The sequence below is a fragment of the Argopecten irradians genome, chromosome 16 (genome assembly GCF_041381155.1).
Source record: "Argopecten irradians isolate NY chromosome 16, Ai_NY, whole genome shotgun sequence".
In the NCBI taxonomy this organism is placed as follows: Eukaryota; Metazoa; Mollusca; class Bivalvia; order Pectinida; family Pectinidae; genus Argopecten; species Argopecten irradians.
Window position 1 is genome coordinate 19,965,056 of NC_091149.1, and position 72,089 is coordinate 20,037,144.

At 31.0% G+C, this 72,089-nt stretch overlaps 1 protein-coding gene across 1 annotated transcript; it reads left to right on the plus strand.

Annotated features, from left to right (window-relative positions):
* Nucleotides 1-22,347: 22,347 nt before the first annotated feature.
* LOC138311194 (cyclic GMP-binding protein C-like) lies at nt 22,348-32,196 on the plus strand. Its single transcript, XM_069252674.1, has 8 exons — nt 22,348-22,677; nt 23,879-24,106; nt 26,662-26,786; nt 27,254-27,585; nt 27,843-28,794; nt 29,109-29,145; nt 29,370-29,687; nt 30,476-32,196. The coding sequence occupies exons 1-8, from the start codon at nt 22,635-22,637 to the stop codon at nt 30,802-30,804; spliced, it is 2,364 nt and encodes a 787-aa protein (XP_069108775.1). The 5' UTR covers nt 22,348-22,634; the 3' UTR covers nt 30,805-32,196.
* Nucleotides 32,197-72,089: the final 39,893 nt, after the last annotated feature.

The window sequence follows — 72,089 nt, forward strand, 5'->3', positions numbered from 1 at the left end:
GAGAGAATTCCCGTTGTATTGTGGCAAACGTCCCTTGCGTTGAGGAGGAAGAGTAGGCCCCATGTTAACGACAACCTCTATGGGCCGACTCGCGCCATTGTACTTGGAGATAGAAGGGTTAAATACATCGTCAAACTCTGCGTGAAGTGTGCGAAACTTATTGTGGAGTGCGCTATCCAAACAGGCGTCTGGATCGAGATAGTTACACCGAGGGAAAACGGTTTAGAACTCGAGTGTGTATTGTGTATGGTAGATGTCGGCATTGACGTAGGCGACGTCGTAGTCACAGAATGGGTGAAATCGTGTCTAACCTGACAAATCTGTTCGCCATTCTTCAACATTATAGGGTTGTCAGTGGAGTTAACTAAACGGACAGAGTGACCAACGGAAAGAATGTCCTGAGGTGGTGGCCATGCTTGCTCACATTCGCGGTCAGCGTTAGACGGACTGTCGAGACGCGGTTCTAGAGTCCATAAAGTATCGGGCTTTGCGTCAGAGGGTGTAGGCAACTGTACATACTCGCCGGGTAGAAGGACAGTCCTTTGGGTATTTCGGAGAAGAAAGGCCTGTGTCCGACGAACACTGGACTGCGTAAATCGCCGTGAGGTACTGCCGTAGTTGACGACATCGGAACCGTTTATGACTATTTGGCGTTTAGGGGGTCGGACACCGATATAATTTTTATATAAAGGGGTTACCAGCTAAGACTTCGACATCGAGATGTTGAACCACGAGTGCTTCTAGTTCGAATGTTAAATCGCCGCGGATGACGGAACAGTGAACTTCTCCAACAATATCCATAAGAGTGGCGACATCGGCTTGGTGAGCGATCTGAGACGCCGGAGTTATTGGAAATCCGTACAAACGCGCCGCCGACGCGCGGACAATATTGGAGGTAGCCCCAGTGTTTAAAGTCAGTCGAACAGGATGTTCACGGAAAAAAACCAGTTAAGAACTCGGGATTGTATAATGCTGACGCGAAGGGCGTATGGGTCATCAACACTGACGGCCTGAGCAACTCTTTCGTTATCGGACTCACAATCAGATTCTAGCGCAGTCCCGGGTGAACTAGTGTCGACCTCAGTAATTAGACGCGCCAAACTCAAAATCACGATCGGGAAGAAATCGGCAGTCAACTAAATTGTGAGTATTGAAAGGTCGGTTAGCCGACTTACACAAGATGCATGAGAGGGTCTGTCTAGGACGGTCCGTACGGAAATAACCTCTACCGCGCAAGGCTTTAGTGTCTTCAACACATCGGAGTTCGTCGAGAAACGAGCTGAGCGCTTGCGAAATTTCGGGTTTTAACGAGGCTATAGACTGTTTGCAGAGTTTAGCGCCGTATTGCTGCTTAACGAGTAGAGGAAGACCTGGGTGGATTAGCTGTAGCCAGATGACGACAATGGTATTCTCGAGCGTGGGTGTCAGGTCTTCATCAGCCTGAACTGCCTCAGCGTGATGGCTGACACCGCCATTAACTGTTAAAAAATGCGTAAAACATCAGTTAGCATATAAATGCAAATTGATAATACACATGTAAATATGTAATGCTTCTACTCACATATACATATAATAAAATAAGTCTCCAGACTTACAATGGGGCCGAATTTCCTGCGAATGTATAGTTGTGTGTAGTGTGCTTGCTTACACTTATTACCGGTAATTACAATATATACATATAACTCTATAATGCATACAGATGTAACATTTACATGCACTGTACAGTCGGATAAGTCTCCATTTAGTTTATTGCCAGATGAGCATGGAAGTTTATTGTGACTTCGGCATTTGTATACCTCGGTATACTGAGATATTCTGATAAGTTCACATTACGAAACAAATTGCAACTTTTCTACGGGAAAATCCTATCGAAAGCATACTTTCACTTTGTATTAAGGTAAACAAAAACAAGCATGGCACTTACGATCGGTATCTATTTTGATGTGTTCCGAATGAAGATCAAGTGACTTTTCGGTACCTCTCTGTTTCAATATTCATAAGAAGGCGGGGTTAAGCATTTCCCGTACCATTTCTTCGCAGCGTTATAATTATATCATTAGAATTATTATAGGTAGACTACATGGGGCGAATAATTTAAAAAGTAATATTTATCAATTCCCTCAAATTTCCAATAAAAAATACTCCGATAAATATATATATCTCAGTTACGGGACATATACATGTATACTTTAAGGGTTTTCTCATTAATCACATGTCATTTAGAAATATATGTTCGAGATTTTGGGAGGTAGAATGTCTCTTACATTTTTCGTCAAATACATTCCATACAAAATTTGGTATTGAATTTATAACACTGAGGAAATTTGCATAACAGATTTGTGAAGTTCTGTTTTTCGTCGTGCTTACAAGAAAAAAAAATACTGCTATGGTTTTTGAATTGACCTTTAATTATCTGAATACTTCATAATCCTAAGGTAGGCGTATTGATCGTTTCGACTAAAGTTATTCTATGCACTGCATTCGTCAAATGTACGCCAGACAATAAGAACGACTTACTTCTGCACTGTAATTAAAGCACTAAGGAAATGTCTAACAGATTCGTGAAAAGTTTGCTTTTCGTCGTCCATCAAAGAAAATTACTGTTTTTGTTATTCAATTGATCTCTAGCTCTGTAGACTTACTCATCAGACAACAGGCGTATTGATGGAAACCTTTTAAGTGTTTCGGTAATGCGTCTGAAGGTTTGATATTATCTTTATATCATTGTCTTGTTTTATATTAATCTAACCCTGAAAATGCACAACCCTTTATGTGTACTGCATTTAGTAAAAATGTCCAATATGATGCTGTGCAACTGAAATAACCCTACTTCTGAATATTGTATATTAAATCTATATATTACTTCTCTAAATAGGAATTAGTTTAGACAGTAGGCATATTGATGGAAACTTTTTAGGTGTTTCGGTAATGTGTCTGAAGTTTTGATATAATGTCTAACAGATTCGTGATAAGTTTGCTTTTTGTCCTCTATAAAAGAACATTACTGTTTTTGTTATTCAATTGATCTCTAGCTCTGTAGACTTACTAATCAGACAGTAGGCGTATTGATGGAAACTTTTTAGGTGTTTCGGTAATGTGTCTGAAGTTTTGATACAATCTTGATACCATTGCCTTGTACTTTCATTAATCTAACATTGAAGATGTGTAATGTATTTAGTAAAAATAATAATCAATCACTTATGTGCAAAAGAAATAAGCCTTCTTTTGATTTTTGTATATTAAATATAGATATATTACTTTCCTAAAAATGAATCTTAGTTTAATTAAATGTATTTTTGACCTAAAAATCAATTTATTCTTGATACTTTTAGTCAGAGACTAATACAAAGATAAATTAAATGATCTACTTATTATGTTTGTGTTTGAAAATGTATTAACATACCTCTCCATCTGAGTTGATAAACATTGCTGATTGAAAATGCTTTGTTTTTTTCATATCTTGCTGGGAATGGCTGATTTCGAAAACAGATCGTAAGTAACATTTTCTTTTAAGCAATATACTTTATCAACCAAATAAAAATACACCTTACGCCATCTTAATTAATTGATCATTACTAAATCGATCATAAATAATAGACATAATTAACATTGTTCTGTGCAAATAAAATATGACTATATCTGGATTTTGATTAAATAGTATTCTTCTTTATAGGGATCTTCGAAGATTTTTTTTTATTCATCAACATCAATTATATAATGTATTTTTGGCATGTTAAATAAAAAAATACTACAGACAAAATTACTGCCATTATTAATGTGCCAATGAATAAGAATTATTTGTGAAGTATTGATGATAATTTCGCTTGTTATCATTCCCTCTAGATATATGTGCATCTTATACATTGGATTCGTCAAACATTTTCATTATTAAAGAAAAACGTATGTGTGCATAATTACACCACTAAGGAAATGGGACTAAAATAATCGTGATCATTTTACTTTTTGTCGTCCATATAAGACAACTACTAGTTTGGTCATTGAATTTTTATTACGAAAAGTCTGTAGACTAAATAATCAGCCGGTAGGCGTACTGATGATCACCTTTTAGGAATTGCGGATATATTGCGAGGTTATTAATTCAATGATGAACCCTTGTCTTGTTTTTTTATCTAAGAATGAAGACACAAAACCCTTTATGTGTAATGTAACAAAAAGCAATATATACAACATAATAAATAATGAACATCACTAGCATAATGATGAAGGTGTTGTAAGTATATAAGATTACTTCTGAATTTCATATAATTAGTTTAGTAGTAATATTTTCTGATTGATTTCTAGCTCAGTAGACTTATTCATCAGACAGTAGACGTATTGATGGAAACGTTTTAGGTGTTTCGGTTATGTGTCTAAAGGTTAAATATAATCTTTATATGATTGCTTTGTTTTTCTAATACTGAAAATGTTTCTAAATAGGAATCTTGGTAGGTTCAAATAATTATTAACATAAAAAATATATGCATTCTTGATATTTAAATCGGATACTAGTACAAAGAAAAATAGAATCTACTTATTATGTTTGTGTTTGAAAATGTATTAACATACCTATCCATCTGAGTTGATAAGCATTGCTGATTGAAAATGCTTTGTTTTTTCATATCTTGCTGGGAATGGCTGATTTCGAAACAGTGGGTAAGTAACATTTTCTTTTAAACAAATATACTTTATCAACCAAATAAAAATACACCTTACGCCATCTTAATTAATTGATCATTACTAAATCGATCATAAATAATAGACATAATTGACATTGTTCTGTGCAAATAAAATATGACTATATCTGGATTTTGATTAAATATTCTTCTTTTTAATAGGGATCTTAGTAGGATTTTTATTTATCAACATCAAACATTGATGTATTTAGGACATTTTAACAAAAAAATAGTACAGACTAAAATTACTATCATTATCAATGTACCAATAAATAATTATGATTTGTGAAATGATGAGCTAAAATTTCTCTGATAAGATGATTAACCGGCAAATGATAATGTCGCTTGTTATCTCTCCCCCTAGATAAATATAAAGCTGATATGGTGAATTAATGAAGTATTATCATTATTAAACAAAAACGTATTTGTGCATAATTGAAACACTGAGAAAATGGGACTGATCAATTCGTTATCATTTTGCTTATCGTCGTCCATATAAGACAACTACTAATTTGGTCATTGACTTTTTATCACGAAATGTCTGCAAACTAAATAATCAGCCGGTAGGCCTATTGAAGATCAATTATTAGGAATTGCAGATATATTGTGAGGTTATCAATTCCATGACGAAATTTTGTCTTTTTTTTCAGCTTAAATTTTCTTAATTTCGATATATGCATATTTATAGAACAAATATGAAATCACGGAAATAGGAACAAGTGTCACAGACACTTATGTAAACATATCACCATGTGTTTTATAGCAAATGATAACTTTGGAGCATGATAACACCATTCTTACATGATAACTCGCTCACTCGCATTAACATTTGGTAATGAATGAAGATATAATTATAATTCGGTTTAAACTCGAATGAAATTTGTGGGGTGTCATATATTACATATAATTTATTCAATGGAAGCAAATCTGCCCGTTGTAATTATGTAGTGTTGTACGGCTTAGAATATTTATTTAGTATCAGCTGTAGAAGAAATAGATTCATCTCCAAAAAGAAGAAGATCCAAAGTAATATTGAAATCTAACGAGTGAAGGTAGCGTCGTCTCATTTCATCAAATCGACCCCATTCAAGTAAAAAAATGTTTGTTGCCTTCGGCTACACCACATATACATAATGAAGATGGTACAATTTTTGCAAAGAAATGACTTTTTAGAGCACTCCACTCCATTCTTAGACGTACATAAAATATTTGACCCTTATGGGTATGAGAACTGAAATAAGCAAGCGTATTCGGTGAATACTTATGACTAAAATACGTTTTTGAAGCAGAAGTAGACTGGTTTAAGCGAACACTTTGTGGTAGACTATTCCATTGGTTTATATCAGAAGGAAGAAAAGATTTTTGATAGAATGAGGTTTTATATGATAAAGGTGTAATAAATGTGTGGTCCAAGTGTCTAGTTTCATACGAATGTCCTTCAGAAACAGTTTCTGGGATCATGCTATAGAGGTATTCAGGTCTATAATGATAGAACATCTGGTGGAAATGTATAATTTTATTAACTTGCCTTCGATCTAATAAGCTGACCCCTGCAGATTCGTTGAACAGTTTATCAATACTAACCAATTTTGTTGAACCTGTAATTATTCTAGCTGCTTCAATATACAAATTCTCAAGTTTTTTTCACTAGTTCATGAGGTATGTTTCCCCAAACCATGTCCCCATACTCCAATATTGGCCTTATACCTGGGCCTTTATTTCGTTACAATGACAACGATGTATTTAAAACTGTTACTATCTCATTCGGCATACCCCATAACCCATATGTACTTATTTTCACTTCTTTTTAATAATATCTAAATTTCAACCAATTTGAGACCCCCCTTGCTACCTGCATTTCTATTTTCAATGCACTCACAAACTGTTTTCCCGGATTTTCATTTCGGAATTAATTTCATGTATTTTTAATGGGTGATAAATTGGCAAAACCCATATCAGAGTTAAATGAGATGACAAAGAGCAAGGCTTCGTTTTCGTTTTTCCAAAAAGCGTTAATTTTTCGTAGAAAAATATTATTTTACACAAATTTTTCCGTTCAAAAAATCTAAATAAAATGACTTAAATATAAAGTATACGATCTACTCAAATGATTTATGAATAAAAAATGTAGAATATTTCACAAAGGCTTACCTATTTTGGCATGTTTCTGAAGGTTGTTTTAATGAAATGAATACGAATAATTCAGGCCCTATGGGGCTTTTTAAAATCTCAAAAGGAAAAAGTAGTGTCATTTTAAAAGGACAACTAGTTGTTCTTTCAATATTCAAAGTTTCAAGAAAATTGGGCTGTGGCCAGTTTCTATGAGATTTTTACATTAGCTTGAACACCACTGTTAAGGGTTTTCTCATTAATCACACGTCATTTAGAAATATATGTTCGAGATTTGGGAGGTAGAATGTCTCTTACATTTTTTTGTCAAATACATTTCATATATTAAACAAACAAAAAAATGGTATTGAATTTATAACACTGGGAAATTTGCATAACAGATTTGTTAAGTTCTCTTTTTCATCATGCTTTAAAAAAAAAATACTGCTATGGTTTTTGAATTGACCTTTAATTATCTGAATACTTCATAATCCGAAGGTAGGCGTATTGATCGTTTCGACTAAAATTATTATATGCACTGCATTTGTCAAATGTACGCCAGACAATAAGAAAGACTTCTTTCTGCAATGTAATTAAAGCACTAAGGAAATGTCTAACAGATTCGTGATAAGTTTGCTTTTCGTCGTCCATCAAAGAACATTACTGTTTTTGTTATTCAATTGATCTCTAATTCTGAAATATTTCTTTTTCTGGATTTTCATTAATAAATTAAGAAATATCATTCTTCTTAATAGCTTATTTTATTTCACAACATCAATTATTGATGTATTTTGAACATTCTAACCAGAAAATAGTACAAATAAAATTACTATAATTGTTATTGTGCCAATAAATAATTTTAATTTGTGAAATGATGAGGTAAAATTTCTCTTATAAGATGATTAATCGGCAAATGATAATATCGCTTGTCATCTCTCCCCCTAGATAAATGTGAAGCTTATACATTGAATTAATTAAATATTTCCATTATTAAACAAAAACGTATCCGTCCATAATTAAAACACCGAGGAAATGTGACTAAAAAATTCATGATCATTTTGCTTTTCGTCGTCCATATAAGACAACTACTAGTTTGGTTATTGAATTTTTATCTCGAAATGTCTGTAGATTTAATAATCAGCCGGTTGACGTGTTGATGATCACCTTTTAGGAATTGTAGATGTTATGTGATGTTATTGATTCATTGATGAAAGTAATACTTATTCATTCTCGTGAAAAATGACCTTTTGTTTAACCCCCCCACATGATACTCCACGTGATATATGTACTCGACATCAATGACATCATCATTTACATATAGTGACGTCATTTTATAGGTAACCTGTCGTCATAAAGATGTGAAGATTGATTTCATTAATTTTACTATTTAGAGACAAAATATAAGCAAATATCAAACTGATATATGTTTTAATAGGACATACAAATGTTTCTAGCGTATTATCTCATTTTCCGTGTCCCTTCTGTTTTTATCACCTTTAAGTAAAAAAGTCTAACAACATAAATAATGAAAATAACTAGCATTATTCAGTGCAAATGAAATAAGCCTACTTCTGAATTTTGTATATTTAATCTAGATATATTACTTTTCTAAATAGGAATCTTGGTAGGTTTAAATAATTATTAACATAAAAATCTATGCATTTTTGATATTTTAGTCAGATACTAGTACAAAGACAAATTGAATCTACCTATTATGTTTGTGTTTGAAAATGTATTAACTCTCCATCTGAGTTTCTAAACATTGCTGATTTAAAATGCTTTGTTTTTTTCATATCTTGCTGGGAATGGCTGATTTCGAAACAGAGGGTAAGTAACATTTTCTTTCCAACAAATATACTTTATCAACAAAAAAACAAATATTCCATACGCCATCTTAATTAATTAATAATTTTTTAATTGATCATAAATAATAAACATAACTGAGATTGTGCTGTGCAATAAATTTGACTATTTCTTTATTTTGATTGATAAATTAAGAAATATTATTCTTCTTAATAGGGATCTTAGTAAGTTTTTTTTATTTATCAACATCGAACATTGATGTATTTTTGACATTTTAACCAGAAAATAGTACAGACAAAATTACTATCATTATTAATGTGCTAATATAATAATTATGATTTGTGAAATGATGAGGTAAAATGTCTCTGATAAGATGATTAACCGGCAAATGATAATGTCGCTTGTTATCTCTCCCCCTAGATAAATGTAAGCTTATACATTGAATTCATCAAATATTGTCATTATTAATCAAAAACGTATTTGTGCATAATTAAAACATTGAGGAAAAGGGACTAATAAATTCGTCATCATTTTGCTTTTCGTCGTCCATGTAAGACAACTACTAGTTTGGTCATTGAATTTTTATCACGAAATGTCTGTAGACTAAATATTCAGCCGGAAGACGTGTTGATGATCACCTTTTAGGTATTGCAGATATATTGTGAGGTTGTTAATTCAATGATGAAATCTTGTCTTTTTTTTATCTAACAATGAAGAACAAAACCCTTTATGTGTAATGTAGCAAGTAGCAATATACAACATAATAAATAATGAACATCACTAGCATAATGATGAAGGTTTGTAAGTATATAAGATTACTTCTGAATTTCATATAATTAGTTGATAAGTAATATTTTCTGATTGATTTCTAGCTCAGTAGACTTACTATCAGACAGTAGGCGTATTGATGGAAACCTTTTAGGTGTTTCGGCAATGTGTCTGAATGTTTAATATAATCTTTATATGATTGCTTTGTTTTTCATTAATATAACACTGAAAATGCACAACCCCTTTTCTGTAATGTATGTAGTAAAACATGTCCAATATTATGCTGTGGAGCTGAATATGCCTACTTCTGAAGTTTGTATATTCAATCTAGATATATAATATTTTTCCTAAATAGGAATCCTGGTAGGTTTGAATAATCATTAACAAAAACATCTATTCATTTTTGATATTTTAGTCAGATACTCGTGCAAAGACATATTGAATCTACGTGTTATGTTTGTGTTTGAAAATGTATTAACTCTCCATCTCAGTTGATAAGCATTGCTGATTTAAAATGCTTTGTTTTTTCATATCTTGCTGGGAATAGCTGATTTCGAAACAGATGGTAAGTAACATTTTCTTTTAAACAAATATACTTTATCAACCAAAAACAAATACTCTATACGCCATCTTAATTAATTGATCATTACTTAGTTGATCATAAATAATAAACATAACTGACATTGTGCTGTTCAATGAATTTGACTATTTCTTAATTTTGATTGATAAATTAAGAAAGAGTATGTGGATGGGGGATATAACCATACAGTTTGGACAGTTGTCCATTCTGTCCGGCTATATTTGGCGTTTAAATGATCTCCATCTTTGTATAAGGGATTTTCTTTACTCCATTTTATATATAACAAACAAGTCTTTTATATAAGTAAAGATTATTGATTGTATTTCCGTCATTTATTATAATAATAAATGACATCATTCATTTCAAGAATATGGAGTTGTTGTTGTTCTTCCCATTATACAAACATAGCACATTCATGATCTTTACTGAAGCAGAGCTAAAGTCTTATTTATGTTATGTACATAAATGGTTTTAGCGTCTGTTGAGTAAGTAACTTATATCAGTAATTATCAGTAAATGTACGTGACAAGGGGTGTAACACTTATTTAAAAAATTGTCCGGATATTATGTGAGTAAGCGCATGCGCATTCAGTTGTTTATGGAACAAAGAAAATTCACAACACGAAAATTTTCACAGCGACTTTTGAGAAATTCTACATCAAAAACCACCACCTCCCCTTCCACCTCTAGATCAGTTCATTTTTTGTTTACGTGTATTTTTGATTCATGTATTTATGTATTTTTGATTCATTTCATGTTTTTAATTTCGTTATTAGTATTGGAGTAAGGGTTAATTGATCCCCATCTTTGGCGTTAATTGATCCCCATCTTTGTATAAGGGATTTTCTTTACTCCATTTTATATATAACAAACAAGTCTTTATAATAAGTAAAGATTATTGATTGTATTTCCGTCATTTATTATAATAATAAATGACATCATTCATTTCAAGAATATGGAGTTGTTGTTGTTCTTCCCATTATACAAACCTAGCACATCCATGATCTTTACTGAAGCACAGCTAAATAGTATTCTTCTTATAGGGATCTTAGTAAGTTTTTTTTTTATTTTTCAACATCAAACATCGATGTATTTTTGACATTTTAACCAGAAAATAGTACGGACAAAGTCACCATCATTATTAATGTGCCAATAAATAATTATGAATTGTGAAATGATGAGGTAAAACGTCTCTTATAAGATGATTAACCGGCAAATGATAAAGTCGCTTGTTATCTCTCCCCCTAGATAAATGTAAGCTTATACATTGAATTCATCAAATATTGTCATTATTAATCAAAAACGTATTTGTACATAATTAAAACATTGAGGAAAAGGGACTAATAAATTCGTCATCATTTTGCTTTTCGTCGTGTATGTAAGACTACTACTAGTTTGGTCATTGAATTTTTATCACGAAATGTATGTAGACTAAATATTCAGCCGGAAGGCGTATTGATGATCATCCTTTAGGAATTGCAGATATATTGTGAGGTTATTGATTCAATGATGAAATCCTGTCTTTTTTTTATCTAACAATGAAGAACAAAACCCTTTATGTGTAATGTAACAAGTAGCAATATACAACATAATAAATAATGAACATCACTAGCATAATGATGAAGGTATTGTAAGTATATAAGATTACTTCTGAATTTCATATAATTAGTTGAGAAGTAATATTTTATGATTGATTTCTAGCTCAGTAGACTTAGTTATCAGACAGTAGGCGTATTGATGGAAACCTTTTAGATGTTTCGGTAATGAGACTGAAGGTTTAACATAATCTTTATATGATTGCTTTGTTTTTCATTAATCTAACACCGAAAATGCACAACCCTTTTTCTGTAATGTATTACGTAAAAATGTCAAATAATATGCTGTGGAGCTGAATAAGCCTACTTCTTAAGTTTGTATATTCAATCTAGATATATTACTTTTCTAAAAAGGAATCCTGCTAGGTTTGAATAATCATTAACATAAAAATCTATTCATTTTTTTTTATATTTTAGTCAGATACTCGTGCAAAGACATAATATAATTCTTCTTAATAGGGATCTTAGTAGGTTGTTTTATTTATCAACATCAAACATTGATGTATTTTGGACATTCTAACCAGAAAATAGTACAAAATTACTATCATTATTAATATGCCAATAAATAATTATGTTTTATGAAATGATGAGGTGAAATGGCCCTTATAAGATGATTAACCGGCAAATGATAATGTCGCTTGTTATCTCTCCCCCTAGATAAATGTGAAGCATATACATTAAATTTATGAAATGTTTTCATTATGAAACAGAAACGTATGTTAGGTAGGTTTAATTTAATCTTTATATGATTGCTTTGTTTTTCATTAATCTAACACTGAAAATGCACAACCTTTTTCTGTAATGTATTTAGTAAAATATGTCAAATATTATAGCTGTGGAACCTGAATAAGCCTTCTTCTTAAGTTTGTATATTCAATCTAGATATATTACTTTTCTAAATAGGAATCATGGTAGGTTTGAATAATCATTAACATAAAAATCTATTCATTTTTTTTATATTTTAGTCAGATACTCGTGCAAAGACAAATTGAATCTACGTGTTATGTTTGTGTTTGAAAATGTATTAACGCTCCATCTGAGTTGATAAGCATTGCTCATTGAAAATGCTTTGTTTTTTCATATTTTGCTGGGAACGGCTGATTTCGAAACAGAGGGTAAGTAACATTTTCTTTCCAACAAATATACTTTATCAACAAAAAAACAAATATTCCATACGCCATCTTAATTAATTAATCATTAATTAGTTGATCTTAAATAATAAACATAACTGACATTGTGCTGTGCAATGAATTTGACTATTTCTTAATTTTGATTGATAAATAAAAAATATTCTTCTTCTTAAGGGATCTTAGTAGGATTTTTTTTATCAACATCAAACATTGATGTTTTTAGGACATTTTAACTAAAAAATAGTACAGACTAAAATTACTATCATTATCAATGTACCAATAAATAATTATGATTTGTGAAATGATGAGCTAAAATGTCTCTGATAAGATGATTAACGGCAAATGATAATGTCGCTTGTTATCTCTCCCCCCTAGATAAATATAAAGCTTATATGGTGAATTAATGAAGTATTATCATTATTAAACAAAAACGTATTTGTGCATAATTGAAACACTGAGAAAATGGGACTATCAATTCGTTATCATTTTGCTTATCGTCGTCCATATAAGACAACTACTAATTTGGTCATTGAATTTTTATCATGAAATGCCTGTAGACTAAATATTCAGCCGGTAGGCCTGTTGAAGATCAATTATTAGGAATTGCAGATATATTGTGAGGTTATCAATTCCATGACGAAATTTTGTCTTTTTTTCAGTTTAAACTTTCGTAATTTCGATATATGCATATTTATAGAACAAATATGAAATCACGAAAATTGGAACAAGTGTCACAGACACTTTTGTAAACATATCACTATGTGTTTTATAGCAAATGATAACTTTGGAGCATGATAACACCATTCTTACATGATAACTCACTCACTCGCATTAACATTTGGTAAGAAATAAAGATATAATTATAATTAGGTTTAAACTCGAATGAAATTTGTGGGGTGTCATATCTTACATATAATTTATTCAATGGAAGCAAATCTGCCCGTTGTAATTATGTAGTGTTGTATGGCTAAGAATATTAATATATTATCAACTGTAGAAGAAATAGATTCATCTCCAAAAAGAAGAGGATCCAAAGTAACATTGAAATCTAACGAGTGAAGGTAGCGTCGTCTCATTTCATCAAATCGACAACATTCAAGTAAAAAAATGTTTGTTGCCTTCGACTACACCACATATACATAATGAAGATTGTACAATTTTTAGCAAAATAAACATTGTTTATTTAAAATGCTTTGTTTTTTTCCTATCATGCTGGAATGGCTGATTTCGAAACAGCTGTGTGCATAATTACACCACTAAGGAAAGGGGACTAAAATAATCGTGATCATTGTACTTTTTGTCGTCCAAATAAGACAACTACTAGTTTGGTCATTGAATTTTTATTACGAAAAGTCTGTAGACTAAATAATCAGCCGGTAGGCGTACTGATGATCACCTTTTAGGAATTGCGGATATATTGCGAGGTTATTAATTCAATGATGAACCCTTGTCTTGTTTTTTATCTAACAATGAAGACACAAGACATGTGTAATGTAATAAAAAGCAATATACAAGATAATAAATAATGGACATCACTAGCATAATGATGAAGGTATTGTAAGTATATAAGATTACTTCTGAATTTAATATAATCAGTTTATTAGTAATATTTTCTGATTGATTTCTAGCTCAGTAGACTTATTCATCAGACATTAGACGTATTGATGGAAACTTTTTAGGTGTTTCGGTAATGTGTCTAAAGATTAAATATAATCTTTATATGATTGCTTTGTTTTTCTAATACTGAACATGTTTCTAAATAGGAATCTTGGTAGGTTCAAATAATCATTAACATAAAAAATATATGCATTCTTGATATTTAAATCGGATATACTAGTACAAAGAAAAATAGAATCTACTTATTATGTTTGTGTTTGAAAATGTATTAACATACCTCTCCATATGAGTTGATACACATTGCTGATTTAAAATGCTTTGTTTCTTTCATATCTTGCTGAAAACGGCTGATTTCGAAACAGATAGTAAGTAACATTTTCTTTTAAACAAATATACTTTATCAACCGATAAAAATACTCCATAAGCTATCATGATTAATTCATCATTACTAAATCGATCATAAATAATAGACATAATTGACATTGTTCTGTGCAAATAAAATATGACTATATCTGGATTTTGATTAAATATTCTTCTTCTTAATAGGGATCTAAGTAGGATTTTTATTCATCAACATCAAACATTGATGTATTTAGGACATTTTAACTAAAAAATAGTACAGACTAAAATTACTATCATTATCAATGTACCAATAAATAATTATGATTTGTGAAATGATGAGCTAAAATTTCTCTGATAAGATGATTAACCGGCAAATGATAATGTCGCTTGTTATCTCTCCCCTAGATAAATATAAAGCTGATATGGTGAATTAATGAAGTATTATCATTATTAAACAAAAACGTATTTGTGCATAATTGAAACACTGAGAAAATGGGACTGATCAATTCGTTATCATTTTGCTTATCGTCGTCCATATAAGACAACTACTAATTTGGTCATTGACTTTTTATCACGAAATGTCTGCAGACTAAATAATCAGCCGGTAGGCCTATTGAAAATCAATTATTAGGAATTGCAGATATATTGTGAGGTTATCAATTCCATGACGAAATTTTGTCTTTTTTTTCAGCTTAAATTTTCTTAATTTCGATATATGCATATTTATAGAACAAATATGAAATCACGGAAATAGGAACAAGTGTCACAGACACTTATGTAAACATATCACCATGTGTTTTATAGCAAATGATAACTTTGGAGCATGATAACACCATTCTTACATGATAACTCGCTCACTCGCATTAACATTTGGTAATGAATGAAGATATAATTATAATTCGGTTTAAACTCGAATGAAATTTGTGGGGTGTCATATATTACATATAATTTATTCAATGGAAGCAAATCTGCCCGTTGTAATTATGTAGTGTTGTACGGCTTAGAATATTTATTTATTATCAACTGTAGAAGAAATAGATTCATCTCCAAAAAAGAAGAAGATCCAAAGTAATATTGAAATCTAACGAGTGAAGGTAGCGTCGTCTCATTTCATCAAATTGACCACATTCAAGTAAAAAATGTTTGTTGCCTTCGACTACACCACATATACATAATGAAGATGGTACAATTTTTAGCAAAATTAACATTGTTGATTTAAAATGCTTTGTTTTTTCATATCTTGCTGAAAATGGCTGATTTCAACACAGCTCGTAAGTAACATTTTCTTTTAAAACAAATGTACTTAATCAACAATAAAAGTACTCCATACGCAAGCTTGATTAATTGATCTTTATTTAATTGAGCATAAATTATAAACATAGCTCACATTGTGCTGTGCAAATTAAATATTACTTTTTCTTGATTTTGAATGATAAAGTAAGAAATAGTATTCTTCTTAATAGGATCTTAGTTGGGCTCTTGTATTGAATCATATCAAACATTGATGTATTTTACTAAAAAGTATAGTACAGGACAAAGTCACTAATCATTATTATCATGAGGTAATAAATGATTATGAGTTGTGAATGATGAAGTAAAATTTTATCTTGTTAACCGGCAAATGATAATTGCTTGTTATCTCTCTCACTAGATAAATTGTAAAATATTTGAATTTATGGATTATTAATTATTAAACATAAAACGTATGATAATTAGGATCACTGAGTAAATGAGACTTAGTTCATGATTGTTATCATTTTTGCTTTTCGTCGCTCATTATAAGACAAACTGGGCCTAATTTGGTCATTGAATTTTTTATTTCACAATATGTCTGTAACTTAATAAAGCGGTGGGCCTGTTGATCAATTATTGTAATAAAATGTTCAATTAATTCATTATAAATTGGCATTATCCGATAACCCATATTACTTTATAATTATTAAATTTTATCATTGAAGCATTATGAAATGAATTTTAACCAATTTTGAATACATGAAACTTATTTGTAAGTAATAATTTTCAATTTAAACTTAAAGCTTTTATTAATGATTATAAATAATTAATGAAAACCTTTTTTGATTAACATTTTTAAAAATTAAATATTTAATATAAAGTTTTTAATAATTCTTTTTTTTTTTTAATTTATAATACAAAATTAATTAATATATTTGTAATTAAAATTAAAAATTTATTAATCTTAAAAATAATATAAAAAAAACTAATATAATTTTCTAATAGTAAAAATATTAATTAAAAATTATTAATAATTAAATATATCCTTTTTTAAATTTTTTTGTGAAATTTACAAAACTAAAAATCTTAAGTAACATTTTCTTTTAAAACAAATGTACTTAATCAACAATAAAAGGACTCCATACGCAAGCTTGATTAATTGATCTTTATTTAATTGATCATAAATTATAAACATAGCTCACATTGTGCTGTGCAAATTAAATATTACTTTTTCTTGATTTTGAATAATAAAGTAAGAAATAGTATTCTTGTTAATAGGGATCTTAGTTGGCTTTTGTATTGATCAATATCAAACATTGATGTATTTTGGACATTTTAACTAAAAAAAGTACAGTACAGACAAAGTCACTATCATTATTAATGCATTAATAAATAATTATGATTTGTGAAATGATGAGGTAAAATTGTATCTTATAAGATGATTAACCGGCAAATGATAATGTCGCTTGTTATCTCTCCCCCTAGATAAATGTAAAGCTTATATGGTGAATTTATGGATTATTATCATTATTAAACAAAAACGTATTTGTGCATAATTAGATCACTGAGTAAATGAGACTTATCAATTCGTTATCATTTTGCTTATCGTCGTCCATATAAGACAACTACTAGTTTGGTCATTGAATTTTTATCACAATATGTCTGTAGAATTAATAATCAGCCGGTGGGCCTGTTGATGATCAACTATTCGGAATTACAGATATAGTGAGGTTATCAATTCCATGATGAAATTTTGTCTTGTATTTTATCTAAGAATGATGCTACCCAAACCTTTATTTGTAACAAAATCAATATACAACATAATGAATAATGAACATCACTAGCATAATGATGAAGGTATTGTAAGTATATAATATTATTTATGAATGTTGTATAATTAGTTTAGAAGTAATAATTTCTTCTAATACATCTCTAGCTCTGTAGACTTATTAATCAGACAGTAGGTTTATTGATGCAAAAACCTTTTAGGTGTTTCGGTAATGTCTTTGAATGTTAAATATAAGCTTTATATCATTACCTTGTTTTTCATTAATCTAACTGTGAAGATACACAATCCTATATGTATAATGTATTAAGTAAAACGTCTAACAACATAAATAATGAAAAAAAACTAGCATTATGCAGTGCAAATGAAATAAGTCTACTTCTGAATTTTGTATATTTAATCTAGATATATTACTTTTATGAATAGAAATCTTGGTAGGTTTAAACAATTGTTATGATAAAAATCTATGCATTTTTGATATTGTAGTCAGATACTAATACAAAGACAAATTTGATTTACATGTTCTGTTCTTGTTTGAAAATGTATTAAATCACTTCTCCATATGAATTGATAAACATTGCTGATTTAAAATGCATTGTTTCTTTCATATCTTGCTGAAAATGGCTGATTTCAACACAGCTCGTAAGTAACATTTTCTTTTAAACAAATGTACTTAATCAACAATAAAAGTACTCCATACGCCAGCTTGATTAATTGATCTTTATTTAATTGATCATCAATTATAAACATAGCTCACATTGTGCTGTGCAAATTAAATATTACTTTTTCTTGATTTTGAATAATAAAGTAAGAAATAGTATTCTTGTTAATAGGGATCTTAGTTGGCTTTTGTATTGATCAATATCAAACATTGATGTATTTTGGACATTTTAACTAAGAAATAGTACAGACAAAGTCACTATCATTATTAATGTGCCAATAAATAATTATGATTTGTGAAATGATGATGTAAAATGTCTCTTATAAGATGATTAACCGGCAAATGATAATGTCGCTTGTTATCTCTCCCCCTAGAGAAATGTAAAGCTTATATGGTGAATTTATGAATTATTATTAAACAAAAACGTATTTGTGCATAGTTAGATCACTGAGTAAATGGGACTTATCAATTCGTTATCATTATGCTTATCGTCATCCATATAAGACAACTACTAGTCTGGTCATTGAATTTTTATCACGAAATGTCTGTAGAATAAATAATCAGCCGGTAGGCGTGTTGATGATCAACAATTCGGAATTGCAGATATATTGTGAAGTTATCAATTCTATGATGAAATTTTGTCTTGTATTTTAACTAAAATGATGCTACCTAAACCTTTATTTGTAACAAGTGGCAATATACAACATAATAAATAATAACACATTATTATTAGCATATTGATGAAGGTATTATAAGTATATAGGATTATTTATTAATGTTGTATAATTAGTTTAGAAGTAATATTTTCTTCTAATAAATCTCTAGCTCTGTAGACTTATTAATCAGACAGTAGGTTTATTGATGGAAAAACCTTTTAGGTGTTTCGGTAATGTCTTTGAAGGTTAAATATAAGCTTTTCATCATTATCTTGTTTTTCATTAATCTAACAGTGAAGATGCACATCTCTTTATGTGTAATGTAAACGTCTAACAACATAAATAATGAAAATAACTAGCATTATGCAGTGCAAATGAAATAAGCCTACTTCTGAGAATGAAGGTACAAAACCCTTTATGTGTAATGTAACAAGTAGCAATATACAACATAATAAAAAATGAACATCACTAGTATAATGATGAAGGTAATGAAAGTATATAAGATTACTTCTGAATTTTGTATAATTAGTTTAGAAGAAATAATTTTCTAATTGATTTCTAGCTCTGTAGACTTACTAATCAGACAGTAGGCGTATTGATTGAACCTTTTTAGGTGTTTCGGGAAATGTGTCTGAAGGTTATACATAATATTTATATCATTGCCTTGTTTTTCATTAACCTAACACTGTAGATGCACCACCTTTTATGTGTAATGTATTAAGTAAAACTGGTCCAATATGATGCTGTGGAACTGGATAAACCTACTTCTAGAGGTTGTTTATGCAATCCTGATATATAATCTACTTGTTATGGTTAGTAATTCAATGATGAAATCTTGTCTAGTTTTTAATCTAACAATGAAGAACGAAACCCTTTTTGTGTAATGTAACAAGTAGCAATATACAACATAATAAATAATGAACATCACTAGCATTATGATGAAGGTATTGTAAGTATATACGATTAATTCTGAATATTGTATAATTAGTTTAGAAGTAATAATTTTATAATACATCTCTAGCTCTGTAGACTTACTAATCAGACAGTAGGTGTATTGATCGAAACTTTTCAGGAGTTAAGGTAATGTGTATGAAGGTTTGATATAATCTTTATATTATTGCCTTGTTTTTCATTGATCTAACATTAAAGATACACAACTCTTTTTGTGTAATGTATATAGTAAAAATGTCTAATATGATGCTGTGGAACTGGATAAGCCTACTTCTAGAGGTTGTATATTAAATCTAGATATATTACTCTTCTAAATAGGAATCTTGGTAGGTTTGAATAATCATTAACATAAAAATATCTATGCATTCTTGATATTTTAGTCAGATACTAGTACAAAGACAAAATGAATCTAATTGTTATGTTTCTGTTGAAAATGTATTAACATACTTCTCCATCTGAGTTGATAAACATTGCTGATTTATAATGCTTTTTTTTTCATAACTTGCTGGGAATGGCTGATTTCGAAACAGATGGTAAGTAAAATTTTCTCTTAATCAAATATACTTGATCAACCAATAAGAATAAACCATACGCCATCCTGATTAATTGATCATTACTAAATTGTCATAAAAATAAACATAATTGACATTGTGCCGTGCAAATGAAACATGACTATTTCTGGATTTTGATTCATAAACTCAGAAATATTTTTCTTTTTAATAGGGATCTTATTAGTTTTTTTTATATTGATCAACATCAAACATTGATGTATTTTGGATATTTTAACCAGAAAATGGTGCAAACAAAATTACAATCATTATTAATGTGCCAATAAATAATCATAATTTGTGAAATGATATGGTAAAATGTCTTTTATAAGATGAATATCCGGCAAATGATGAAGTCGCTTGTTATCTCTCCCTCTAGATAAATATTAAGGTTATGCATTGAATTCATCAAATATTTCAATATTAAACGAAAACATTTCTGTACATATTTAAAACACCGACGAAATGGGACAAATAGAAACGTGATCATTTTTCTATATTTTTTTCATATATTTTCTGATGTTATAAATCTAATGATAAAATATTGTCTTGCCGTGTTTTTTATCTAACAATGAAGAACAAAACCCTTTATGTGTAATGTAACAGGTAGCAAAATACCACATAATAAATAATGAACATCACTAGCATAATGATGAAGGTATCGTAAGTATATAAGATTACTTCTGAATTTTGTATATTCAATCTAGACATATTATTTTTAAATAGGGATCTTGGTAGGTTTCAATAATTTTAAACAACAAAGCATGGTTGATTTATGTCAGATATTAGTACAAAAACAAATTGAATTAACGTGTTATGTTCGTGTTTAAAAATGTATTAATTTACCTCTCCTTTTGAGTTGATAAACATTTCTGATTTGAAATGCTTTGTTTTTTTTCATATCTTGCTGGAAATGGCTGATTTCAAAACAGTGAGTAAGTAACATTTTCTTTTAAACAAATATACTTTATCAACCAATAAAAATACCCCATTCTCCATCTTAAACAATGGATCATTACTAAATTGATCATAAATAATAAACATAACTGACATTGTGCTGTGCAAATGAAATATGACTTTTTCTGGAATTTGAGTAATAAATCAAGAAATATTATTCTTCTTAATAGGTATCTTAGTAGGTTTTTTTATTGCTCAACATCCAACGTTGATGTATTTTAGACATTTTAAGCAGAAAATAGAACATACAAAATTACTACCATTATTAATGTGCCAAAAATAATTATGATCTGTGAAATGATGAGGTAAAATATCTCTGATAAGATGATTAACCGCCAGATAATAATGTCGTTTGTTATCTCTCCCCTAGATAAAGGTAAGCCTATACATTGAATTCATCAAATAATGTCATTATGAAGCAAAAGGTATTTGTGCATAATTAAAACACTGAGGAAATTCGACTAATAGATTTTTTATCATTTTACTTTTCGTCGTCCATAGAAGACAACTACTAGTTTGGTCATTGTATTTTTATCACGAAATATCTGTAGACTAAAAAATTAGCCTGTAGGCGTGTTGAAGGTCACCTGTTAGGATATATTGTATTAATTTAATGATAAAATCTTGTCTTGTTTTTTTTACCTAAGAATGAAGATACAAAACCATTTATGTGTAATGTAACAAGTAGCATTATGCAACATAATGAATATTACTAACATAATGATGAAGGTATTGTAAGTATATTATATTACTTCTGTATAATTTTGTATGATTAGTTTTGAAGTGATAATTTTTCTTATTGATCTCTAGCTCTGTAGACCTACTAATCAGACAATAGGCATATTGGTGGTACTTTTTTTTATCTATTTCGGTAATGTGTTTGAAAGTTTAATATAATCTTTATATCATTGCCTTGTTTTTTCATTAATCTAACACTTCGTATTTGTTAATTTGGTTTATAGATGTCCAAAGATATAACAGATATTTGTGGCTGTTCAAGGGACAGACAGAAAGCTATCGTCACATACGAGTAGTGTTTACTGGATGTGAAGGTGCAGGTAAAACTACTCTGTGTCGACGTCTCCAGAACAAATATGTCGACATCACATCAAGACAACCAACTTTGGGAGCCGAATTACATCCTGTTTGGTTTTGCGTTGACTGGGTGGACAAGAGTTGGGAACATAGTGGTGATCATTTGCCTACTAATGTGTTGGAGAAACGTATGGGGGCAGTAATGAGGAATTCCAATAAGACAAAACCAGAAGGTATTAGTTCAACCCAACATAACATTTTAAAACCATTTTAATACATTCATAAATATCTTGTTTAATATTCTTTTCTGAAACACAGCGTACCAAATCACCATGAGTTTATTTAAAACAATCAAGGATCACACATAATTTTATTCTCGGCTTTTCTCGTTTTACCGATGATAACAATTTACGACAAATATGATTCCATAAGATAGACCTATGTCGTTTTGATAGTAGTAAGAACTTGGCTAGTTGTAAGTAATAACAGATTTAGATAACTTTGTCAAAAATTCTTAAAATCTGCCAAAATTCTGCATTTTTTTCAACACGTCTCCTAAGCCTTTATATCTATATATATTACAAAAACGTCGGTTTATGTATATACGTGCAAGATACCTGAAAACATCAATGTGTTTCAACGTTAATAAAGTAACCGTCGCATAAAGTAAGGTAACAAAAAGGTATAATGCATTCGAAGTGACCAGTATAATAAGAGTTGTTTTACAATTATTCCCGAAATACACTATAATTAAAAACTTAGCACCAAAGGTACCAGAACCCCTTTAAACTGCTTGACCGAATTTATTTGATTGGATGCGATTAACTTTGTCAAAATGCAGGGTTTTCACCCAAACCTACAAAAACCGGTTTCAAAATATGTCTTAACTTTACTCTTTGTGTTTTGAATGATGGAAAAAAAAAACAAAAAAAAACAAAAAAAAACGGCTCGGCCATATTTCAGTTCAATCAGATGTTATGCACTTTGACCAAAAATACTCTAACGTATATTTAAATACGCCGTTGCCGCAGCCGCACCGTAGCGGCAGAAAAGATACGCATTCGTTTAGTTTCACCTCCCTCAAATATTGTCGAAAGTGCGCATGACTATATTCTTCGTTTGTTGGAGATGTCTGCAGTGGACGGAAGGCACATATGTTATAGAGTTGTTGAGCTCACAATCCTGAGATTAATCCATTTTACCTGGAAGGGAATATAACGTTGGTAACGTTGACGGTTACTTTATTAACGTTGAAACACATCGATGTTTTCAGGTATCTTGCACGTATATACATAAACCGACTTTTTTGATATTATGTATAGATATAATTTTTTGGGAGACGGACAAACAGACGGAATAAGGGCTATTATGTCATCTGGTTTGTCCAAAGGTCGTTGATCAATACATTCATTCTTTCTTTGCAATGCCTTTTAGCAACGAATGTGTACGATAGTCGTGGATTTGATCCGAAGCTCTCCAGAGAGGCAAACGATGTCATTCAATGTTCAGAAGTGACCAAGTCTGATGTAGCTTACCTGTCGCTGTGGGATATGGGAGGACACGAAGTTTTCCAGTCGTCTCATAACGTCTTTATATCGTCACACGGCGTGTACCTTCTGGTCTTCAGACTTACAGATTTTCTTAGAGACAATCAAGAAACTGGTAAGATTATCCTTCTGTCTTTAAATTGAAGATTGATATATCAGATTGCATATCTGTTACTCGGTTTTCTCAATTTGCAAACACACTTCTTAAGAAATGTGTTTTTATATTGTCTGGGTCATTCAAATATCCAAATATTCTTATTGCTGTTTACAAACTTCCTGTTTGTATGGCGATGACGAGTAGTGATGGCGTTCAGAACTTGTCCAAATTATCCTTTGAATACATGTATCTTAAATGTAAGATGAAGATCATGACCTAACTAAGTATTACTCTCTTCTCCATTTTTATTGGGTACGAATCTAGTATTCGCCTGTGTTAAGGGTTTTGTTTTCTAATAATTGACTGTGGACTTTTGTAGTCCGAGACACAGGTAGAATCCCTGGACTATGTTACCTTTAAAACTGAGAAAACCTCAAAAAAGTATCTGTGGCTTACTGATAGGAGATTTCAGAAAAGATGGCGATGACGTCACACAAAGGTACATCCGGGCGCTCAAAGGTACAACTCCGTATAGCTGTACATGTTAACATGGTTAGAACACAGCCGCTTGCGATGTTTGTTGACATTTTATTGTAATAAATAGTACGACAATCCGAGAAATGTTGCTTTATTTTAATTTCAAAAAGTGTAAATAATAATATTTAACAATAATTTATAGATATAAACATATGACATTGACATATTTTACTCTGTTTATACTCCATTTCCACAAATACCATACTGACATTTTGATAAACGATTACTGTTTTCTAAGTCTTAGTTGGTAAAACACCTTAATTACGATGTGTGATTACGACCAAATCAAAATTTGCTTTCGTAGAATACCCCAAGCGCAGGGCAGAATTTTCGAAGCCGTGCGCAATGTGTCCTGGTCGGCATTTCAGTACTATAAGATCTGTATTTATAAAATCTAAATGTAGTCTATCTATCATATATTCAAAATATTTAAAAATAATATCACTTCAATTTGAGACTTAACATGGCAGCCGATGGAATAAAGCGACTGAAAAATAAAAAAATAAACTCTACAACATGAGAACTGAACGATTTCACCATATTATCATATTATTTTTCGGGATATATCGACAGTCATACGTGTACGTACTGTACACATGTAGATCTGCATGCGTGTACATGTAGCACAGTGGTTCATAACATTCGTTTAAAACAAGATATGCATGGTTAATAACGAAAAACATAAGTACTTATTGAGATATGTGTTGGTAATTACATACGTATTAATATTGTTAATTTTCCCTAAGTATTGGCTGTTGCCTGAGCCACAGTGATCTACCAGCGAAGCCATGCACTAGCGCCCTTGCAGGTAGTTCACATTCGTTATATTTATATTAAATAGTGTTGTGAACAGCTTTTTCATGTAAATCAGAAACATGATACAATGAAATCAATTATCTATTCATAATTTTTTCACAACATGGATTTCTACGTGTGAACAAAAAACTGGTACGTGTGACGGCCCGGTACCGTTCTACAATTTAGCATAAACAACTGTAAATATAGAAACATGAATGTCTGTAAACTCTAAAACAATAATAAACCATTTTAAAATCAGAATGTGCAAGTTTGAAAGTGTATACTTTTGTAACAGTATCGTATGTGTAGCAGGGTTGTACGTATCTGTTATTGTTTTTATTAGTCGCCATACTGTGGTTGTACCTTGAGAACCCGGATGTAAACTTTCTGTGACGTCACACCATCTTTTCTGAAATCTCCTATATACTGTTGTTGACTGGGGGCGAGGGCAACAGATGATTTGTTGGACCCGAAGACAAACTGTTGCCCTCGGACTTCGGCCTCGGGCAATAGTTTGTGTGAGGGTCCAACAAATCATCTGTCGCCCGAAATACCAGTCGATAACGATTTTGATATACCCATTGACTCAAAACAATGCCTTGACGTCACGAATTGTAGGTGTGACGTCACTCCGGTCGAACAGAATATTTTAACAATCAATTTTAACAGTTCTTTGGACCGCTCGACGGAACAGTTCATTTATTGGCATTTTTGTCAATAGAGTTTATAGAGAAACTATTTTATAGGGATATACCAATCTGTTATATTATATTACTATTTTACTACTATACTATTATTCTGTCTATTAAAAAATTATCTCCCTTTTACAATTATTTGAAAAAATATCAATTTGAAATGTATTCTTAAACCTATATATCTATAGGCATATTAATAATATTCTTTTTTCATACTTACCTTATTTGTTTATTTAATATGTTGTTAAATCTATGAACTGTATCAAATGATTGGATGTAAATAATTTAATTTGTATAATCTCTGGCTAGGTAGGGCTAATATAGGCATAGCTGTTGCCCAATTATATTGATTTATTCAATTGAATTGGTTGAAATAAAAACGAATGACATAATTGTTCTACGCTATTCCGAAAGGAGGTTGATTAAAATCACAAGTAAAAGTACACGTTAAGGATATGTATACTGAATACTGGTATCATATAACACCTAACATTTACTAATGTATTTCTATATCACAACTATTTCAATTTTGTATTTATTTAGATCGACTGAAAAAATGGATCCGACTCATAGGTACATTTTCTTCAAATGATCCCAGATTCAAGATACATGCTCCTCCGATTATTTTTGTTGGCACTTTCCTTGATGAATTAAAGAAATCATCAAAGGCATGTATAATAAGTACATGTTTTTAGAATTCAACTTTCATTTAAAGTTTTACATGCTCATAATCTAATCTTAATTTGAAAGTTATTCATCTATTTAACATCCGCGAGTCTTATAAATATATCATGAGATGCCGAGATACGTTATCGATTGATAATACTACGATGATGTACCAAAATTTTTGTTTTGTTTTTTTGTTTTTGTAAAAATATGTATTGATCAGTCTTGCTAATTGCATTGAAAATGAGACATTATATCTTTTTTTAAACAGTAACCAAAATAAAATATTACTCAGTGTACTATAATGTGTAATTTGTACTAAATTATAAGATGTTAACGGTTAATAACAGAATATGTAATAATGTGAAAACATAATATTGGTATATATCATTTATTTTATTATGGTCTCCCAACGGTAAAGTCTCGATTTTTTTTTTATTTTACATTTTTCTCTAAATCATTGTTCTAGGACTACCACAAAGACATTGTGGCAATACTTATGAGCATCTCAGAATTTCCAGAGCTTTTGGGTATCCCTTGTGTCAAATTCTGCACGGTTGATAATAGCCTTGGTAATGATGATGCTGAACTTGAGAAACTCCGAGGACTTATTACAGAGTCAGCCGTACATCAAGATCAATGGGAAAGACAAATACCCACAACATGGCTAAAATTAGAGCTGGACGTATTCAAGGCAAGAGAAGAGGGAACACGAATTCTGACATTGGCAGATTTCATAGAAATGAACAAAAAGTCCATTGCCCCTTTGGAAAATGAAGAGGAAATACAACTTGCTTTAGAGTGAGTATTGAAATACGTAGTGTGATGATTGAATTTATTTGTGGTTTTGCATATGCTTTGTTATTTTTTTTTTATTTCGAAAAGAAAATATTTGCATTTATTAAATCATTTTTAAAAATCCAAAACAATCACTTAACAACTAGACTAACGCAGTTCGTTTGAAATGGATATAAAACATAAAATAGCGCCACATTTTCCTATGATTTGCTATTTCAATGGTATGTTTCACTTACGTCCCTATTTGCTTCATTTATCAGGTACCTGCACTGCACGCGGTCTGTGATATATTTCCGAGAGCTGAACTACGTCATCACAGATCCCCAGTGGCTTGCGGACTTTTTTTCCGTATTCATATCGGACTTAACCTTCCTTCCTAGGGACGACATTCGACAATTCCGTAAAATGAGGTTGTACCAAACAAAGGGAGAGCTGAGTGGAAGAATGATTCGCGACCTTCTCCATAAAAAAGAGAACCGTCGTTTTATTCCCTATCAATCACCACTTCTTGCTCTGATGCAGAAATTTGGTTTGATAGTGAAAGTTCAGATATCAGGAACAGTCCCTGGTCAGGTAACAACTGAGACCTACATCATCCCAAGCAAACTTAAAGTACTCCAAGATGTCAATGACATCACCAGTAAAGTCGCACGGCTCCAGCAGTTAAAGGAGCACTTCTCCAAAACATTATGCTTTGTATTCAACGATACATACACGTCAAATGAATTGTTCCAGAGAATCTTGGCTTGTGTCATGAAGATGTACAAGCTGACGTCACTACCAACACGAAGTGAAAAAGGCGCAACTGCAGGCTGTGCTGAAACTTCAGTCAATAAAGAATGTCTGTACAACGGCTTTGCCTGCTTTGAAATCGATGGCAACTCTAGAATGATTCTGTCCATGCATGCAGAACGATCCACCATGGCTTTGACAGCCTTCAGTACCTCAGCAGACGGTCTTCCGGATGACTCAGGAAAAGTTTTACGGCAATCTATCGAAAGAATTATCCAGGAAACATTACAACTAAGTAATCAGCAACACTTTCAATTCACGCTCAAACTACATTGCAGCTTTTACCTGACCCCTTACGATACTCCGGTACACCTATACAGAGTCATCAACTCAGAAAGCGGCGTACCATGCAAGGGAGGGGAATGCCAAGGACAACATCGTTTGTCAAAGACAGACGCCATTTACTGGGGAATTGAGGAGGTATGTGTTATAGTTAATAGCAAAATAAATGTTAATATTTATACTTCATTTCTTTATTTCCTTTAAATGTGAAAAAATTGAAATTAACACGTTTATTACTTCAAACGGATATAGAGAAATATCAATTGACTATGGATCATTGTAATTATTTCGTTGTTTCGTATTATCTAGAAGTCACATGCGTTTTTAACTACATTTATTCTATTTTTATATATATGTTTGCCTTTAGCTTTGATTAGTTTTTTATATTATATTATTATTATTTTCGACGAGTACGCTTCTAAAATATTAGAATGTGTCTTTCTATTTGGAAGGGTTCTGGAGATGCGCGGCATGATTTGGATGTATCGAGTAAGTATGTCTGCAATAAACAAACAAAATTAGTATTTTACTATTTAGATTTTGAAAAAAAAACTAATAAGAAAACCTCATTCATTTTCTTATGGACGTTGTAGACATTGTTTAAACTAACTTAATGCACCAGTTATTACAACAGTAGTGCACCGCTGATGGTGCAAAATATATCATTTATCCTACTAAAACACATTCAATAAAGTAATTCCAAATTATTTCAGGCACAGGGATTGATATTAACATGGATAACCGCAGGCCAACTCCACGAGAACTGGGTCGTCTGTCCCGTCTGGTCAGCGGTTCTGGATGTGACATGCTATTTGCGGCACTTGGTCTGCCTTACCCAGAAAGAGAACAAACTAAATGGGAGTCAAAGAGCCTGGCAGGAATCACAATCATCACCAAGATGTTTCTGAAATGGACAAACACCTACCCAAATCAGACATTCCATCACATCCGCGAGGCGATGGAGATGGTCGACATGGCAACTGATCGTTTGGACGAAGTGTTAGAATCAGACGAGGATTCTGAAAACCAAGGTCAGTGACATACTCTAAATTCTTTATTCCAGGTAAACGCTGTTATATCAGCCAATCAGAAGAAACATTATTTTTACGATATGAGATGATATTGAAATGTTGAAAAATATATAATAACAGTGGGATGTCGTAGCGTATCGGAAACCATTCTGGAATTCAAAACAACCTTCCGGTATAGCGTCATATGAATTGGCGCGGTTTTCAAAAGTATGGACCAACCTTAATTGCTTCAGTAAGTAGTTTTGAGTGGTGTATTGAGGGACGGAGGGGTTGAGTGAGTGAGTGAGTGAGTGAGAGAGTGAGTGAGTCAGTCAGTCAGTGAGTCAGTGGGTGTGTGAGTTGGTGACGAGAAGAGGAAGACATTCATCAACAAGGGACAAATAGATAAATATCGGTTAAAATAAGTTCCGAAAGTAAATGAATGTTAGTCAGGTGAAATTCCTAGCACTTATCGTATTTGCAAAAGTAAGCGTCCCAACTTTAGAATATTTCAACTTTTGATAAATCAAACAGAAAAAAAGTTTCATTTTTATAATGAAAGTTTCTTGATATTTACACTGTATCCATGATATAAACTATTCATATTCATGTGTGACAAAACAGAAATTAGCGACAGAAAATTGAAATTAACGAAATAAAATAAGAATACGTTTGACCCTTTTTATATAAATTTTCAATTGAAGTTTTATGAACGTTTTATCCTTTATTAGCAGCATATTCATCTGTTGAGTTTACTTTTACATTAAAACCGTGTCATAAGTATAATATTCATTTTGAAATTTACACAGGAGGTTTAGTTCCCATTGATGTCGGAAGAAGAGTTCCCTGTGAACAAGAGATCATGAAAATTGCCGACAATATTGGAAATGCATATTTCAACCTTTTTCTGGAACTTGAGTTGTCTCCTCCCACTATAGAACAGCAAGAGGTGAGGTATCCAGACAACATCAAGTCGAGATTGGTGGCTCTCATCCGGTGTTGGAAAGACAAGTTCCAAACCAGGGCCACTATCGGTAGGCTGCTGACAGCGATGCAATATTGTCAAATGGATTGGCAAACGACAGCAGAGATCTGGTCGACACGACCGGGGAAGTCTGGTACAGCAATGGACAGTTAGGACAGATGGTTTTGGTCATACCGACGTACTATGTCGTTAGTAGTTATTTCCAAGATAGAGATACAAACAGAAAGTACTTAAAGATCGCTTCTCCCCAACCCACCCCACCCGACCCCACCCCACCCCACCCCCACCCACACCCAAATCAAAATGTGATTTATAAATACAGTCGGATTAATTCTTATCATGTAATTCGAATGAAATCGACTATTTGTTATTTTTAATTTAAATTGATTAAATGCAGTGACTTTTTTAGGTTTTCATAGTCGAGTTGAAAATGAGATTCCAGTCATTACAAAATTTAACGTAATCATTGTAATATTGCTAAACACGTCACTGATATTTTTGAGATCATATTAAGAAGTGAGCAATACGTAAATAGGAATAACAAATCCACACCTATTTAGCCACCGAAGATGACGGTACGAGATACTGCCTTCCTTATATGTCGATTTTTTATCATTAGATAAATAAGTGTATATTTACCAAACGACGCCGAAATTCTGGAATGGGTCAAGTACTTAGTGACCTTATAAATATATTGAAGAAATGACGGCTACATTTCCTAATTTAAACGGCGGTCAGGAAAATGCGAAAAAAATCATGTAATATCTTTGTGTTTGCATGTTTAGATTTTTCGAAAGTCGACACAATATGAAACCTGATTTTTCCTAGAATAATTGCTGGTAAATAACAATAGTCAGAGCGATGTGTAATTCTTAAAGTATTTTTTATGTTTATATATAAATATCTACAATAGAAATAAAAATACTCTTTTTCAAACACTAGAGGTACAATGCACGACCGAAACGCAAATGTTATGCAAATTGAAACTACCGCGAATTTAATCAATGAAGAGGAATATGAAATGAAGATAATGTCAAATGATTAATTGCAAGGCTTATCGTAAAATCCGCGTCACCTTTAAGTTTGAGTCTGAGCTGATGGCTGATTGATAAAACGTCAGTCCCCGTGACTGGTAAAACAAATCTGTTTATTTGGATATTTTATTCGTGGTTAATTTATGGAAAAATGTTTTTAATATTTTTGAGAAAAAAAATGCGTTGGTAACTGGTAATATTGAAGTCACATGTTGAGAATCATGGTCAAATTTTTGTTTATTTCAGTCTATTTTTTGTCAAATTAATCCTTTGGATAATTAATGTGTCATATTGTCATCAAATATATGAATACATTTTTTGTAAGGTTAGTCACATTGCAAACTGGTGATATTGTCCATTTGATAATTATTGTGTCATATTCTTATTACATTTTCTGTAAGATTATTTACATTGGAAACTGGTGATATTGAAGTCCTATGAAATATGGAAACTCATTTCAACTTATCCAGATTTCAATGTGATTCAAGAGAAAGGCAACGTGTTTATGTTTACGGGAACTATACATCCTTTCCAAAACAACGTTTCTTTTTTTAAAAAAAGGTAAAAGAAGATTTTTAAATTATCAATTGTTTTAATGTATGTACTAGATACTGTATAATACGTTAAATTCGCGGCATCAATATTTCGTGGTTTCATATACTGATCTAATTTCATATTTGTTCTTACGTATGACAATGAACTTTTGCTGAATATTTCGCTGGTGTTTAGAATTCGGATTTCAATGGAAACAACGAAAATAAGCCGCCCCGCAATTTACCTGCTGTACAGTACAAAGCTTTGAGATTTTGAAGCCTACCATCTTTCCATCCGTCGTAGTTGTACTAAAATGTTTAAATTATAGTTGAAAATTAGGTTTGTTTGATTTATGAATCAAACAAAATCGTGATTTGCAATTTTATTTAATTCTATTACATATTGTGTATGTAGTTAAAATTCATTACGATATAAAACCTATTAACTTTTTTATCTATATGAAATAAAGCAGAAATACAAGGAAAATGTAGATTTATTGTATGCCTGCACTCATTGTAAAGTATGTTTGCTTATTTATGTGGTTGATATTTTAGCATTGCATTATATTTTTTCAAACTAATCCTTTCTGTACAATATATATTTGAACCTATAAGGCCCACTACCTTTCCGTAATGGCTTTTCATTTTCAAAATATGAATGTAAAACGATATTGATAATTTTGTAGAGTTGCAGAAGTTATTAGCTTACCGTTACTACAACACTTATAATCACTTTCAGTAAAAAATAATTAAAATAAATTCAATTTTAATTTTCATAACGCGGGTCGTCTTATGTTTCCCGCCGTAGTCCTACTTATCGGGTGATAGTTAGCAATCACTGCGTAACGCGGCAAAATAGCGAAATGAATATTCACTACTACATATATTACGAAGATAATCTTACCTTTGATTGGTCTTAGGCCATCTAATCAGTATAAGTTTTTTTTTGCTATTGTGGTTTTTAAGGATTTTTTTGTTTCGAAAAGTAGTGGGCATTTGATATACAAATTGTTATATATCAGACATTCCCGGTTTTGATCGTTAAGAGCGTTAAACATCCGTTTACGGATACTTATCAGTGTTGTCTTACAAAGTATCCTGTTATCCCGGCAGGCTAAACATAAAACACGTAGGGAAGTTGAGAGGAATTCGAAACAGCCTGAACGGTGGTCGTTGTTTGTCCATGTCGTTTTTTAACATGAAGCCAAAAAGAAGCAGATCATGTTATCGTACAATGTAGAACAACCGACTAATTTGTTAACATACATATATTTCATTACATATGTGAGTGTATTATTTTCATTTTGAGTTGCTTTATTTTGATGATTTGTGTTTTGAATAAAGTTACTAGTTTTTGATTATGATTCATATATGCTGACTTTGATTAAGAAGCTAGAATTGGATTACATATGCGTGTACTTTTATCATATCATAGCTAGATTATAAAAATGTATTTGTATGAGAAATATTTGGCTGTTCAAAGGTAAAAAGGAACTTAATCACTTAACCAAGGAGATTTATTACATTTAAAACTATCATTTAAAGGTTTTACGCAAAGACAAATATATATATACAAATTCATTTTGTACTTTTTTGTATAATTTCTAAACTACTTTGGCCTAAAGAGTCAAATATTTGAATTGTCGTGCGTGACCATTTCACAGAGGGTAAATGGAGATATTTACTCTTTGCCATGAATATAAAAAGGTTCAGTGCATACTTGATCTACATTCAAGTTTACTTTTGTTCCCAAAGGTCCCCAATAGCTGTGGGGCCCCGATAATGGAAACTGATTTTTTACAATTCATCTTCTTGCTGCAAAAGAAACTGTGTATAAACAGGTGTGATTCGTCCTCAGATGACGCAGAACTAAGCTGTATAACTAACATACTTTTTATATATACCATCATGTGGCGCAGAAGCCCAATAGGGCTAGTAAATCAAAATCTGTACATTTTGTTTGGACATATAGTATGTTGTGCAAAGCGTTTCATTTATGTATGCTTAAATGTACATTGTTATACGCTAAATATGATTCCGTTGCTTTTCGATTAACAACCTATATATTCAATTTTGTTATCCAAGAGTTAATTGTGTGTTGTGATTTTATTCTAGAAATAAATATTAGCTGTTATCAAAAGCGACTTTGTTTATTTTTTGCACTGTTGTTTTATAGTCGATAGTAAATATTGTAAACTGTAACATGGCTGTTCCTACCACTTCTGATAAACATATTTTTACAATTCCATCTTCAACTTCGGCTTAATTTCCAACTCTTCCCGATAGTTAAATCGACAAGGATTGTTAACAGATCAAACCGCTCCTGCCAACTACCGGACGCAGCCAGACTAACCCGGTCTTTACTTATACCAGACTAACCTGACCTGTATTAACACCAGCCTAACCTGCCCATTACTTTAACCAGTCTAACTTGGTCTTTACTTAAACCAGCCTGACCTGATATTTACGTACATCAGATTAACCTGGTCTTTACTTACACCATACTAACCTGGTCTTTACTTAAACCAGACTAACTTGGTCTTTACTTAAACCAGACTAACTTGGTCTTTACTTACACCAGACTAACCTGGTTTTTACTTACACCAGACTAACCTGGTCTTTACTTACACCAGACTAACTTGGTCTTTACTTACACCAGACTAACTTGGTCTTTACTTACACCAGACTAACCTGGTCTTTTCTTAAACCAGACTAATTTGGTCTTTACTTACACCAGACTAACCTATTCTTTACTTACATTAGACTAACCACTAACCTGGTCTTTACTTACACCAGACTAACCTGGTCTTTACTTACACCAGACTAACCTGGTCTTTACTTACACCAGACTTACTTGGTCTTTACTTACACCGGACTAACCTGGTCTTTACTTACCCAGGTCTTTACTTACACCAGACTAACTTGGTCGTTACTTACACCAGACTAACCTGACCTTTAGTTTCACCAGACCAACCTGGTCTTTACTTACACCAGACTAACATGGTCTTTACTTACTACAGACTACCTTGGCCTTTACTTACACCAGACTAACCTGGTCTTTACTTACACCAGACCAACCTAGTCTTTACTTACACCAGACTAACCTGGTTTTTACTTACACCAGAATAGCATATTCTTTACTTAAACAAGACTAACCTGGTCTTTACCAAGCAATAATATGAGCGTGCGTGGGAAAGAAAAAATAGAAGAACGTGGCGGATTTTTCAATGAGTAAGCTCTGACTTGACAGATAATTTACACGCGTGCTCAAGAGGTATATACCTTAGTTGTACAGTGTGATATCATCTGATTCTCATAATTTTTGCTTCATTTGAAAAGTTGATTAAATTGTCTATTTTGCTAAACAAGGGGTTCGGAGTTATGCACAAGCACTGCATGTATATACAAGTGGAAAAGGCTGTTGTTTTCATTTCGACAAATTATATAAGATTAGTTTATAGCTAGTCTTACACCCGATTTGATTTTACTAAGTGATCTCTTTCCGATAAAAGTATGTACACGTACCACCAACATTATATATACAGTTGTGTGACCTCACAACGTTACACGATGTGCGGTGTGCGCACGATGTGCGGTCTGGGCGGTAGGAACGGTGTCTGGACGATAGTTATCGTGGTCGATATAAATATAGGAATTCAATTTTACTAAGTAAACATACGGAACGATGATGGGGTTTTATTGCAACTGTATTGAAGACACGGTAAATCCACATATGTGTATGTTTAAAATACACATATATGTATATATGAAGTATAAATTTAGATATCAATAAACCCTCTCCCTTTCCTGGAAAAAAGATAAATAAAATGCAAAAAAGATACAAAAAAATGTGTACATTATCTTCATTTTAAGAAAAAAATAATATTATATGATTTTTTTCTCAATTGAAAGAATAAACACAATTTGATAAAAAGTAGCTGTAAGTTTATTATTAATATTATTTGAAACAAAATCACACATGGGGCCAAGTACACTTTACAAAATCAGGTTATACAGGTACAGAGGCGATCACAGCATGCTTGTTATCAACTGAATTGAATGCTATAACGGACCCACTGGTGTTGAAGAAAATAGGTACACCTTACCTGTGACGCCTGACTGATCATCATCTCAGGTAAGGTGTCACCTTCTTAGGTGGTGGGATGGGAAAAGGGGGAGAAAAGGGCCATAGGCTTACAAGGGACTATAACGACAGCCCTGTGTGCCTATAATTTACAGTACACAATGCATTTATATATACATGTATATAATTAAGTAAATGCAGGTACAGTGTATACCTGTATCCCCCGTACAACGTAAAGTACATATATATATTTATATGAGTGTATGCAACAGACTTTTGTACCAATTACACTTTTGTACATGTATAATACACATGTACATATATCTACGTACATGTAAAATGATAAAATATTGTATTTTATGTGTATGTGTAAACACTAATTAAACAGATCTACAGGTATGCTTAAAATGTCTCTTGACAACATGAATTATATATAACACTCCACATTATTTTACGGTACATGTTAGTACTTTTAGTTAATAATCTTCTAATAAATGTACACAACTTGTGCTTTATTTCAATATAGAATTCATGTTTATATATAATATATAGAGATATCGCTCAAACTTACAATGCAATGAATAAATCAAAATTAAATGTATATCAATCAAACTATATTTCAAATATTATGATAAAAATATTAACATGTGTAGAAACATATGTTTAAACAGAAATTAAGTATTAGATTTAGATATCACTGGAATGACAGTACAAGTAAATTAGACTCATCAACACGGTCCGTTTATGGAATGATTTCGCAAATTTGATTTGACCGATCGTCCCGATCGCACAGCTGTGCGGTACGGACCGCACAGCTGTGCGGTGTGCGATCCGAACCGCACAGCTGTGCGCACGATATATGCACGATGTGCGGACGATGTGCGCAAGCAGTTTTTGGTACGTTGTGCGGTCACACAACTGTATATTGCTTGTCGGTACTTTTAAATTTTGTAATCGATAAATTTTTTTTTATTATATATAGTAAGTTGCATAAAGCTTGGCGTCTGTTTTTACCGGTGAAATCTTAAGTATTCGTAACTTACAAATCCACTTCTGGGAGTATTTAAGGTGGAGAAATCAAAATTAAATACCATTTTCCATATCACACACAGAAAACCTAATTCATTTAAATATGTGTAAAGCGGTTTTTGTGCTCCGAATTTTACGTCTGTTTATCGTTAACAAACAAATGAGACGCTAAGGGTTACATTTGTAAAGGCTACTCTACTCGTAGGTGTGTTTCTTTCAAAACGAATTTTTTCGACTCAAAATTGAAAAAAAATATGCAGTTTTTGTTATTAATTTGTCCACAATGATCAGAAATGAAAAGAATAGGCTTTACCATATCGGGTGTAAGACGAGCTATTTAACTTTGAAATCCACTTTATGAAAATATTTGCGGTGGAGAAATCATAATGAAATATCATTTTGTATGGCTTTGCATATAACATACAGCAAATCCGACTCATTTAAATATGCGTAAAGCGGTGTTTGTGCTCCGAATTTGACATCTGTTTAACTTTTAACTGGAGCTTATCTTGGTATCATCTCTATCCGTAAAGGGTTAAAAAAATAAAAAACAAAACACGAAGGGTCTGCTCTTCTATTAGAGACAATCGTGTCGCGGAATGTTCAGTTGTGACAGGTGACGAACAGTGAGCAGTATGGGAACAATATTGAAGAAAATGAATACAGAATCTAATGAAAAAGGTGCGTCTTTTTAAAATTATCTATTCAATGAAGTTAAAGAACGGTAGTCTATTTGACTTTGGCGAATGCGCTCCTGGATTAGTATGCTTACGGCGTATTAAACAGGTAAGATACATATAGGATTAGAAGGTTTTATATTTGCGAGTCATTCTATTTGCGAACAAAAACTGAAACTTCGCGACAAGTTTCAGAAAATTACATATGAAATGAATAAGAAAATAATAAATTATGTACCTATGTATGATAATGTTATCACATGCATACAACAACCTATATCAAACAATTTTAACATCAAAAAACCAAACAGAGGCCCCCATTTTGTCGCAACGTCCTCAAATCATGACGTAACGTCATTGTTTACTAACTTCAATTCATGACGTCACAATGGATTTTATCCAATGAAAATATTACACTGTGAAAAACATAACTAAAAAATCTAAACAATAGGAATATAACAGTCATGGTGTATTGTATTTAGCACGTATTACAAGGGTTTTCTGCTTATACTTACATACATGATTTCCTCATTTTGGAGATATCTATTTTAAATTTTGTTTCATGATTGCAGAGTTACATGTGGGCGCAATTCACATCATTTTCTTCGAAAAGAATGAAGTTATGCTTGGAAACCCATAAAGTCACAATCAATATCTACCCACGCAGGAAGATAACACTGTAATATGCAAATACAGAATATAGTTAAGGCCTTGATCTACACGGGCTCTCCTCGGGAAATCCCGCGTACATACCCTATACACCCACACGAGGCCATATTCTTCTCTATCGTTGGTCAGAGTTTCTACAAACGAGTCTGATAGCTTTAACCATTTGATGCAGAAACAAACTTCACATTTAGTAAACACAAAGGTAAATATATCGGATGTCATTATCACACAATGGATATTTACATGCTTTGTCACTGTCAAATCTTTCCCTTTTGCCGATGCCATGTTTTAATTTTAGCAGTACTTGATCCCAATAATATTTTCCTTGTCCAATATTTGCACAAAACCTGATCCTGGTGAACACCATCTGTGAACAGGTTTCAGTACACCTTCTCTCGTTGATAGGTTTTGTCTCTCCTAAGATTTTAAGTCATATCAAGAGATGCTTTGGTAATTCCAGATTGTTTCTGGAATCTACGTTTCTTATCCCTTGGTTTCAGTTCCTTTATTCTTAATTAATTCTATGTTTCTATATCTGTACTGTTTGGATCTATATCACACTTGCCCTTATTCCATTGTAGAATTAAATACAGATCCAGTATCTCTACTAAAGTCTTCTTCTTATGATGATCTTCTGTTTCTAACAATCATTCATACTGATGCAAACTATCAGACGGCTGGGTATTGCTCAAACAGAGTTGTCAACCTTGTTTTGTCAGATCACATGTCCCAGTTCATAACAGAACAGACATTGATCCGCTAAATGTGACAGAATCAGATCCACAGATTGTGCAGTGATTCGACCTCCATTCCATTCCCATTTAATGGTGTCACTGAATATTCCATCCACATTTCAGAATTGTTCTCCAACCGAACGCCTTTGCTATCAATCACTATGATTAGTTTTTGTGCTGGGTCATCGCCGATAGTTACACTTTTAAGTCTTTTCCAAACTAGATACTTCTTTATTTCAGAAACGTTAATTTATTCAATGTGTTAGTCTTTGACTATTAATAAATGTTTGTTTAATAATATAACTCGGCTTCTTTTTTTTCAATTTACACATTCGGTTTTACCGCAACGACAGCCGCCAATTTGGATTAAGTGACTCGTCGAGTGACAGTTCAAAGTTCAAAATATTTTACCGAGCTCAAATAAGAAAGTTCTTTTTACAAATGTATCATATATATTATGATGGGGCTTGACCAAGAGATTGGCGAAAACAATGAAGGTAAACGAACAAACAAAAATTATTTTCTTTTCCTTTAAGATGAATCACAACAACAATACAAAAGATGTCACTTTATATATAACCATTTACTCTCAGTATTGCTCATCGATCTGTATATCTGTGGTACACCGGTAGGCACTTAATAGTAAAACACCATGGACATTTTAGTGCTTAGCCTGGTTTACAAATGAAAGTACGGGGGAGTGAGATTGACATCGAAGGAATAAGTATCAGAGTCAAAATCCCAGTTTAACTACACAATCAAATTAAGCGAATAATGAATACTGACCACATTTAATACCCGTTATGCATTAAGTGTTTAATATAACAGAAAGCATATGCATGTTATTTGTCGCTATAGGTAATTTCTTCTATAATATAATTGTACAGAACATCATCTATTGTGTGTTTTTCAGTAACATGCATGATTTGTGTCAATTCTAAAATGATGACAATGTTATTTTATATAAATCAATCCTAGTACAAAGTGTTTTTAAATATGCGCTTTTGAAAATATGCTTCTACATATACATGCATGCTAATCGTGTGGGAGGGACGTATACAGGCCTTGCCTGCTGCCCTAGATCAAACTTAAATCTTTTTGATTTGATAAAATATTTTAAACATGAAAGAAGTCGTCACATCATTCCGTTCTACTTGCAACGGGAAAGTTTTACCACTTCCGGACCATGTCGACTTCTTTGGCTTTCACACAGCTGCAGCCAGGATGTCCGTGAGGCTTTTCCGCGCCACTCCAGGGAAAGTATATTTCGAACACGATTTCGTCTCCTGTTCCTGCTAGTGTGAAGCAAACACCCGCCATATTATACATAGGCCCTTTCACAGGGGTTTAGTCATCCTGGGAAAAAACATATCATTAAAACGATTCAGACAGTATCAGGCTTTTTTTTCTCATACTTGGAAGGCGCGATTTATTGATAGGCCATAAGAACCATGTCTGGTCTTGATATGCTCATAGACTGGACTTACGTCCAGATATCGCTGGATTCTCATTAGTTTCTCTGGAGTTACACTCGACGCTCTTGAGTTAGAGGTGGTACATCATCCAGGGAAGACATTGCATCAGAAGCATCTCCAGATTGTCCAATCCATGCGATCAGAACTGGTGGTGCCCATACCATCAGAGTATATGGGAGCGTCTTGGCTTCCTCTCAAACCATTGTAATCAGAAAGAGACTTGCTCGGTGGTGGAATATGAAAGACAATGTTCGCCGTGGGGAGGTTTCAGTTGTTCAAACCAGCTCCCACCATGACCTTGTTCACGAATGCGTGATTGATAGGGTGGAGGGCTTATCCCGGTGACCATTGCCAATCTGGGAAACAGCTTTCCGGGCACTACGACGGGTGGAGATGAGGGCTGTTCTGTTGGCTCTGCAGGCTTTTCAAAAGATTCTGCATTCCATAGTGGTTTGTGATGCTACGGGCATCTCTGCAGTTTAATGTTCTGCCGAATACTCTCTCTAGGCGCCGCCTGACGGTTCTGACACAATGGCTGCTAAATCCCTCGATCTTCGAGGGCATTTGTCAAGGGTGGCAGGAGCCTCAAACAGACCTTTTCGCTACTTCCCTGAAGACCCAGTTGCCAACCTGTTTCTCCGGTACCAGACCAAAGGTTTGGGCTGTGGATACACTATCTCTGGATCGGGAGGGACGCGTGATTATGATTTTCCTCCATTTAACCTAGTGAGACTGGGTACTACTGAAGTTTCGGGAGCACCTTTGCTCTCCTTCTGATAGCGCCACTGTGGCAACCATGATTTGCGGTGCTCTTGTCTGTGTCTGGTGGATGTTCCTCTGGTTCTCCCACCCAGAACCTATATCCTGCACCAGCCTGGTCCCTGATTATGCATTCAGGTCCCGAGATCCTTTACCTTCACGCGTGAAAACTATCGCAGGAAGCTTCGCTCAGGCAGGTTTTACTCGGAAATGTCAGCTCGATCCTAGCCTTTGTGTTAGTCATTGAAGGGGCTCCCTTATGCATTTGATGTCTATTTCCATAAATTATTATCTTTTAAGACTATCTTTCTGCATTCTCTTGCATCAGGCCGCAGGAGGAGTGATATCCATGCATTGTATACTCACTCTTCGTGCCTCTGTTGGGCCAGATATAGCTCCGCTGTTACCCTTCTTACTAATCCTGTTTTTCGGCAAAGAATCAATTTCCTGGAGTTTTGATAAAAGTGATAAAACCAGAGGGCGAGGTACTCGATCTCGTTCATGCTTGTCCATTAACCAGGTTCAACAGGATATCTCCAGTTTATCTTCTGATGGATATGTCAGCTAATGAAGATTGTTTATAGGCAGTAATGATCAGTCTAGAGTTTTGATGAATTTGCAAGGTGGGGGCTGCTGAGGTTATTATCCTTGCGGCTTCGTTGGCTCTTCTTAATTTCTCTGACTTTTACCTCCGATCGCTGTTCTCCCATTCTGATGATCTGTTTGCCTTGTGTCCGGAAGGGTCAGGATTACATATTCATCATACTCCGTCCACCGCCAACCGCCGTGCGTAAACATTATATTCAAACGACTTCTTCTCAATAATCAAACGGCTTAGGGTATTGGTATTTGGTCTGAAACATGCTGGGGCGAAGAGTTACCAAGTGTGTTCAAATAAATGACCTTGACCTTTATTCCAGGTCATATAGGTCAAAAAGGCTAAAATCTTTAAACAACACCATGTGAATAACTAAAAGCCCTAGGGACCTGATATTGGGCCTGTCATATGCTAGCATGAAGGGCTACAAGTTTGTTCAAATGAATTACCTTGATTTTCATTCAATGTCATATTCGTCAAATATATCAGAAACTTGCTACTTCTACTAAAGAGTTCCTTGTATTGCCTTAATTGTTTGCCACTAATGTATTTTTGACAATGTTGAATTGTGTCAGTAGTCAGATGACCGTCAAGGCCCACGGTAAAACCAATTTTCATTATGTGATACAGGGTGTCCCAAAAACTATGATATTCTCTCAAAGTGTTCTAGTTTGTTTGATACAGAACGTAAAGCACGAAGAGATTCCATTTGTAAACTGCCTGAAATTAAAATTTTCTTTTCCTTCATAAAAACAAAATAATACATGGAATCTTCAATAAAAAAGCAGAAAATGCAGTCAAAACAACATTACCACTGACATTTGAGCATCTTAAGAACACTTGTATCGAAGAGTTTTTCTGATGCCTAATATATATATATATATGGACGTTTTCTGGTGTTGGTGATTACGTTCTGTAATTCTGGTAATACTCACTTAGAAATTATTTGATTTGTTGAGAAATGGGAAATTAAAGAACCAAAATCACTACGTCTTCCAAAGGATGGAACATGTTTCATTACCTGTATATTGTCCTCTTGACATGCCACTGTCCCAAATGTGTGACGTCATTATGACGTCAACGCTTTTTAACAGAATCAAATTATTCCTTTATACATGTATTATTCATACAACACTTTGGAGTAAATGGATTCATATACATGTCTTTTGACCATGTATGTCATTTCAATGGGTAACATGACCTATCCGACACCAAGTATTTACCATAACTTTATGAAGTCCCACCCTTATGTTTCCTCCCTTTAATGAGTAATTAAAAGGTCAAATAGATAATTGTGATGCATAATAATGCATTTTGAACCATTTCTAATGTTAATTAGTAGCTAGAAATCGAATAAGTAACCAGGGAATCGAATAAGTAATCAGGGAATCGAATAAGTGATGGGCCCTTAATGAGAAATTAAAAGATCAAATGGATCATTGTGATGCATAATAATGCATTTTGAACCATTTCTGATGTCAATTAGTAGCTAAAAATCGAATAGGTAATCAGGAAATCGAATAAATAATCAGGGAATCGAATAAGTAATCAGAGAATCGAAAAATTAACGGGCCCTTAATGAGTAATTAAAAGGTCTAATAGATCATTGTTATGCATGATTATGCATTTTGAACCATTTCTGATGTTAATTAGTAGCTAGAAATCGAATAAGTAACCAGGAAATCGAATAAGTAATCAGGCAATCGAATAAGTAATGGGCCCTTAATGAGTAATTAAAAGGTCAAATAGATCATTGTGATACATAATAATGCATTTTGAACCATTTCTGATGTTAATTAGTGGCTAGAAATCGAATAAGTAATCAGAGAATCGAATAATTAATGGGCCCTTAATGAGTAATTAAAAGGTCAAATAGATCATTGTTATGCATGATTATGCATTTTGAACCATTTCTGATGTTAATTAGTTGCTAGAAATCGAATAAGTAATCAGGGAATCGAATAAGTAACCACGGAATAAAATAAGTAATGGGCCTTTAATGAGTAATTAAAAGGTCAAATAGATCATTGTGATACTTAATAATGCATTTTGAACCATTTCTGATGTTATTTAGTAGCTAGAAATCGAATAAATAATCAGGGAATCGAATAAGTAATCAGAGAATCGAATAATTAATGGGCCCTTAATGAGTAATTAAAAGGTCAAATAGATCATTGTTATGCATGACTATGCATTTTTGAACCATTTCTGATGTTAATTAGTAGGTAGAAATCGAATACGTAATCAGGGAATCGAATAAGTAATCAGGGAATCGAATAAGTAATTAGGGATTCGAATAAGTAATGGGCCCTTCATGAGTAATTAAAAGGTCAAATAGATCATTGTGATGCATAATAATGCAATTTGAATCATTTCTGATGTTAATTAGTAGCTAGAAATCGAATAAGTAATCAGGGAATCGAATAAGTAATCCGGGGATCGAATAAGTAATGGGCCCTTAATGAGTAATTAAAAGGTCAAATAGATCATTGTGATACATAATAATGCATTTTGAACCATTTCTGATGTAAATTAATAGCAGGGAATCGAATAAGTAATAAGGCAATCGAATAAGTAATGGAACCTTAATTAGTAATTAAAAGGTCAATTAGATCATTGTGATGCATAATAATGCATTTTGAACCATTTCTGATGTAAATTAATAGCTAGAAATCGAATAAGTAATCAGGGAATCGAATAAGTAACCAGGGAATCGAATAAGTAATCAGGCCATCGAATAAGTAATGGGCCCTTCATGAATAATTAAAAGGTCAAATAGATTATTGTTATGCATGATTATGCATTTTGAACCATTTCTGATGTAAATGAATAGCTAGAAATCGAAATAATATAAGTAATCAGAGAATCGAATAAGTAATCAGGTAATCGAATTAGTAATCAGAGAATCGAATCAGTAATGGGCGCTTAATGAGTAATTAAAAGATCAAATAGATCATTGTGATGCATAATAATGCATTTTGAACCATTTCTGATGTTAATTAGTAGCTAAAAATCGAATAAGTAACCAGGGAACAGAATAAGTAATCAGGGAATCGAATAAGTAATGGGCCCTTCATGAGTAATTAAAAGGTCAAATAGATCATTGTGATACATAATAATGCATTTTGAACCGTTTATGAAGTAAATTAATAGCTAGAAATCGAATAAGTAATCAGGGAATCGAATAAGTAATCAGAGACTCGAATAAATAATCAGGTAATCGAATAAGTAATCAGAGAATCGAATAATTAATGGGCCCTTAATGAGTAATTAAAAGGTCAAATAGATCATTGTGATGCATAATAATGTATTTTGAACCATTTCTGATGTTACTTAGTAGCTAGAAATCGAATAAGTAACCAGGGAATCGCATAAGTAATCAGGATATCGAATAAGTAATGGGCCCTTCATGAGTAATTAAAAGGTCAAATAGATCATTGTGATGCATAATAATGCATTTTGAACCATTTGTGATGTCAATTAGTAGCTAAAAATCGAATAAGTAATCAGGGAATCGAATAAATAGTCAGGGAATCGAAAAAGTAATCAGATAATCGAATAATTAATGGGCCCTTAATGAGTAATTAAAAGGTCAAATAGATCATTGTGATACATGTTAATGCATTTTGAACCGTTTTTTATGTTAATTAATAGCTAGAAATCGAATAAGTAATCAGAGAATCGAATAAGTAATCCGGATATCGAATAAGTAATGGGCCCTTAATGAGTAATTAAAAGGTCAAATAGATCATTGTTATGCATGATTATGCATTTTGAACCATTTCTGATGTAAATTAATAGCTAGAAATCGAATAAGTAATCAGGGAATCGAATAAGTAATCAGGGAATCGAATAAGTAATCAGGATATCGAATCAGTAATGGGCCCTTAATGAGTAATTAAAAGATCAAATAGATCATTGTGATGCATAATAATGCATTTTGAACCATTTCTGATGTAAATTAGTAGCTATAAATCGAATAAGTAATCAGGGAATCGAATAAGTAATCAGGGGATCGAATAAGTAATGGGCCCTTAATGAGTAATTAAAAGGTCAAATAGATCATTGTTATGCATGATTATGCATTTTGAACCATTTCTGATGTAAATTAATAGCTAGAAATCGAATAAGTAATCAGGGAATCGAATAAGTAATCAGGCAATCGAATTAGTAATGGGCCCTTAATGAGTAATTAAAAGATCAAATAGATCATTGTGATGCATAATTATGCATTTTGAACCATTTCTGATGTCAATTAGTAGCTAAAAATCGAATAGATAATCAGGAAATCGAATAAATAATCAGGGAATCGAATAAGTAATCAGAGAATCGAATAAATAATCAGCGAATCTTAATGAGTAATTAAAAGGTCAAATAGATCATTGTGATGCATGATAATGCATTTTGAACCATTTCTGATGTTAATTAGTAGCTAGAAATCGAATAAGTAATCAGGGAATCGAATAAGTAATCAGGGAATCGAATAAGTAATGGGCCCTTAATGAGTAATTAAAAGGTCAAATAGATCATTGTGATACATAATAATGCATTTTGAACCATTTCTGATGTTAATTAGTAGCTAGAAATCGAATAAGTAATCAGGGAATCGAATAAGGAATGAGGGAATCGAACAAGTAATTGGCCCTTAATGAGTAATTAAAAGGTGAAATAGATCATTGTTATGCACGATAATGCATTTTGAACCATTTCTGATGTTAATTAGTAGTTAGAAATCGAATAAGTAACCAGGGAATCGAATAAGTTATCAGAGAATCGAATTTAAGTAATGGGCCCTTAATGAGTAATTAAAAGGTCAAATAGATCATTGTGATGCGTAATAATGCATTTTAAACCATTTCTGATGTTAAATGTAATTAGTAGCTAGAAATCGAATAAGTAATCAGGGAATCGAATAAGTAATCAGGGAATCGAATAAGTAATCAGGGAATCGAATAAGTAATGGAATAAGGAACTGGGAACTAGGAATCAACTTCACGGAGGTAGTAATCTTATATACTTCAATACCTTCATCATAATGCTAGTGATGTTCATTATTTATTATGTTGTATATTGCTACTTGTTACATTACACAAAAAGGGTTTCGTTCTTCATTGTTAGATTAAAAACTAGACAAGATTTCATCATTGAATTACTAACCATAACAAGTAGATTATATATCAGGATTGAATAAACAACCTCTAGAAGTAGGTTTATCCAGTTCCACAGCATCATGTTGGACCAGTTTTACTTAATACATTACACATAAAAGGTTGTGCATCTACAGTGTTAGGTTAATGAAAAACAAGGCAATGATATAAATATTATGTATAACCTTCAGACACATTACCCGAAACACCTAAAAAGGTTCAATCAATATGCCTACTGTCTGATTAATGAGTCTAAAAAGCTAGAGATCAATTAGAAAATTATTACTTCTAAACTAATTATACAAAATTCAGAAGTAATCTTATATACTTACAACACTTCATCATTATACTATTGCTGTTCATTATTTATAATGTTGTATATTGCTACTTGTTACATTACACATAAAGGGTTTTGTACCTTCATTCTCAGAAGTAGGCTTATTTCATTTGCACTGCATAATGCTAGTTATTTTCATTATTTATGTTGTTAGACGTTTACATTACACATAAAGAGATGTGCATCTTCACTGTTAGATTAATGAAAAACAAGATAATGATATAAAGCTTATATTTAACCTTCAAAGACATTACCGAAACACCTAAAAGGTTTTTCCATCAATAAACCTAGTGTCTGATTAATAAGTCTACAGAGCAAGAGATTTAATAGAAGAAAATAGTACTTCTAAACTAATTATACAAAATTCATAAGTAATCTTATATACTTACAATACCTTCATCATTATGCTAGTAATTTTCATTGTTTATTATGTTGTATATTGCCACTTGTTACAAATTAAGATTTTGATATTATCATTCTTAGATAAAATACAAGACAAAATTCCATCATAGAATTGATAACCTCACAATATGTCTGCAATTCCGAATAAATGATCATCAACACGCCTTTCGGCTGATTATTTATTCTACAGACATTTTGTGGTAAAAATTCAATGACCAAACTAGTAGTTGACTTATATGGACGACGATAAGCAAAATGATAACGAATTGATCAATCTCATTTACTCAGTGATCTAATTATTCACAAATACGTTTTTGTTTAATAATGATAATAATTCATAAATTCAGCATATAAGCTTCACATTTATCTAGGGGGAGAGATAACAAGCGACATTATCATTTGCCGGTTAATCATCTTATAAGAGACATTTTTACCTCATCATTTCACAAATCAAAATTATTTATTGGCACATTAATAATGATAGTGATTTGTTTTGTACTATTTTTTGGTTAAAATGTTTAAAATACATCAATAATTGATGTATGTGAAATAAAAAACCCTATTAAGATCCCTATTAAGAAGAATATATTTCTTAATTTATTAATTAAAATCAGAAAAGAAATATTTAATTTGCACATCACAATGTCAGTTATGTTTATTATTTAGGATCAATTTAATAAAGATCAATTAATCAAGATGGCGTATAGTGTATTTCCATTGGTTGATAAAGTATATTTGTTTAAAAGAAAATGTTACTTACGTGCTGTTTCGAAATCAGCCATTCCCAGCAAGATATGAAAAAACAAAGCATTTTAAATCAGCAATGTGTATCAACTCATATTGATAGGTATGTTAATACATTTTCAAACACAAACATAATAAGTAGATTCTATTTTTCTTTGTACAAGTATCCGATTTAAATATCAAGAATCCATATATTTTTTATGTTAATAATTATTTGAACCTACCAATTCCTATTTAGAAACATTTTCAGTATTAGAAAAACAAAGCAATCATATAAAGATTATATTTAACCTTTAGACACATTACCGAAACACCTAAAAAGTTTCCATCAATACGTCTACTGTCTGATGAATAAGTCTACTGAGCTAGAAATCAATCAGAAAATATTACTACTAAACTAATTATATGAAATTCAGAAGTAATCTTATATACTTACAACACCTTCATCATTATGCTAGTGATGTTCATTATTTATTATGTTGTATATTGCTTTTTGTTACATTACACATAAAGAATTTTGTGTCTTCATTCTTAGATAAAAAAAAACAAGACAAGGGTTCATCATTGAATTAATAACCTCGCAATATATCCGCAATTCCTAAAAGGTGATCATCAGTACGCCTACCGGCTGATAATTTAGTCTACAGACTTTTCGTAATAAAAATTCAATGACCAAACTAGTAGTTGTCTTATATGGACGACAAAAAGTAAAATGATCACGATTAGTTTAGTCCCATTTCCTTAGTTGTGTAATTATGCACACATACGTTTTTCTTTAATAATGAAAATGTTTGATGAATCCAATGTATAAGATGCACATATATCTAGAGGGAATGATAACAAGCGAAATTATCATCAATACTTCACAAATAATTCTTATTCATTGGCACATTAATAATGGCAGTAATTTTGTCTGTAGTATTTTCTATTTAAAATGCCCAAAATACATTAATATTAGATGTTCATGAATAAATAAAACCTACTAAGATCCCTATTAAAAAGAACAATATTTCTTAATGTATTAATCAAAATCCAAAAATAGTCAGATTTCATTTGCATTCCACAATGTCAATTATGTATATTATTTACAATCAAATGTTTAATGATCAATTAATTAAGATGGCGTAAGGTGTATTTTTATTTGGTTGATCAAGTATATTTGTTTAAAAGAAAATGTTACTTACGATCTGTTTCGAAATCAGCCATTTCCAGCAAGATATGAAAGAAACAAACATTTTAAATCAGAAATGTTGATAAACTCAGATGGAGAGGTAAGTTAATACATTTTCAAACACAAACATAATAAGTAGATTCAATTTATCTTTGTATTAGTCTCTGACTAAAGTATCAAGAATAAATTGATTTTTTGGGTTAATAATTATTCAATTCTACAAAGATTCCTATTTAGAAAAGTAATATATCTAGATTTGATATACAAAATTCAGAAGTAGGCTTACCTTAGTTGCACAACATAATGTTTGTAATTTTAAGTATTTGTGTTATTTGTCATTTCTACTAAATACATTACACATAAAGGTTTATGTATCCTCAGTGTTAGATCATTGAAAATCAAGGCAATTATATAAAGATTATATCAAACCAGATGGACAGGTATGTTAATACATTTTCAAACACGAACATAACACGAAGATTAAAATTGTCTTTGTACTAACATCTGACGGAAATATAAAAACAAATTATATATATTTTTAGGTCAAAAATCATTAAAACCTATTAAAATTCATTTTTAGGAAAGTAATATATCTAGATTTAATATACAAAATTCAAAAGAAGGCTTATTTCTTTTGCACATATGTGATTGATTATTTTTACTAAATACATTACACATCTTCAATGTTAGATTAATGAAAGTACAAGGCAATGGTATCAAGATTATATCAAAACTTCAGACACATTACCGAAACACCTAAAAAGTTTCCATCAATACGCCTACTGTCTGATTTTAAGTCTACAGAGCTAGAGATCAATTGAATAACAAAAACAGTAATGTTCTTTTATAGAGGACAAAAAGCAAACTTATCACGAATCTGTTAGACATCTCCTTAATGCTTTAATTACATTGCAGAAGGAAGTCTTTCTTATTGTCTGGCGTACATTTGACAAATGCAGTGCATATAATTACTTTAGTCGGAACGATCAATACGCCTACCTTCGGATTATGAAGTATTCAGATAATTAAAGGTCAATTCAAAACCCATAGCAGTATTTTTTTTTCTTTTAAGCATGATGAAAAAGAGAACTTAACAAATCTGTTATGCAAATTTCCCCAGTGTTATAAATTCAATAACCAATTTTTTTTTGTTTAATATATGAAATGTATTTGACAAAAAAATGTTTGAGACATTCTACCTCCCAAATCTCGAACATATATTTCTAAATTACGTGTGATTAATGAGAAAACCCTTAACAGTGGTGTTCAAGCTAATGTAAAAATCTCATAGAAACTGGCCACAGCCCAATTTTTTTGAAACTTTGAATATTGAAAGAACAACTAGTTGTTCTTTTAAAATGACACTACTTTTTCCTTTTGAGATTTTAAAAACCCCCATAGGGCCTGAATTATTCGTATTCATTTCATTAAAACAACCTTCAGAAACATGCCAAAATAGGTAAGCCTTTGTGAAATATTCTACATTTTTTTATTCATAAATCATTTGAGTAGATCGTATACTTTATATTTAAGTCATTTTATTTAAATTTGTGTAAAATAATATTTTTTTACGAAAAATTAACGCTTTTTGGAAAAAACGAAAACGAAGCATTGCTCTTTGTCATCTCATTTAACTCTGATATGGGTTTTGCCAATTTATCACCCATTAAAATACATGAATAAAAATAAAAATAAAATATGTTCAAACGGTGGACACAAGGGGTCCTCTTGTCACAAACCCAAAGCATTTTTTAGAAAACATTATTTAAGAGCCTTTTTCCCTTTTTAAAAAATACAAAATAAACAAAAAGCACATATAAAGTAGTTATGTACCTGGACCTTTAAAACTAAAAAAATTGAAATCAAATCGGGGCGTGGGCGGTTTTGCATCACCACCTTTAATGAACAAATGTATTATCAACAGTTATACTACCATTAAATACTTAGCAAGCTCTACATATATGTCAAATGACCAAACTAGTAAATTAATAATAAACAAGGCAATGATATAAAGATTATATCAAAACTTCAGACATATTACCGAAACACCTAAAAGGTTTCCATCAATATGCCAACTGTCTGATTAGTAAATATACAGAGCTATAGATCAATTAGAAAAAAAATTACTTCTAAACTAATTATACAAAATTCAGAAGTAATTTTATATACTTACAATACCTTCATCATTATGCTAGTGATGTTCATTATTTATTATGTTGTATATTGCTACTTTTAACATTACACATAAAGGGTTTTTGTATCTTCATTCTTCGATAAAAAATGAAGATAAGATTTCATCAATGAATTAATAACCTCACATAACATCTACAACTCCTAAAAGGTGATCATCAACACGTCTACCGGCTGATTATTAAATCTACAGACATTTCGAGATAAAAAATCAATAACCAAACTAGTAGTTGTCTTATATGGACGACGAAAAGCAAAATGCTCACGAATTTATTAGTCACATTTCCTCGGTGTTTTAATTATGGACGGATACGTTTTTGTTTAATAATTAAAATATTTGATGAATTCAATGTATAAGCTTCACATTTATCTAGGGGGAGAGATGACAAGCGATATTATCATTTGCCGATTAATTATCTTATATGAGAAATTTTACCTCATCATTTCACAAATTAAAATTATTTATTGGCACAATCGTAATAATTGTAATTTTGTTTGTACTATTTTCTGGTTAGAATGTTCAAAATACATCAATGTTTGATGTTACGAAATAAAATAAGCTATCAAGATCCTTATTTAGAAGAATGATATTTCTTAATTTATTATTGATAATCCAGAAAAAGAAATATTTCATTTGCAAATCACAATGTCAATTATGTTTATTATTTATGATCAATTTAGTAATGATCAATTAATCAAGATGGCGTATGGTGTATATTTATTGGTTGACAAAGTATATTTGTTTAAAAGAAAATGTTACTTACTCCCTGTTTCGAAATCAGCCATTCCAAGCAAGTTATGAAAAAAACAAAGCATTTTAAATCAGCAATGTTTATCAACTCAGATGGAGAGGTATGTTAATACATTTTCAAACACAAACATAATAAGTAGATTCTATTTTTCTTTGTACTAGTATCCGATTTAAATATCAAGAATGCATATATTTTTTATGTTAATAATTATTTGAACCTACCAAGATTCCTATTTAGAAACATTTTCAGTATTAGAAAAACAAAGCAATCATATAAAGATTATATTTAACCTTTAGACACATTACCGAAACACCTAAAAAGTTTCCATCAATACGTCTACTGTCTGATGAATAAGTCTACTGAGCTAGAAATCAATCAGAAAAATATTACTACTAAACTAATTATATGAAATTCAGAAGTAATCTTATATACTTACAACACCTTCATCATTATGCTAGTGATGTTCATTATTTATTATGTTGTATATTGCTTTTTGTTACATTACACATAAAGGATTTTGTGTCTTCATTCTTAGATAAAAAAAAACAAGACAAGGGTTCATCATTGAATTAATAACCTCGCAATATATCCGCAATTCCTAAAAGGTGATCATCAGTACGCCTACCGGCTGATTATTTAGTCTACAGACTTTTCGTAATAAAAATTCAATGACCAAACTAGTAGTTGTCTTATATGGACGACAAAAAGTAAAATGATCACGATTATTTTAGTCCCATTTCCTTAGTGGTGTAATTATGCACACATACGTTTTTCTTTAATAATGAAAATGTTTGACGAATCCAATGTATAAGATGCACATATATCTAGAGGGAATGATAACAAGCGAAATTATCATCAATACTTCACAAATAATTCTTATTCATTGGCACATTAATAATGGCAGTAATTTTGTCTGTAGTATTTTCTATTTAAAATGCCCAAAATACATTAATATTTGATGTTGATGAATAAAAAAATCTTCGAAGATCCCTATAAAGAAGAATACTATTTAATCAAAATCCAGATATAGTCATATTTTATTTGCACAGAACAATGTCAATTATGTCTATTATTTATGATCGATTTAGTAATGATCAATTAATTAAGATGGCGTAAGGTGTATTTTTATTTGGTTGATAAAGTATATTTGTTTAAAAGAAAATGTTACTTACGATCTGTTTCGAAATCAGCCATTCCCAGCAAGATATGAAAAAAACAAAGCATTTTAAATCAGCAATGTTTATCAACTCAGATGGAGAGGTATGTTAATACATTTTCAAACACAAACATAATAAGTAGATTCTATTTTTCTTTGCACTAGTATCCGATTTAAATATCAAGAATGCATATATTTTTTATGTTAATAATTATTTGAAACTACCAAGATTCCTATTTAGAAACATTTTCAGTATTAGAAAAACAAAGCAATCATATAAAGATTATATTTAACCTTTAGACACATTACCGAAACACCTAAAAAGTTTCCATCAATACGTCTACTGTCTGATGAATAAGTCTACTGAGCTAGAAATCAATCAGAAAATATTACTACTAAACTAATTATATGAAATTCAGAAGTAATCTTATATACTTACAACACCTTCATCATTATGCTAGTGATGTTCATTATTTATTATGTTGTATATTGCTTTTTGTTACATTACACATAAAGGATTTTGTGTCTTCATTCTTAGATAAAAAAAAAACAAGACAAGGGTTCATCATTGAATTAATAACCTCGCAATATATCCGCAATTCCTAAAAGGTGATCATCAGTACGCCTACCGGCTGATTATTTAGTCTACAGACTTTTCGTAATAAAAATTCAATGACCAAACTAGTAGTTGTCTTATATGGACGACAAAAAGTAAAATGATCACGATTATTTTAGTCCCATTTCCTTAGTGGTGTAATTATGCACACATACGTTTTTCTTTAATAATGAAAATGTTTGACGAATCCAATGTATAAGATGCACATATATCTAGAGGGAATGATAACAAGCGAAATTATCATCAATACTTCACAAATAATTCTTATTCATTGGCACATTAATAATGGCAGTAATTTTGTCTGTAGTATTTTCTATTTAAAATGCCCAAAATACATTAATATTTGATGTTGATGAATAAAAAAATCTTCGAAGATCCCTATAAAGAAGAATACTATTTAATCAAAATCCAGATATAGTCATATTTTATTTGCACAGAACAATGTCAATTATGTCTATTATTTATGATCGATTTAGTAATGATCAATTAATTAAGATGGCGTAAGGTGTATTTTTATTTGGTTGATAAAGTATATTTGTTTAAAAGAAAATGTTACTTACGATCTGTTTCGAAATCAGCCATTCCCAGCAAGATATGAAAAAAAACAAAGCATTTTCAATCAGCAATGTTTATCAACTCAGATGGAGAGGTATGTTAATACATTTTCAAACACAAACATAATAAGTAGATTCAATTTATCTTTGTATTAGTCTCTGACTAAAGTATCAAGAATAAATTGATTTTTTTGGGTTAATAATTATTCAAACCTACAAAGATTCCTATTTAGAAAAGTAATATATCTAGATTTGATATACAAAATTCAGAAGTAGGCTTACCTTAGTTGCACAACATAATGTTTGTAATTTTCATTATTTATGTTATTTGTCATTTCTACTTAATACATTACACATAAAGGTTTATGTATCCTCAGTGTTAGATCATTGAAAATCAAGGCAATTATATAAAGATTATATCAAACCAGATGGACAGGTATGTTAATACATTTTCAAACACGAACATAACACGAAGATTAAAATTGTCTTTGTACTAACATCTGACGGAAATATAAAAACAAATTATATATATTTTTAGGTCAAAAATCATTTAAACCTATTAAGATTCATTTTTAGGAACGTAATATATCTAGATTTAATATACAAAATTCAAAAGAAGGCTTATTTCTTTTGCACATATGTGATTGATTATTTTTACTAAATACATTACACATCTTCAATGTTAGATTAATGAAAGTACAAGGCAATGGTATCAAGATTATATCAAAACTTCAGACACATTACCGAAACACCTAAAAAGTTTCCATCAATACGCCTACTGTCTGATTAGTAAGTCTACAGAGCTAGAGATCAATTGAATAACAAAAACAGTAATGTTCTTTTATAGAGGACAAAAAGCAAACTTATCACGAATCTGTTAGACATTTCCTTAGTGCTTTAATTACATTGCAGAAAGAAGTCTTTCTTATTGTCTGGCGTACATTTGACAAATGCAGTGCATATAATAACTTTAGTCGAAACGATCAATACGCCTACCTTCGGATTATGAAGTATTCAGATAATTAAAGATCAATTCAAAAACCATAGCAGTATTTTTTTTTCTTTTAAGCATGATGAAAAAGAGAACTTAACAAATCTGTTATGCAAATTTCCCCAGTGTTATAAATTCAATACCATTTTTTTTATTTAATATATGAAATGTATTTGACAAAAAATGTAAGAGACATTCTACCTTCCAAATCTCGAACATATATTTCTAAATGACGTGTGATTAATGAGAAAACCCTTAACAGTGGTGTTCAAGCTAATGCAAAAATCTCATAGAAACTGGCAACAGCCCAATTTTCTTGAAACTTTGAATATTGAAAGAACAACTAGTTGTTCTTTTAAAATGACACTACTTTTTCCTTTTGAGATTTTAAAAAGCCCCATAGGGCCTGAATTATTCGTATTCATTTCATTAAAACTACCTTCAGAAACATGCCAAAATAGGTAAGCCTTTGTGAAATATTCTACATTTTTTATTCATAAATCATTTGAGTAGATCGTATACTTTATATTTAAGTCATTTTATTTAGATTTTTAACGGAAAAAATTGTGTAAAATAATTTTTTTTTACGAAAAATTAACGCTTTTTGGAAAAAAACGAAAACGAAGCATTGCTCTTTGTCATCTCATTTAACTCTGATATGGGTTTTGCCAATTTATCACCCATTAAAAATACATGAAATTAATTCCGAAATGAAAATCCGGGAAAACAGTTTGTGAGTGCATTGAAAATAGAAATGCAGGTAGCAAGGGGGGTCTCAAATTGGTTGAAATTTAGATATTATTAAATAGAAGTGAAAATAAGTACATATGGGTTATGGGGTATGCCGAATGAGATAGTAACAGTTTTAAATACATCGTTGTCATTGTAACGAAATAAAGGCCCAGGTATAAGGCCAATATTGGAGTATGGGGACATGGTTTGGGGAAACATACCTCATGAACTAGTGAAAAAAACTTGAGAATTTGTATATTGAAGCAGCTAGAATAATTACAGGTGCAACAAAATTGGTTAGTATTGATAAACTGTTCAACGAATCTGCAGGGGTCAGCTTATTTGATCGAAGGCAAGTTAATAAAATTATACATTTCCACCAGATGTTCTATCATTATACACCTGAATACCTCTATAGCATGATCCCAGAAACTGTTTTTCTGAAGGACATTCGTATGAAACTAGACACTCGGACCATACATTTATTACACCTTTATCATATAAAACCTCATTCTATCAAAAATCTTTTCTTCCTTCTGATATAAACCAATGGAATAGTCTACCACAAAGTGTTCGCTTAAACCAGTCTACTTCTGCTTCAAAAACTTATTTTAGTCATAAGTATTCACCGAATACGCTTGCTTATTTCAGTTCTCATACCCATAAGGGTCAAATATTTCATGTACGTCTAAGAATGGAGTGGAGTGCTCTAAAAAGTCATTTCTTTGCAAAAATTGTACCATCTTCATTATGTATATGTGGTGTAGTCGAAGGCAACAAACATTTTTTTACTTGAATGTGGTCGATTTGATGAAATGAGACGACGCTACCTTCACTCGTTAGATTTCAATATTACTTTGGATCTTCTTCTTTTTGGAGATGAATCTATTTCTTCTACAGCTGATAATAAATTAATATTCTAAGCCGTACAACACTACATAATTACAACGGGCAGATTTGCTTCCATTGAATAAATTATATGTAAGATATGACACCCCACAAATTTCATTCGAGTTTAAACCGAATTATAATTATATCTTTATTCATTACCAAATGTTAATGCGAGTGAGTGAGTTATCATGTAAGAATGGTGTTATCATGCTCCAAAGTTATCATTTGCTATAAAACACATGGTGATATGTTTACATAAGTGTCTGTGACACTTGTTCCTATTTCCGTGATTTCATATTTGTTCTATAAATATGCATATATCGAAATTAAGAAAATTTAAGCTGAAAAAAAAGACAAAATTTCGTCATGGAATTGATAACCTCACAATATATCTGCAATTCCTAATAATTGATCTTCAACAGGCCTACCGACTGATTATTTAGTCTGCAGGCATTTCGTGATAAAAAGTAAATGACCAAATTAGTAGTTGTCTTATATGGACGACGATAAGCAAAATGATAACGAATTGATCAGTCCCATTTTCTCAGTGTTTCAATTATGCACAAATACGTTTTTGTTTAATAATGATAATACTTCATTAATTCACCATATCAGCTTTATATTTATCTAGGGGGAGAGATAACAAGCGACATTATCATTTGCCGGTTAATCATCTTATCAGAGAAATTTTAGCTCATCATTTCACAAATCATAATTATTTATTGGTACATTGATAATGATAGTAATTTTAGTCTGTACTATTTTTTAGTTAAAATGTCCTAAATACATCAATGTTTGATGTTGATAAATAAAAATCCTACTAAGATCCCTATTAAGAAGAAGAATATTTAATCAAAATCCAGATATAGTCATATTTTATTTGCACAGAACAATGTCAATTATGTCTATTATTTATGATCGATTTAGTAATGATCAATTAATTAAGATGGCGTAAGGTGTATTTTTATTTGGTTGATAAAGTATATTTGTTTAAAAGAAAATGTTACTTACAATCTGTTTCGAAATCAGCCATTCCCAGCAAGATATGAAAAAACAAAGCATTTTCAATCAGCAATGTTTATCAACTCAGATGGAGAGGTATGTTAATACATTTTCAAACACAAACATAATAAGTAGATTCTATTTTTCTTTGTACTAGTATCCGATTTAAATATCAAGAATGCATATATTTTTTATGTTAATAATTATTTGAACCTACCAAGATTCCTATTTAGAAACATTTTCAGTATTAGAAAAACAAAGCAATCATATAAAGATTATATTTAACCTTTAGACACATTACCGAAACACCTAAAAAGTTTCCATCAATACGTCTACTGTCTGATGAATAAGTCTACTGAGCTAGAAATCAATCAGAAAATATTACTACTAAACTAATTATATGAAATTCAGAAGTAATCTTATATACTTACAACACCTTCATCATTATGCTAGTGATGTTCATTATTTATTATGTTGTATATTGCTTTTTGTTACATTACACATAAAGGATTTTGTGTCTTCATTCTTAGATAAAAAAAACAAGACAAGGGTTCATCATTGAATTAATAACCTCGCAATATATCCGCAATTCCTAAAAGGTGATCATCAGTACGCCTACCGGCTGATTATTTAGTCTACAGACTTTTCGTAATAAAAATTCAATGACCAAACTAGTAGTTGTCTTATATGGACGACAAAAAGTAAAATGATCACGATTATTTTAGTCCCATTTCCTTAGTGGTGTAATTATGCACACATACGTTTTTCTTTAATAATGAAAATGTTTGACGAATCCAATGTATAAGATGCACATATATCTAGAGGGAATGATAACAAGCGAAATTATCATCAATACTTCACAAATAATTCTTATTCATTGGCACATTAATAATGGCAGTAATTTTGTCTGTAGTATTTTCTATTTAAAATGCCCAAAATACATTAATATTTGATGTTGATGAATAAAAAAAATCTTCGAAGATCCCTATAAAAGAAAAATTCTATTTAATCAAAATCCAGATATAGTCATATTTTATTTGCACAGAACAATGTCAATTATGTCTATTATTTATGATCGATTTAGTAATGATCAATTAATTAAGATGGCGTAAGGTGTATTTTTATTTGGTTGATAAAGTATATTTGTTTAAAAGAAAATGGTACTTACCCACTGTTTCGAAATCAGCCATTCCCAGCAAGATATGAAAAAAACAAAGCATTTTCAATCAGCAATGTTTATCAACTCAGATGGAGAGGTATGTTAATACATTTTCAAACACAAACATAATAAGTAGATTCAATTTATCTTTGTATTAGTCTCTGACTAAAGTATCAAGAATAAATTGATTTTTTGGGTTAATAATTATTCAAACCTACCAAGATTCCTATTTAGAAAAGTAATATATCTAGATTTGATATACAAAATTCAGAAGTAGGCTTACCTTAGTTGCACAACATAATGTTTGTAATTTTCATTATTTGTGTTATTTGTCATTTCTACTAAATACATTACACATAAAGGTTTATGTATCCTCAGTGTTAGATCATTGAAAATCAAGGCAATTATATAAAGATTATATCAAACCAGATGGACAGGTATGTTAATACATTTTCAAACACGAACATAACACGAAGATTAAAATTGTCTTTGTACTAACATCTGACGGAAATATAAAAACAAATTATATATATTTTTAGGTCAAAAATCATTTAAACCTATTAAGATTCATTTTTAGGAAAGTAATATATCTAGATTTAATATACAAAATTCAAAAGAAGGCTTATTTCTTTTGCACATATGTGATTGATTATTTTTACTAAATACATTACACATCTTCAATGTTAGATTAATGAAAGTACAAGGCAATGGTATCAAGATTATATCAAAACTTCAGACACATTACCGAAACACCTAAAAAGTTTCCATCAATACGCCTACTGTCTGATTAGTAAGTCTACAGAGCTAGAGATCAATTGAATAACAAAAACAGTAATGTTCTTTTATAGAGGACAAAAAGCAAACTTATCACGAATCTGTTAGACATTTCCTTAATGCTTTAATTACATTGCAGAAGGAAGTCTTTCTTATTGTCTGGCGTACATTTGACAAATGCAGTGCATATAATTACTTTAGTCGGAACGATCAATACGCCTACCTTCGGATTATGAAGTATTCAGATAATTAAAGGTCAATTCAAAACCCATAGCAGTATTTTTTTTTCTTTTAAGCATGATGAAAAAGAGAACTTAACAAATCTGTTATGCAAATTTCCCCAGTGTTATAAATTCAATACCATTTTTTTTATTTAATATATGAAATGTATTTGACAAAAAATGTAAGAGACATTCTACCTCCCAAATCTCGAACATATATTTCTAAATGACGTGTGATTAATGAGAAAAACCTTAACAGTGGTGTTCAAGCTAATGTAAAATCTCATAGAAACTGGCAACAGCCCAATTTTCTTGAAACTTTGAATATTGAAAGAACAACTAGTTGTTCTTTTAAAATGACACTACTTTTTCCTTTTGAGATTTTAAAAAGCCCCATAGGGCCTGAATTATTCGTATTCATTTCATTAAAACTACCTTCAGAAACATGCCAAAATAGGTAAGCCTTTGTGAAATATTCTACATTTTTTATTCATAAATCATTTGAGTAGATCGTATACTTTATATTTAAGTCATTTTATTTAGATTTTTAACGGAAAAAATTGTGTAAAATAATATTTTTTTACGAAAAATTAACGCTTTTTGGAAAAAACGAAAACGAAGCATTGCTCTTTGTCATCTCATTTAACCCTGATATGGGTTTTGCCAATTTATCACCCATTAAAAATACATGAAATTAATTCCGAAATGAAAATCCGGGAAAACAGTTTGTGAGTGCATTGAAAATAGAAATGCAGGTAGCAAGGGGGGTCTCAAATTGGTTGAAATTTAGATATTATTAAATAGAAGTGAAAATAAGTACATATGGGTTATGGGGTATGCCGAATGAGATAGTAACAGTTTTAAATACATCGTTGTCATTGTAACGAAATAAAGGCCCAGGTATAAGGCCAATATTGGAGTATGGGGACATGGTTTGGGGAAACATACCTCATGAACTAGTGAAAAAAAACTTGAGAATTTGTATATTGAAGCAGCTAGAATAATTACAGGTGCAACAAAATTGGTTAGTATTGATAAACTGTTCAACGAATCTGCAGGGGTCAGCTTATTTGATCGAAGGCAAGTTAATAAAATTATACATTTCCACCAGATGTTCTATCATTATACACCTGAATACCTCTATAGCATGATCCCAGAAACTGTTTCTGAAGGACATTCGTATGAAACTAGACACTCGGACCATACATTTATTACACCTTTATCATATAAAACCTCATTCTATCAAAAATCTTTTCTTCCTTCTGATATAAACCAATGGAATAGTCTACCACAAAGTGTTCGCTTAAACCAGTCTACTTCTGCTTCAAAAACTTATTTTAGTCATAAGTATTCACCGAATACGCTTGCTTATTTCAGTTCTCATACCCATAAGGGTCAAATATTTCATGTACGTCTAAGAATGGAGTGGAGTGCTCTAAAAAGTCATTTCTTTGCAAAAACTGTACCATCTTCATTATGTATATGTGGTGTAGTCGAAGGCAACAAACATTTTTTACTTGAATGTGGTCGATTTGATGAAATGAGACGACGCTAGTGATGTTCACTCGTTAGATTTCAATATTACTTTGGATCTTCTTCTTTTTGGAGATGAATCTATTTCTTCTACAGCTGATAATAAATTAATATTCTAAGCCGTACAACACTACATAATTACAACGGGCAGATTTGCTTCCATTGAATAAATTATATGTAAGATATGACACCCCACAAATTTCATTCGAGTTTAAACCGAATTATAATTATATCTTTATTCATTACCAAATGTTAATGCGAGTGAGTGAGTTATCATGTAAGAATGGTGTTATCATGCTCCAAAGTTATCATTTGCTATAAAACACATGGTGATATGTTTACATAAGTGTCTGTGACACTTGTTCCTATTTCCGTGATTTCATATTTGTTCTATAAATATGCATATATCGAAATTAAGAAAATTTAAGCTGAAAAAAAAGACAAAATTTCGTCATGGAATTGATAACCTCACAATATATCTGCAATTCCTAATAATTGATCTTCAACAGGCCTACCGGCTGATTATTTAGTCTGCAGGCATTTCGTGATAAAAAGTCAATGACCAAATTAGTAGTTGTCTTATATGGACGACGATAAGCAAAATGATAACGAATTGATCAGTCCCATTTTCTCAGTGTTTCAATTATGCACAAATACGTTTTTGTTTAATAATGATAATACTTCATTAATTCACCATATCAGCTTTATATTTATCTAGGGGGAGAGATAACAAGCGACATTATCATTTGCCGGTTAATCATCTTATCAGAGAAATTTTAGCTCATCATTTCACAAATCATAATTATTTATTGGTACATTGATAATGATAGTAATTTTAGTCTGTACTATTTTTTAGTTAAAATGTCCTAAATACATCAATGTTTGATGTTGATAAATAAAAATCCTACTAAGATCCCTATTAAGAAGAAGAATATTTAATCAAAATCCAGATATAGTCATATTTTATTTGCACAGAACAATGTCAATTATGTCTATTATTTATGATCGATTTAGTAATGATCAATTAATTAAGATGGCGTAAGGTGTATTTTTATTTGGTTGATAAAGTATATTTGTTTAAAAGAAAATGTTACTTACTATCTGTTTCGAAATCAGCCATTCCCAGCAAGATATGAAAAAACAAAGCATTTTCAATCAGCAATGTTTATCAACTCAGATGGAGAGGTATGTTAATACATTTTCAAACACAAACATAATAAGTAGATTCTATTTTTCTTTGTACTAGTATCCGATTTAAATATCAAGAATGCATATATTTTTTATGTTAATAATTATTTGAACCTACCAAGATTCCTATTTAGAAACATTTTCAGTATTAGAAAAACAAAGCAATCATATAAAGATTATATTTAACCTTTAGACACATTACCGAAACACCTAAAAAGTTTCCATCAATACGTCTACTGTCTGATGAATAAGTCTACTGAGCTAGAAATCAATCAGAAAAATATTACTACTAAACTAATTATATGAAATTCAGAAGTAATCTTATATACTTACAACACCTTCATCATTATGCTAGTGATGTTCATTATTTATTATGTTGTATATTGCTTTTTGTTACATTACACATAAAGGATTTTGTGTCTTCATTCTTAGATAAAAAAAACAAGACAAGGGTTCATCATTGAATTAATAACCTCGCAATATATCCGCAATTCCTAAAAGGTGATCATCAGTACGCCTACCGGCTGATTATTTAGTCTACAGACTTTTCGTAATAAAAATTCAATGACCAAACTAGTAGTTGTCTTATATGGACGACACGACAAAAAGTAAAATGATCACGATTATTTTAGTCCCATTTCCTTAGTGGTGTAATTATGCACACATACGTTTTTCTTTAATAATGAAAATGTTTGACGAATCCAATGTATAAGATGCACATATATCTAGAGGGAATGATAACAAGCGAAATTATCATCAATACTTCACAAATAATTCTTATTCATTGGCACATTAATAATGGCAGTAATTTTGTCTGTAGTATTTTCTATTTAAAATGCCCAAAATACATTAATATTTGATGTTGATGAATAAAAAAATCTTCGAAGATCCCTATAAAGAAGAATACTATTTAATCAAAATCCAGATATAGTCATATTTTATTTGCACAGAACAATGTCAATTATGTCTATTATTTATGATCGATTTAGTAATGATCAATTAATTAAGATGGCGTAAGGTGTATTTTTATTTGGTTGATAAAGTATATTTGTTTAAAAGAAAATGTTACTTACGACTGTTTCGAAATCAGCCATTCCCAGCAAGATATGAAAAAAACAAAGCATTTTCAATCAGCAATGTTTATCAACTCAGATGAGAGGTATGTTAATACATTTTCAAACACAAACATAATAAGGATTCTATTTTCTTTGTAGGTATCCGATTTAAATATCAAGAATGCATATATTTTTATTTAATAATTATTTGAACTACCAAGATTCTATTTAGAAACATTTTCAGTATTAGAAAAACAAAGCATCATATAAAGATTATATTTACCTTTAACAATAGAAAATAAAAGTTTCCATCAATACGTCTATGTCTGTGAATAAGTTACTGTAGAAACATGTTACTAAACAATATGAAATTCAGAGTGAATCATCATCATTATGTTCATTATTTATTAAATATTGCTTTTATATCGATCGACTTAATTAAGAATATTTAATTGATCTTCAAACTAAAAGGGCCTACCGACTGATTATTTAGTCTGCAGGCACTTTTCGTAATAAAAAGTCAATGACCAAATTAGTAGTTGTCTTATATGGACGACAATAAGCAAAATGATAACGAATTGATCAGTCCCATTTCCTCAGTGTTTAATTATGCACACATACGTTTTTGTTTAATAATGAAATACTTTTGACGAATCCAATGTATAAGATGCACATATATCTAGAGGGAATGATAACAAGCGAAATTATCATCAATACTTCACAAATAATTCATATTCATTGGCACATTAATAATGGCAGTAATTTTGTCTGTAGTATTTTCTATTTAAAATGCACAAAATACATTAATATTTGATGTTGATGAATAAAAAAATCTTCGAAGATCCCTATAAAGAAAAATATACTATTTAATCAAAATCCAGATATAGTCATATTTTATTTGCACAGAACAATGTCAATTATGTCTATTATTTATGATCGATTTAGTAATGATCAATTAATCGGGATGGCGTAAGGTGTATTTTTATTGGTTGATAAAGTATATTTGTTTTTAAAAAAATACTTACGAGCTGTTTCGAAATCAGCCATTCCCAGCAGGTTATGAAAAAAAAACAAAGCATTTTCAATCAGCAATGTTTATCAACTCAGATGGAGAGGTATGTTAATACATTTTCAAACACAAACATAATAAGTAGATTCAATTTATCTTTGTATTAGTCTCTGACTAAAGTATCAAGAATAAATTGATTTTTTGGGTTAATAATTATTCAAACCTACAAAGATTCCTATTTAGAAAAGTAATATATCTAGATTTGATATACAAAATTCAGAAGTAGGCTTACCTTAGTTGCACAACATAATGTTTGTAATTTTCATTATTTTGTGTTATTTGTCATTTCTACTAAATACATTACACATAAAAGTTTATGTATCCTCAGTGTTAGATCATTGGAAATCAAGGCAATTATATAAAGATTATATCAAACCTTCAGACACATTACCGAAACACCTAAAAGATTTCCATCAATATGCCTACCAACTGATTAGTCTAAAGAGTTAGAGATCAATTACAAAAACAAAATACTTCTAAACTAATTATACAAAATTCAGAAGTAATCTTATATACTTATACCTTCATCTTTATGCTAGTGATGTTCCTTATTAATTATGTTGTATATTGCTACTTGTTACATTACACATAAATGGTTTTGTATCTTCATTGTTAGATAAAAAAAAACAAGACAAGATTTCATCATGGAATTAATAACCTCATATTACTTACAAACTGTTTCGAAATCAGCCATTTCCAGCAAGATATGGAAGAAAACAAAGCATTTTAAATTAGCACTGTTTATCAACTCAGATGTAGAGGTAAGTTAATGCATTTTAAAACACGAACATAATTGAGATTAATAATTGAAGATTAAAATTGTCTTTGTACTACATGTAACATCTGACGGAAATATAAAAAAAATGCACAGATTTTTAGATTAAAAAATCATTTAAACCTACCAAGATTCATTTTTAGAAAAGTAAATATATCTAGATTGAATATACAAAATTCAGAAGTATGCTTATTTCTTTTGCACAGCATAATGCTAGCAATTTTTATCATTTATGTGATTGATTATTTTTACTAAATACATTACACATCTTCAATGTTATTTTAATGAAAATACAAGGCAATGTCATCAAGATTATATCAAAACTTCAGACACATTACCGAAACACCTAAAAAGTTTCCATCAATACGCCTACTGTCTGATTAGTAAGTCTACAGAGCTAGAGATCAATTGAATAACAAAAACAGTAATGTTCTTGTATAGACGACAAAAAGCAAACTTATCACGAATCTGTTAGACATTTCCTTAGTGCTTTAATTACAGTGCAGAAGTAAGTCTTTCTTATTGTCTGACGTACATTTGACGAATGCAGTGCATATAATTACTTTAGTCGGAACGATCAATACGCCTACCTTCGGATTATGAAGTATTCAGATAATTAAAGGTCAATTCAAAACCCATAGCAGTATTTTTTTCTTTTAAGCATGATGAAAAAGAGAACTTAACAAATCTGTTATGCAAATTTCCCCAGTGTTATAAATTCAATACCAATTTTTTTGTTTAATATATGAAATGTATTTGACAAAAAAATGTAAGAGACATTCTACCTTCCAAATCTCGAACATATATTTCTAAATGACGTGTGATTAATGAGAAAACCCTTAACAGTGGTGTTCAAGCTAATGCAAAAATCTCATAGAAACTGGCAACAGCCCAATTTTCTTGAAACTTTGAATATTGAAAGAACAACTAGTTGTTCTTTTAAAATGACACTACTTTTTCCTTTTGAGATTTTAAAAAGCCCCATAGGGCCTGAATTATTCGTATTCATTTCATTAAAACTACCTTCAGAAACATGCCAAAATAGGTAAGCCTTTGTGAAATATTCTACATTTTTTATTCATAAATCATTTGAGTAGATCGTATACTTTATATTTAAGTCATTTTATTTAGATTTTTAACGGAAAAATTTGTGTAAAATAATATTTTTTTACGAAAAATTAACGCTTTTTGGAAAAAACGAAAACGAAGCATTGCTCTTTGTCATCTCATTTAACTCTGATATGGGTTTTGCCAATTTATCACCCATTAAAAATACATGAAATTAATTCCGAAATGAAAATCCGGGAAAACAGTTTGTGAGTGCATTGAAAATAGAAATGCAGGTAGCAAGGGGGGTCTCAAATTGGTTGAAATTTAGATATTATTAAATAGAAGTGAAAATAATACATATGGGTTATGGGGTATGCCGAATGAGATAGTAACAGTTTTAAATACATCGTTGTCATTGTAACGAAATAAAGGCCCAGGTATAAGGCCAATATTGGAGTATGGGGACATGGTTTGGGGAAACATACCTCATGAACTAGTGAAAAAAAACTTGAGAATTTGTATATTGAAGCAGCTAGAATAATTACAGGTGCAACAAAATTGGTTAGTATTGATAAACTGTTCAACGAATCTGCAGGGGTAAGCTTATTTGATCGAAGGCAAGTTAATAAAATTATATACATTTCCACCAGATGTTCTATCATTATACACCTGAATACCTCTATAGCATGATCCCAGAAACTGTTTCTGAAGGACATTCGTATGAAACTAGACACTCGGACCATACATTTATTACACCTTTATCATATAAAACCTCATTCTATCAAAAATCTTTTCTTCCTTCTGATATAAACCAATGGAATAGTCTACCACAAAGTGTTCGCTTAAACCAGTCTACTTCTGCTTCAAAAACTTATTTTAGTCATAAGTATTCACCGAATACGCTTGCTTATTTCAGTTCTCATACCCATAAGGGTCAAATATTTCATGTACGTCTAAGAATGGAGTGGAGTGCTCTAAAAAGTCATTTCTTTGCAAAAATTGTACCATCTTCATTATGTATATGTGGTGTAGTCGAAGGCAACAAACATTTTTTACTTGAATGTGGTCGATTTGATGAAATGAGACGACGCTACCTTCACTCGTTAGATTTCAATATTACTTTGGATCTTCTTCTTTTTGGAGATGAATCTATTTCTTCTACAGCTGATAATAAATTAATATTCTAAGCCGTACAACACTACATAATTACAACGGGCAGATTTGCTTCCATTGAATAAATTATATGTAAGATATGACACCCCACAAATTTCATTCGAGTTTAAACCGAATTATAATTATATCTTTATTCATTACCAAATGTTAATGCGAGTGAGTGAGTTATCATGTAAGAATGGTGTTATCATGCTCCAAAGTTATCATTTGCTATAAAACACATGGTGATATGTTTACATAAGTGTCTGTGACACTTGTTCCTATTTCCGTGATTTCATATTTGTTCTATAAATATGCATATATCGAAATTAAGAAAATTTAAACTGAAAAAAAGACAAAATTTCGTCATGGAATTGATAACCTCACAATATATCTGCAATTCCTAATAATTGATCTTCAACAGGCCTACCGGCTGATTATTTAGTCTGCAGGCATTTCGTGATAAAAAGTCAATGACCAAATTAGTAGTTGTCTTATATGGACGACGATAAGCAAAATGATAACGAATTGATCAGTCCCATTTTCTCAGTGTGTTTCAATTATGCACAAATACGTTTTTGTTTAATAATGATAATACTTCATTAATTCACCATATCAGCTTTATATTTATCTAGGGGGAGAGATAACAAGCGACATTATCATTTGCCGGTTAATCATCTTATCAGAGAAATTTTAGCTCATCATTTCACAAATCATAATTATTTATTGGTACATTGATAATGATAGTAATTTTAGTCTGTACTATTTTTTAGTTAAAATGTCCTAAATACATCAATGTTTGATGTTGATAAATAAAAATCCTACTAAGATCCCTATTAAGAAGAAGAATATTTAATCAAAATCCAGATATAGTCATATTTTATTTGCACAGAACAATGTCAATTATGTCTATTATTTATGATCGATTTAGTAATGATCAATTAATTAAGATGGCGTAATGGTGTATTTTTATTTGGTTGATAAAGTATATTTTTTTAAAAGAAAATGTTACTTACATCTGTTTCGAAATCAGCCATTCCCAGCAAGATATGAAAAAACAAAGCATTTTCAATCAGCAATGTTTATCAACTCAGATGGAGAGGTATGTTAATACATTTTCAAACACAAACATAATAAGTAGATTCTATTTTTCTTTGTACTAGTATCCGATTTAAATATCAAGAATGCATATATTTTTTATGTTAATAATTATTTGAACCTACCAAGATTCCTATTTAGAAACATTTTCAGTATTAGAAAAACAAAGCAATCATATAAAGATTATATTTAACCTTTAGACACATTACCGAAACACCTAAAAAGTTTCCATCAATACGTCTACTGTCTGATGAATAAGTCTACTGAGCTAGAAATCAATCAGAAAATATTACTACTAAACTAATTATATGAAATTCAGAAGTAATCTTATATACTTACAACACCTTCATCATTATGCTAGTGATGTTCATTATTTATTATGTTGTATATTGCTTTTTGTTACATTACACATAAAGGATTTTGTGTCTTCATTCTTAGATAAAAAAAACAAGACAAGGGTTCATCATTGAATTAATAACCTCGCAATATATCCGCAATTCCTAAAAGGTGATCATCAGTACGCCTACCGGCTGATTATTTAGTCTACAGACTTTTCGTAATAAAAATTCAATGACCAAACTAGTAGTTGTCTTATATGGACGACAAAAAGTAAAATGATCACGATTATTTTAGTCCCATTTCCTTAGTGGTGTAATTATGCACACATACGTTTTTCTTTAATAATGAAAATGTTTGACGAATCCAATGTATAAGATGCACAAATATATCTAGAGGGAATGATAACAAGCGAAATTATCATCAATACTTCACAAATAATTCTTATTCATTGGCACATTAATAATGGCAGTAATTTTGTCTGTAGTATTTTCTATTTAAAATGCCCAAAATACATTAATATTTGATGTTGATGAATAAAAAAATCTTCGAAGATCCCTATAAAGAAGAATACTATTTAATCAAAATCCAGATATAGTCATATTTTATTTGCACAGAACAATGTCAATTATGTCTATTATTTATGATCGATTTAGTAATGATCAATTAATTAAGATGGCGTAAGGTGTATTTTTATTTGGTTGATAAAGTATATTTGTTTAAACGAAAATGGTACTTACCCACTGTTTCGAAATCAGCCATTCCCAGCAAGATATGAAAAAAACAAAGCATTTTCAATCAGCAATGTTTATCAACTCAGATGGAGAGGTATGTTAATACATTTTCAAACAAAAACATAACAAGTAGATTCAATTTATCTTTGTATTAGTCTCTGACTAAAATATCAAGAATAAATTGATTTTTTGGGTTAATAATTATTCAAACCTACCAAGATTCCTATTTAGAAAAGTAATACATCTAGATTTGATATACAAAATTCAGAAGTAGGCTTACCTTAGTTGCACAACATAATGTTTGTAATTTTCATTATTTATGTTATTTGCCATTTCTACTAAATACATTACACATAAAGGTTTATGTATCCTCAGTGTTAGATCATTGGAAATCAAGGCAATTATATAAAGATTATATCAAACCTTCAGACACTACCGAAACACCTAAATTTCATCAATATGCCTACCAACTGATTAGTCTAAAGAGTTAGAGATCAATTACAAAAACAAAATACTTCTAAACTAATTATACAAAATTCAGAAGTAATTATATAATTACAATACCTTCATCTTTATGCTAGTGATGTTCATTATTAATTATGTTGTATATTGCTACTTGTTACATTACACATAAATGGTTTTGTATCTTCATTGTTAGATAAAAAAAAACAAGACAAGATTTCATCATGGAATTAATAACCTCATATTACTTACAAACTGTTTCGAAATCAGCCATTTCCAGCAAGATATGGAAGAAAACAAAGCATTTTAAATTAGCACTGTTTATCAACTCAGATGTAGAGGTAAGTTAATGCATTTTAAAACACGAACATAATTGAAGATTAAAATTGTCTTTGTACTACATGTAACATCTGACGGAAATAAAAAAAAATGCACAGATTTTTAGATTAAAAATCATTTAAATCTACCAAGATTCATTTTTAGAAAAGTAATATATCTAGATTGAATATACAAAATTCAGAAGTATGCTTATCTCTTTTTGCACAGCATAATGCT

Excerpts from the sequence above, each read along its gene's own strand:
- LOC138311194 (XM_069252674.1), top strand. The coding sequence starts at position 22,635 with ATGGGGGCAGTAATGAGGAATTCCAATAAGACAAAACCAGAAG. Across the intron at positions 24,107-26,661 it reads TAGAGACAATCAAGAAACTG|ATCGACTGAAAAAATGGATC; the intron begins GTAAGATTATCC and ends GTATTTATTTAG. Across the intron at positions 26,787-27,253 it reads AATTAAAGAAATCATCAAAG|GACTACCACAAAGACATTGT; the intron begins GCATGTATAATA and ends TCATTGTTCTAG.